At 40.6% G+C, this 68,493-nt stretch overlaps 3 protein-coding genes and 2 long non-coding RNA genes across 7 annotated transcripts; 2 read left to right on the top strand and 3 right to left on the bottom strand.

Moving 5' to 3' along the window:
- Positions 1-7,846: 7,846 nt before the first annotated feature.
- Positions 7,847-14,993, top strand: LOC311059602 (von Willebrand factor A domain-containing protein 2-like; the record flags this gene model as incomplete). Its single annotated transcript, XM_084077606.1, has 7 exons — positions 7,847-7,881; positions 7,969-8,044; positions 8,516-8,627; positions 11,329-11,474; positions 12,469-12,736; positions 14,036-14,158; positions 14,818-14,993. 7 exons carry the CDS (start codon positions 7,847-7,849, stop codon positions 14,958-14,960), a joined length of 903 nt encoding a protein of 300 aa, XP_083933732.1. The 3' UTR covers positions 14,961-14,993.
- An 8,519-nt stretch (positions 14,994-23,512) lies between these two features.
- Positions 23,513-33,195, bottom strand: LOC311059601 (uncharacterized protein; the record flags this gene model as incomplete). The annotated part of the gene is made up of 8 exons (XM_084077605.1): positions 23,513-23,574; positions 28,199-28,340; positions 28,437-28,556; positions 28,712-28,962; positions 32,552-32,778; positions 32,904-32,953; positions 33,046-33,095; positions 33,189-33,195. The coding sequence occupies 8 exons, from the start codon at positions 33,193-33,195 to the stop codon at positions 23,513-23,515; spliced, it is 909 nt and encodes a 302-aa protein (XP_083933731.1).
- LOC311059741 lies at positions 33,193-34,306 on the bottom strand. Its single transcript, XR_014602199.1, has 4 exons — positions 34,229-34,306; positions 33,480-33,528; positions 33,338-33,388; positions 33,193-33,228 (listed from the first exon to the last, which is right to left on the bottom strand). It is a non-coding gene; the product is annotated as an uncharacterized lncRNA (long non-coding RNA).
- A 7,573-nt stretch (positions 34,307-41,879) lies between these two features.
- LOC311059733 (uncharacterized protein) lies at positions 41,880-47,324 on the bottom strand. 3 transcript variants are annotated; one of them, XM_084077771.1, is made up of 11 exons: positions 47,012-47,323; positions 45,491-45,672; positions 45,183-45,327; positions 44,975-45,018; positions 44,821-44,847; positions 44,332-44,403; positions 43,937-44,041; positions 43,362-43,506; positions 42,727-42,798; positions 42,612-42,633; positions 41,930-42,084 (listed from the first exon to the last, which is right to left on the bottom strand). In XM_084077771.1, the coding sequence occupies exons 1-11, from the start codon at positions 47,217-47,219 to the stop codon at positions 42,051-42,053; spliced, it is 1,056 nt and encodes a 351-aa protein (XP_083933897.1). In that variant the 5' UTR covers positions 47,220-47,323; the 3' UTR covers positions 41,930-42,050. The 3 variants fall into 3 exon arrangements, with proteins under 3 accessions (XP_083933896.1, XP_083933895.1, XP_083933897.1); XM_084077770.1 differs by lacking the exon at positions 42,612-42,633 and having other exon boundaries at positions 41,880-42,084; positions 43,937-44,013; positions 44,319-44,403; positions 47,012-47,324; XM_084077769.1 differs by lacking the exon at positions 42,612-42,633 and having other exon boundaries at positions 41,880-42,084; positions 47,012-47,324.
- A 232-nt stretch (positions 47,325-47,556) lies between these two features.
- On the top strand, positions 47,557-52,849 carry LOC311059738. Its single transcript, XR_014602196.1, has 4 exons — positions 47,557-47,786; positions 48,599-48,667; positions 49,451-49,514; positions 50,222-52,849. It is a non-coding gene; the product is annotated as an uncharacterized lncRNA (long non-coding RNA).
- Positions 52,850-68,493: the final 15,644 nt, after the last annotated feature.

Below are 68,493 nucleotides of genomic sequence, written 5' to 3'. Positions count from 1 at the left end.
CCACAGTACAGACTGAGCCATTGGATAGACAGAATTGGATTTCATATGTGGTAAGTTATCATACAGCATGGGTTGCTTATTATATACATACAAGCTCATAACGCGTCACATTGTAGATCGGCTGTATGTGGTTACTGTAGGTGTTGTATTAATAATTACATCTGCAAAGTAACAAGTAACTAAAGCTGTCATCTGCTGTAATTGTAGTAGAGTAGAGTAGTAAAGTAAAAGTACCTAAAAATTGTACTGTGCATGTGGCAGGTGTGATTGGTGATGAGTGAGAGCAGGTGAGAGGGGTGGATCCAATCCATGGGAATAGGGGGAATTCCAAATGATGATCACCTCAACGCATTGTTGGGGACAGGGATCGAACCAGCGACCTATGGATTCACAGGCTGCCTCTCTTCTCATTGAGCTAAAGATATGGCCTCCCTGATGGTGTCTGTTGATATCTATAGGTTTTTCCGTCCTATAGGTTCTTCCGGTGTGAGATTGTAGATCAGCTATTTTCACAAGAAAGTATGTCATACATAAAAAACAACTACTCTCAAAAGCATTTCATGTTATTGTTTAAAAATTGCACATGTCTGAATTAACAGGGTCATGTTTTGTACAATGCAATTTAAATGTAAACTGTGACGAGTGGGGTTTGACCCATGGACCTCTGGCACATGAGACTAACAGTGTATTGATCAAGCTATTCAATGCACAGCCTTAGTCAGTGAAAAAGGAGAATCCAACAAAACAAAACAAAAGAGGGAATGAAGAACGTCATACATTGAAAATAACTACTCTCAATAAGCATTTCATTTATCAATTGCATGTTCATTCATTGATACAATCATGTTGTGTGCAATGCAATTGAGTTGAAGTCTGCATGACGTGGGATTTGAACCGGCGACTCTGCGGTATCAAGGCAGATGATTAAGCCATTGGGCCAACAGACCTGTACTAGTGAAAAGGGAGTTCACACACATGACACAATTTCACGCAAATTGCTCAGAAATCCTTGGTTTAAATGTTTTTCAAACTGCTCCATATATTTCGGAATGGAAACTAGTGGAAAATAGTCGATCTACAAGCTCACAACGCGTTGCTATCTAAAAAGGTGTGAGATTGTAGATCGGCTATTTTCACAAGAAAGTATGTCATACATAAAAAACAACTACTCTCAAAAGCATTTCGTGTTATTGTCTAAACATTGCACATGTCTGAATTAACAGGGTCATGTTTTGTACAATGCAATTACAATACAATTTAAATGTGAACTGTAATAAGTGGGATTTGAACCAGGGACCTTTGGCACATGAGACTCACACTCTACTGATGGAGCTATTCAATACACAGCCTTAGACAGTGAAAAGGGAGAATCCAACAAAACAAAACAAAAGGGCGAATGAAGTACGTCATACATTGAAAATAACTACTTTCAAGTATGCATCTCTCGTCATCTTTAACAATTGCACATGCATTCATTGATACAGTCATGTTGTGTGCAATGCAATTATAATTAAGTCTACATGAGGTGGGATTCCAACCGGCTACCCTGTGGTTTCAAGGCAGATGATTAAGCGATCAAGCTATTGAACCAACACACCTGAACCTGTGAAAAAGGGCCTCAAACATTTATTTGACACAGTTTCACGCAAATTGCTCAGAAATCCTGGATTTAAATGTTTTTCAAACTGCTCAAAATTGCAGACAATCTAAGGGCAGAGCTTACTGGTCAAAGTGATACATGTGTTCCTCATGAGTCAAGGCACATGTGTAAGCAGGTTTAACGGCTGTCGGCCAAACGAGGCATGACTTTTGCCTGTTTAAAGTTTGCATTTTCAAAAAATTGCTATAGCGCCCCCCTTTGACCAATTGGAGTAAGATTGGTTTCAGTGATACTTGGAATGACCCTCTACAATATTGCAAAGTGTCAAACAAATGTGAGTCTGCATGTATGTGTTAGGGGCAGATGAATAATTGTCATAAAACTGCAATTTTCATTGGCTTATAAAAGCTTAACGTTTTCACTTATGGAAAATCCGCTTGCTCACGTCTGTCGGCATTGGTCCAAAGTTCATGTGTATACAGTTTCGTACAGATTGCTCAATCTGTACGAAAGGAGAGTCTTTTTTACTGCTTTTTACTGCTTTTCATAGAATTCGAAATGGTGGGAGATCTAAAGGTCAGAGGTCAAAAGTCAAACAGTGAAAGTTGTTAGGCATGAGGAGACGCATGTGTGCATCGAAGTTTCATGGCTGTAGGTTGAACAGGGCATGAGTTGTACCTGTTCAAAGTTGGCATTTTCAATTGAGTGCTACAGCGCCACCCTTTGGCCAATGGTTGTGAGTTTCGGGTTTTCGACGTTTGGCATAGCCCTCTACCATATTGCCGAATTTCATAAAAAGTGACCACGCGGTTAGGCCAGAACTGGCAAAAACGGCGGAATAATAATAATAATAGTGAAAGCCTAGTATCCCAAGAAAGGCTTTGAGCCTGATGGCCTCAAAACCTTAATGAAAGTGTAGAGATGTAATAAGGCTTCGAAGCCTGATAGGCTCTCGAAACCTTAATAATCTTTGACCTTTGACATTTACTTGGACTCTTCATATGGTTTTAGCTCTGTTCCACACTTCTGATCACCAGTCACCACTCAACCCCACTAGCACCCCACACACGCACGCACGCATGCACGCACGCACGCACGCACACACACACACACACACACACACACACACACACACACACACACACACACACACACACACACCAACAAGTACCTAACTGTGCTCATTATACAGAATTACCCATTTCACAACTGTTTTCAAAAGTGTTCAAAAACGTTCAACATTTCTCGAAAATATTATCGATATACAAGCTCACAAAGTGTTGCATAGCGATCCGTTGTGAGCTTGTAGATCGGCTGTTTTCAAATTGACAGAGTATAAAATAGTGCTTTTATGATGAATGTATGTTTGTAATAATCTAAATCTACAAACAAAGTAACTTGTAACTAAAGTTTTCATAAAATTGTAGTGGAGTAAAACAAGTACATTATTTGCCTCTGAGATGCGGTGGAGTAGAAGTAGAAAGTACTGGAAACATGGAAATACTCAAGTAAAGTAAAAGGACCTCAAAGTGTACTTAAATGGCAAGACCACTTTGGTAGAGGTTTGGGTTGTGTAGTCACCTTGCCACCTATTCATAAATATCTCTGTCTATGAAAATGACTATGCATACAAATTGGAAATGTAAATAATCAAACAAAATGTATACATTATCATAACGAATGTGTCAAAATACATTTACAAATACAAATAAATGAAGAAAAAGTCAAAATAATGTAGAAATACATGGTGTGGGTGATAGGCAGTCCAAACTTCAAAATACTACTAAACACCTACAAGGCACTGAACAATCTGTTTCCCCCTAGCTCTTTGATCTCCTCGAACGTCATGTCCCCTCCCGCACCTGGGGCGATAGAGCTTTTGCTTTTGCTGCCCAAACCCTGTGGAATGCACTCCCCAAAACTCTCATGCCCCCACCCTCCAAACCTTCAAAACCGCCATCAAAACCCATCTCTTCAATATCGCTTTCCCCAAATAATTCCCCCCCCCCCCCACTTTTCCTTCATTCCACTGTTTTAATTGATTGTATTCCTTGGTCTTAGCCTGTTTTTTTTCTATCCCCCCTAATAACGTTGTAAAGCTTCTTTGGGTAAGCTATATAATTTTGAGATATTATAAACTAATTGGGCCTGCAGTCCCACCCAGCTCAGAGCCCAATTAGTTTGTACTCAGGCCAGGTGTGACTGCCTAAATCAGCCCTCACAAACACACACCACAACCATACTTGCTGGGTTTGAGTGTGGTGTGGTACGGTACGAAGCTAGCCTGGCTCCAGCCCGTGAATCACTAGCCACGGCCATTAAAAAAATATGTTTAGGCGATTCTGGTCTGGTGACGCTCTCATAGGAGGTCTCAGCCTCGGTTGAAAATTTGATCGACGAATCGGGATCGGGATAATCCAGTACGAACCAATCGCCAAAGAGTCTTTGAAAAAAAAAAATTTGGCCACGCCCCCATCTCAGCAACCGGCTGCATTGAGAGGGCTTTCAGACTGAATAATGGAGTGAAACGAAATGAAAATTCAGGCTGAGTGTCAGGCTAGTACGAAGCATTACCAACACAGGAAAACCATGCAACCATGCAATAACATCATACCAATACAATTATTTCAGCATAATTATATAATGAAATAACATTAAATGTATCATATTAAGAATACGATACATTGATTATTATTTATCCATAGCAAAGGATTGGATTTCTCAATTTATCTTACATGCAGTGTTTTTCCTACCGTTGCAGAATTGCGTATACATAGCATCACAAATAATCTAAAACTTTTTCGAACATTCATGCATTTATCAGAAAAGTAAACCAGGCTATCTTTCATGCATTGGATCATACATTTATGTTATCTATTCTGACAACTGAGTATCTATGAAAGCCTTCCTTGGACACTTCCCCAATAGTGTTTGGAGTTCCATGTTTAAGGCCCGTACATCTCCATAAATATATGTGCTTACCCGGTAAGCACTTATATTATTATTAATATTATTATTACCCTTATTATTATATTACCCCTACAGTAAAAGAAGGGATGTTCATGTACAATTCACCAGTGAACTAGAAAGGAGAACTAAAGTCTATTGACTTCACTTTATTGGCTGTCAGATTTGGTAAATCATATCAACACTGTTTAATAAATGACTATACATAAAGTCACTCCTACACAGAAAGTTTGTGTTTATCTAAGGCTAAAGGATACCTTTATGGCTTCCTTTCTTTATGGCTTTTCTTTATGGCTGTTCTTTGTCATTTCAACAGACACTGTGAATAGACTGTGCTGCACAGACACAGAGTTTTTTTTCCCCAATTCATTTTCGGTTCTTATTTATAAAAGAGACAAATACTATGGAGGGGACACTAATATATACAGTATATATATTTGTATCATGGGACAATGAGTATACTGTAGGTAGCACTGACAGTGGAAACTCATCAAACTTTCTGTGTAGGATAACATACAGTACAGTTGGATTTTATAACTATTTAAATAAGCATCTACATGTAGCTATTTATACTTGTATGTCAAATATGGTCTGAAGAATCAATAGAGAATTCTGAAAATTTGATAGTCTGGACAATTATGGATTTTGGAAAGGAAAATGTGTAGGAACCCTCTTTTACCATAGAGTAACAACAAGTAAACAACCCGTTTGGTAGAGCATGTTTTCAGAAAATTATTAGACCTCTTTTAGTTAGTTACATTAATCATGTTCAGTAACACCTCTGAGATGATAATATGACAAAAATCATAATCTTACCTCCAACTTCCAACTTCCAACCAAAAAGAGCCCACTTTTCAGGAGTGACTTAATAGACCAACTAGAAAAAGTGCTCCTCGGAGCACAAGTCTCCGCCAGGTCAGGTAGGTTATTATGGCCTCCTGGTGACGCTATAATAGGCCAATGTGAAAAGGGTGCCATTTCTTCTTAGGCCTTTCACAGCAATCGGACACTGCATTCATGATTTGAGGCATTTTGTTCCAAAAATGTGGTTGGCTAAATTAGACCTGCTGGTGGCGCTATAACAGGCCAATGTGAAAAGGGGGGCATTTCTTCCTGTGCCTAGTGGGAATGTGCGCACAAAAGTTCACGGAAATTGCACTCTGCGTTCATGATTTGAGGAATTCTGTTCAAAACTGACCTATCCTGCAAACTTTGGAAGCTAATGTTAGGCAAGTAGGATGGAATATGAAATATAGGACACATCCATCTTGATCACATGACTATAGAGACACTGTGTGACGATTTGCGTGTTTTTTTGGACAGAATCTGAAGGAGTGAGGGGAAAACATTTGTTTTACAAAAGTCAGCCTCATGGTGGCGCTCTAAAAGGCAGATGTGTTTTTCCTTGGCCTTTAGAGAGTGTGCTTACAAAGTTTCACAAAGATCGGTGCAGTTATAGGTAAAAAAATGTGAATCGGCCTGTTATAGCGCCACCATGAGGCTGATGTGAACGTTTTCAAGTGGAATTTCTTCCTGCCCAAGTGGGAATCTACGTGGAAAATTTCACGGAAATCACAAGCTGCGTTCATGATTAGAGGCATTTTGTTCAAAACGAACCAATCCTGCAAACTTTGGAAGCCAATCTTAGCCAATCAGGATGGAATATGGAAAATCGGACAGATCCGTGTTGATCACATGACTGTAGAGATACTGTGTACTGATTCGCGTGTTGTTTGGTCAATATGTAGGTGTTTTGCAAAAGTCGGCCTCATGGTGGCGCTATGACAGACTGATCTGAAAAATGTGGGGCAGAAGTTCTGCTGTGGCATCCAGGGAGTGTGTGTGCGCAGTGTCACAGCGACTGGGCCAACGGTGGCGGAGTTTAGCTGCTTGCAGACAGAAGAACGGACGGACACACGGACGGACAGACAGGGGGCAAAACATACTCTCTCGCCATGCCTTTCGGCCTGGTGGAGACAATTATTTGTTTACCAACATTGAGACTGGACGCACAGGTGATTGTTTCACGCAATCAATTCTCAACCTGTTGTTTTGGGGTGCGCTGGTTTCAGCATTAGTCAATGGGGGAGATGAGCGGATTTTCGGGTTTTCCAGTTGTCTATGCACGGAATGACACTCCGTCACTTGTTTTTATATTATACTGTTTAGATAATTACTTAAATGATCCTAGATGACTATTTTGCTTACATCACTCTGGATTAAGAGCTAAATGCCTAAATTGTAGATTGTAATGGACCTCTATCTTATTAGGCTGTGAGACCAGTGTTGTAATGGTACATGACATTGATCTACAAGGTCACAACGCATTGCGACCTGTTGTGAAGCTATGAGCTTGTAGATATGTTATGTTTGAAATATCACAACAATTTGTACAAATCTTCGAATATACGTATATTTTTAAAGCTGTTTTTCTGGATTTAGAAGACATTTGTAGAACGTGTGTGTGTGTGTGTGTGTGTGTGTGTGTGTGTGTGTGTGTGTGTGTGTGTGTGTGTGTGTGTGTGTGTGTGTGTGTGTGTGTGTGTGTGTGTGTGTGTGTGTGTGTGTGTGTGTGTGCAGTGCTTGGAGAGGTTTTCTCTCTGCTCTTCCATTGAGACATTTAGATGCTGTGGTCAGGTAGGACACCTACTGGTTGCCAAGAGGTATTGCATAAAAACTCAAATGAAAACAACCAGTCTTCCCAAACATTCTCTCCATTTTAACTCAACAGTAAACATTTAATTATCTCCATTATAACTCAACATTAAACATTTCATTCTCTCCATTATAACTCAACAGTAAACATTTCATTCTCTCCTTTATAACTCAACAGTAAACATTTCATTATCTCCATTATAACTCAACAGTAAACATTTCATTCTCTCCATTATAACTCAACAGTAAACATTTCATTCTCTCCATTATAACTCAACAGTAAACATTTCATTATAAACATTAAAACTCAACAGTAAACATTTCATTCTCTCCATTATAACTCAACAGTAAACATTTCATTATAAACATTATAACTCAACAGTAAACATTTCAGGGCTCAGGTGGGGGTCAAACGTTCAGATCCGAGGTAGATCATTAATGTAATGATTTACAGATGTAACCTATATATATATATATATATATATATATATATATATATATATATACATTACAGCGTCACACAAAAGCATGAAAAATAGCAGGTCCACAAGCTTGAAAACTCGCTTTGAGCTTGTAGATCTGCTCCTTTTGAAATTGAATCCTATGTCCAACAGTTTTGGACATATGAGGTTTCCACCCGACAGAGAGGATTATGTGAGGTGAGAATATGTTGTATTTGAGCCTGATGGAGGCAACACTCTGACTACATTCTAGGTATATTGTGTCTCAACAGGCGTCCCCTACAGTGAGCACAGCAGCTTTGTGGAGATGAAGAGGTTTGTCCAGTGGCTGCAGCCCCTCAAGGTCATTCCCACCGTCAACGTGGGCAGCTACGCTTGCAGGAGAGCCATGGAGAAGTGATTCAGTGAGTGGCTGAAGGAAGCCAAGACCACACTCTAAACCTTAGGAGTCCAGGAGGGACCAAAGCTCTGTGTGACGTGGTCCAGCAGGGACCCTCACTCAGGGTTCCTTGAGGGGCTTCTGAATGGACCCTTAACAGGTCTGTTTAATTCTGAGAGTTACACAGACCTGTTAGGTCTCTAACTCTGAGGGGCCACAGAGGTCTTGAAATTAAAACAGTTTGAGAAACACTACTCTGTCAATAGAAGTGCAGTTTTCCCCTCATATTATTTGAGTTATCCAGCATTTAACCACTTGTTATTCTGGGAGGAACGTTGCCAAAACATTTTGGCAAGCAAATTTGGTGTCAACAAAAAAAACAAGTACAGTTGTAATTCAAGTCCGAATAGAGGGTTTAAGTGGTTAAAACCATCCGTTGCCTTGCCTTTACAGGGCCAGCTCAACAACATCACCGGCAACCCCCAGCGAACTCTCACCTACCCCACAGCGGACAGATTCAATGCCAAGATCTCTGAGCTCAAGATCTGCAGTGTGGACAGCCAAGGTACACTACAGTATACTGTAGTTCATTTCCTACTAACTCAATGTACTAAATACTAAAATAAAACACTAGACTACATTTCTCTACACTTGACCAGTTAAAGCTGCATTGTGCTACATTTGTGTCCAACCTGGAATTTGAACCCAGGGCCCCCGCAAGAGCACCAACATTTGTACTGTTGACTTGAGCTCGAACAGAAATCCCACTATAGCAGAGGATGATTTATACTAGCCTGGCGTAGCTAGACTATATCACTGCGTGGATATGAGTCTGGTGCTTCCATGAGGACGTTTTGTTTCCCAAGGGGCGGGATCAAAACAATGGCCCTCGACGCAATTGGTTAGACCTACAACCAACTACCAATTACAGTCGCCCATGTTCGAATACTGGGCCCTGATTGGTTACACACGTCTTCTGGAACAGGAAATGGATTCTCTATGGAGCGGTGCCAGACCCAAATCGCAGAGTGCAATTTTTTTTTGCACTCGCAGATTCGTCTGGTCCCAGGCTAGATTTAAACATGACCTTCTGGCAGTACCACTTGTCAACCAGTAGGTGTCCTACTTGACCACAGGGTCTCAATGGAAGAGTAGGGAGAGGAGACCACCTCCAACCTCTGCACTCTACTATTACTGTATGTTTTATTTTGCATAAATAATGTACTATACAGATGGGTTAAAATAAAAAAATGTATTCATTAAAAATGTTGCCTATCGTTACCTTGCTAAACTAATGGCCTATTTTGGCCCATTTTATAAAGTTTTTCAGGAAAAAATATATATATATTTCTTAATCATTTCACGCAAAATGTTTATAAAAAAATATGACTAGTAAAATAAAAATAACACTGTCTGTCAGTTATGTAACATAAGAGATTTAAATAGGTTTAAATAGGATTAAATCTGACTTAGGCCAAATGATTGACTGATTTGGGCCATTTTTTTATCTTTTTTGGCCTAAGTCACAAAACCATGTGACTTAGGCCAAAAAAAATTGCCTATTTTGGCCTAAGTCACACTAGGGAGTTAGGCCATTATACTAAGAGGGGAGGGAACAGCATGATCCTTTTCAATTGGGAGATGGGTGATTTTACCAGAGGCGGCCAGTGTCATGAGGAGCTGACTTAGGCAAAAATATAAATTTCCTCAAAAAATTACATAGGCCATTAGTTTAGCAAGGTGACGCTATAATGACATGCCCAAAATATGGAGGGGAGGTTGAAAGTGATTACAGAACTAGTACTAGACACCCTGGTAGCTCACCTGGTAAATCACCCTGCAACTGCATCACCTTCCTAACGTAATGGCATTTTGTTTTAGTTTTTCAGAAAATAGAAAAACTTGACCAACAAACTATGATTTCTTAATAATTTCACCCAAAAAGTTTATAACAATATATGACTATTGACATACAAATAACGCTGTCCGTCAGTTACAGATGTGCCACTTCAAAACTTCACATGTCCTGCCATCGCCAAGACAGTACATTTTCAGGGGATTCCCAGGGCAATAAGAGGGACAAAGAAGGGCATTTAAAATGATGAATTATTTTGATGATCACTGCTTTTATGATTCTAATTAATTTGAGCAACTGGTCAAATCACCTTTCGCCTCATAATGAGTCTGACACCTTCTCAACACACATTCTTTTGTTCTCATGCATATGGGTGTCTGTTGAAGGGAAAAACGGGGGGGTTTAGTGACAACTTCTTTTCAGGGGCAAAACAGTGCAATTTTAAGGGCAGAACAGGGAGGAAAACATGCCTTTTCAGGCCACTTTCAGGGAAAGAACAGTAACGTGTGAAGTTTTGAAGTGGCACATCTGTATGTACATTAATTAGGCCAATTTGTGTTTTGACTTAGGCAATTGTAAACCTGACTTAGGCCAAATCAGTCCTAAGGTTGTTTATAGGAAGTTTAGGTGAGTTTACCAGGTTGCACTTCCTCCACTCCTGAACATCATCAACTGAATGTTGGAGATGAGGCAGATGTATCTGTTCAGACACCTTTTTCCAACATTTTAAAAACATATTAACTGTTTATAAGAATGTCAAATTATAACAGAAGTGCAGTTTTTCCCCATATTATTTGAATATCCAGCATTTAACCACTTATTATTCTGGGAGGAACATTTGCCAAAACATTTTGCCATTCAAATTTGGTGTAAAAAAAACCAAGTACATTTGTAATTCAAGTCCGAATAGAGGGTTTTAGTGGTTAAAAGTATCTGTTGCCTTGCCTTTCCAGGGCCAGCTCAACAACATCACTTTTTTTTTTTGCCTAAGTCATTGTCTCTGACTTAGACAACATAAAATGGCCAATAGGTCACACTCTTGACATAGGCCATTATACTACTAGGGTGGGAACAGCATGATCTTTTCAATAAGGATAGGCAATGTGTACCTGTGTACACTTCCCCCAGTATGTAAGAGCACGCTCAAGAGCACGCATTTTTGCAACAGTTTAACACTCATCTTTTCCACTATATGGTAATGTTAGTCTCCGGCCGTAACCACAAAATAAATTAAGATTATGTTTTTGCTTGAAACTTTGCACACACTCTCCCAGTAGGTCAAAGAAGAACCCTTGCATCCCAAATTATAACTCTGAATCTTAGGTCGTACAATCAAAATCTTTTTCCCCCTGGATTCTTTGGATCATTAGTTGGATGCACTCCTACAGTACTGTTGTACTTTGTGTTTCAGGATGCCTGGGCCAAGCGGTGGACCTGGTCTTTGCCCTGGACGCTTCGGGCGGCGTGGGTCGCGAGAACTTCGCCGCGCTGCGCGACTTCGTGCGCAGCGTCAGCGTGCAGTTCGACGTCAACCGCGACGTGGCCCAGCTGGCTCTGGTTGGCTGGCTCCCGAGGCCGTCTACATGGGCGGGGCCGCTTCTACCGGCGCCGCCCTGATCCACGTCCAGGTTGTTACGTTGTTTTTGCATTTTTATTCCGTTTTGACTCTTGTTTAGTTTTGATTGGTTTTAAGTGAGTTTGTTGTTAGTTTCATTTTGATTAGTTTTAATGATAGTTTCAGTTTTTTATAGTAATATGGATTAGTCAGAGGGCATGATTCAAAATGCTCTGAAAAATAGCAGATCTGAAAGCTCACAATGTGTCAAATCGCAATGTGTTTTTAACAACAAGGCTTGAAATTGGCACAGCTCAAAAATATTGGAAGATAAGATTCCATGATACACCCAAACCTGCCTACCGATGATGTCATTGGTAGGAATGTTTTAGCTCTGGTCAATAGCCTTAGAAGGAGTTCTCCTTAAGGCTATGGCCTATGGCTATGGCCTTTGCGCACGCACCACAGTCTGCAGTAAAAATAAGAACACACACTTTCACTACTCACCAAAACAAAGACGGTACTGGTCAATAGAAAAATTCATACAGACCGGATCTGTAGAGGGTGCAGCGGAGTGACTAAAAAAAGTTTTCCTTCTGTGGAATATTTAACATTTTGGCCAAAAAGTGTATTTTAGACGTGAGGTGGGGGGCTCAGAGTGTTCCCATTTAGTAGAGTTGGCTTTCAACTCTATAAAACCGTCTTTGTTTTGGTGAGTAGCGAAAGTGTATTTTTTATTTTTTACTGCAGGCGAGAGGCTGTGCAGCTTGTGATGCGTGCGCAAAGGCTCGAAAGTCCCATAGCCTTAAGGAGAACTCCTTCTAAGCTATGGACCAGAGCTAGGCATGTTTCTGAACTGTCCCCAGTCAGAGTAGACAGAAATGGTGCCATCTTATAATGAGCATTAGTGAGGACCAATTACTGTGCGTAAAGGCTGTATGTTGAAAATGTGTGAAATGCTCCTTTAACTATAACAACCGTGTCCTGCCCGTCCAGTCCAGCGTGCTGACGGTGTCCAGGGGGGCTCGTCCCGGCGTCAACAAGGCGGTGGTGGTGCTGATGGACGGCTCGGGAGGGGACGACGCGGCCGTGCCGGCCCAGAAGCTGCGCGACGCCGGCGTGTCTCTGTTCGTGGTCGCCATCGGCGACGTGCAGAAGGACCGGCTGCTGAGGATCGCTGGCACCGAGGAGCACATGATCGCCGTGCCCTTCTACGAGGACCTCAAGTACTTTGAGGACGTTCTGGTGCAGATGCTGTGTTCAGGTGAGGAACACCCAAGACACATAAATGTAAATGAGAAGAACTGACTGACTTTTACTTCCCGTTTCTGTGTGACATTAGGTGGCCGCCTCTTTAGGAGAGCGGAAGCAGGTTGGAGTATTATTTCAAATGGGAGAGTGAACGTGAACACAGTTTCTGATCGATACTTTAGCCCCATCGTCACAAGCCACATAATCTTCCCAACATTCTGTCACTAAAATGGCTTTTTTTCAGAGAGACGAATCAGGAGAAAAGCTACTTGGTTATCGTTGATTCCCAAGCTGGGAAAAGGAGAAAAGAAATGTCGATAACTTATCGACATTTCTTTTCTCCTTTCCCCAGCAATACACTCTTGTGACATCTGGCACCAGCAAACACAGGACGATTACAAAATCTGCCGTCAGAAGCCGCCCACTTATAGGAGACCATTTGTCTACCATTTCACATCTAGTGGCGAAGCGTGGCTTGGCCTATCTTCCTAAATTAAGCATCTTTGGGAATACTACCTCCTACATACTCCTATATCCTATGTCCTTCATCCTATGTACTATCTACTGCAGGATATCCTGCTTTCAGCTTTCCTACTGTCTGTCTCTCCTACTCTGTCTGTCTCTCAGCTGTCCTACTGTCTGTTTCTCCTACACTGTCTCCCTCTCAGCTGTCCTACTGTCTGTCTCTCCTACTCTGTCTGTCTCTCAGCTGTCCTACTGTCTGTTTCTCCTACACTGTCTCCCTCTCAGCTGTCCTACTGTCTGTCTCTCCAACACTGTCTCCCCCTCAGTTGTCCTACTGTCTGTCTGTCTCTCCAACACTGTCTCCCCCTCAGTTGTCCTACTGTCTGTCTGTCTGTCTCTACAACACTGTCTCCCCCTCAGTTGTCCTACTGTCTGTCTGTCTCTCCAACACTGTCTCCCCCTCAGTTGTCCTACTGTCTGAACAAAAGTGTCACACTTTTTTTAGATTATTTGAACATTGGAACTTTTTTTGTTACCATTTCCTTAAAAGTATTTTTTTTTCTCCACAACAATTAGTGGTTTGAGTGTAAGTGTGTGTGTGTGTGTGTGTGTGTGTGTGTGTGTGTGTGTGTGTGTGTGTGTGTGTGTGTGTGTGTGTGTGTGTGTGTGTGTGTGTGTGTGCGTGCGTGCGTGTGTGTGTGCGCGCGTGTAAACATGTCAACCCATTGGACACAGTAGATTCTCAAAGCTGAAACCATCATGATGTCATGGAACAAAAGTTATCCTACGTGCTTTGTCCTACATACGTGATTGGCTGAATTCCCTGATCTTTCTGTCCACCAATCAGAGGTGAAGAAGCCAGTGAACCTGTGTAAGCCCAACCCCTGTATGAATGACGGCACCTGCATCCTATCAGGAAGCGGCTTCCGCTGTCAGTGTAGAGGCTACGATGGTCCACACTGTGAAAGACGTAAGATTCATTCATCAACATCTTTATTTCTGTCTCTCTTTATTCTGCAACGTATATGCATGTGACCATGTTGTCTGCAGGCAGGAGTAGATCTTTAACGTGTGAATGTGATCATATATGCATGTGACCATGTTGTCTACAGTCAGCAGATCTTTAATGTGTGAATGTGTTCATATATCAGTGGTGTAAAGTAACTAAGTATATTTACTCATGTACTGTACTTAAGTAAAAGTTTGAGGTATTTTTACTTTACTGGAGTATTTCCAATTTTCTGTACTTTTACTTCTACTCCATTACATCTCAGAGCAAAATATTGTACTTTTACTCCACGACAATTATTTGACAACTTGAGTTACTACTTTGTTGATTTTGATTATTATTGCAAAACATACATTAACCACTTCAGCCCTGTATACATTTCGTGTGAGCTTGTAGATCTATTATTTTCATAATGAGATACTTTCTACTTTTGGTACTTTAAGTACATTTTGATGTCAATACTTTTGTACTTTTAGTCAAGTAAATTTGGAATTCCGGACTTTCACTTGTACAGAGTATTTCTACATTGCAGTATTGATACTTTTACTTAAGTAAAAAATGTGAGTACTTTTGCCAGCACTGTCATATATGCATGTGATGTGACCATGTTGTCTATACAGGCAGCAGCAGTAGATCCTCCAGCAGAGGAGACCAGCCCAGACCTTCTGCTCTCAAGAAGAACAACAGACAAAAGAAAAGTCACCAGGAGCTGCTGCACCGTTACAAACTGCACCGCAGGAGACATGCAACCAACCACGCCTAACACACTGCATAACATACACACGCAAACGCATACGCACACATTTAACATCTTTATTTGCGTTCACATTTAACAAGAAATTCTTGAACACAAACAATAGTAGATGCACAAACTTGGTAAAGCTCAACAACAAGTATTGCAGCATACAGATCACGGGTACAGGAAGCATCGCCTCTTCCATATATAGCGACTGGCAATTATCACAGACACTGAACAGAATTTTTCCAATGCCTTAGCTCTTGGCTTGGTCATTCCTGCAATCTGCAGGCCTCTCACAAATGATTTATGGACATTACCGAGGCACACACACGCACGCACGCACGCACGCACGCACGCACGCACACACACACACACACTCTAAAAATAAGGACATTCAACCAAGGACTTCCACTGTTCCAATTCTTCACCAAGGATGAAAGAGAATATTTAGGAGAGACGACCGAGAACAGACATACAGACAGACAGACAGACAGTGTTTGTTCCATGTCTCTTCCAGTGTTTACATTTGCACTGTAGTGCCTTCAAACTGCGTTCTGATTGGACGCTCTCTCTCCTCGTCGATAGCGTTGTGTCGTCGGGTCGGGTCTCGAGAGAATGCCGCCGATGACAAACCGAGCAGGTTCAGTCTTTGGGCCGACCAGTAGAGCCGACTCGATAGCCGTGGGGAGAGAGGGGGGTAAAGGTTTGGTCCGAGCTGGCTCCGGTGTTGCCACATTCCGTGAGTGAAACAAGCGACCAGGTGAGCTTTTTGAGCTATTCTCAAAAAGAGTCTTGAAAGCAAGTCCAAATAAGCAGCTACACTTCAGAAACAAGCCCAAACAAAAGCAACCCGCAACTATGAATATTTACAAGCGACTTCACAGGAAGTCTGCCTATAATAAGCATACCTGGCAACACTGGCAGGATCTTTCAGGCCAGCACTAACAGCTCGAACGTATTTGCACAACAATGTGTGCATCGGCCGACAGTTTGTGCCGAACTAAATGCCAACTTTTGCCAGGCGTCTGAGGACCGAGTTCGTTCCCGTTCACCAAAAAGAACAAATCATTTCGAACGAAAAGACCCAACACTAGCCAACGCTAGCTGTTTGTGTACTAACTGCTGTTCTGTCCTGAGTTGTACATGTTTTATGTTCTAGTCTATATCAATGTCACATATTTTTTTATTGTTTCAATGATATATAATCCAGAGTTTAATTTCTGGTCAATGAACTGTTCAAATTATTAAGGTCTAATTTAAGACACCAAAGATTAGTTTCACCTGGATCTATTAACAGAGGACACGGTCATGGTGGCGGTGCTAAACTTTACATTGCAATCATAGATGACATCTTAAGTTTGTTGATTATGATTGTAATATATATTTGCGTGTTTTGTTTTCTCTGAGAAAATCGTTTTTGTTTAATAATGATAAGAAGAAGCACAAGGCCTTTTTTTCCTTTTTTAATATAATTTCACCAGCAGTTCAGTAAGATGTGTTCATTGTGTTGATGTATTTTTATGTGATTATTAAAAAATAAAAACGTTTATGGTCCAATGAAGTTGTGTGTACCAGAATCCCAGTATATTGCCAGGATTAAAGGAGCACTTCACCCATTTTCAACCTAAATTCATATGATTGGTCCGCACTAATGAAAAAAGAATACGGTCCGCACACACTTGATGAATTGAATACATAGGACCTCAATGGAAACAGCATTATTGTATAACGGTACCTCTGTACTTTTAGCAAACTGTTAATAAAGTATTCAATCAATCAAAACCACTGGCCAAATATGCTCCTCACTGTTTATTGCTCCATTCAACGTTTCGATCGCACACAGATCTTCATCAGGAACCTTTCATTCATTTGAATTGAATTGTTTGTCCTGCACCTGGGCACTTGGATATGCGTGCACTATGCTTCCTATACAGTAGGTCCTCACTCAGTGGCGGCCTTTGCTATGTTTCACCCGTTTCAATTGAAACGGGCCCCCAACCTCAGGGGGGTCCTTTTTTTTGACTGGCATCCCAGTCTGGGGCCCGCCTCCGGCTGGCCGACGTCCCAAGAATTTCATGCAAGAATGGAATAAAAATGATTCAGCCTCTACACCACTAGTTGGCAGCAGCTAATAATCACTGGTGTTTGTTTTGACCTGTCAAGGTGTTGTTGTTTTGTTGCCGGTGAATTGTAACGGGGTGGGGTGCATATGGGGGCCTCATATTAGCTCTTGAAACGGGCCCCCAGATCACTAAGGCCGCCCCTGTCCTCACTAATGCTCATTATAAGATGGCACCGTTTCTGTCGACTCACTCTGTGACAGTTCAGAAACCTGCCTACCAGTCAGTTGTATTGATGCAAGAACAATGGCTTCTCTTTCAGCATGCCAACTTTCCAGGAAGAGAAAGGCTGTTAGTTTCTATTTGTGTGGAATCCCCACTGACTGTCCTGCTTAATGTTTAAATATTGTGACTGTTCCCATTTTAGATGAATCTAACGCAGGGAACATCACCATGCCAGCTTGTGATGGACATTTTCATAGACATTATATTTTTGACTCATACACAATGGGCTGTCAATGATATTGATATTACCTAACTCATATAGTTCACGGACCCCCATAAAAAATAGATTAGAGTTGTTATTCTCTTTCTTACAAGATTCAATGTATTTTAAGTAACAGATCTACAAACTCACACGCATCGTGAACTTGTAGATCAGCTATTTTAATAATAGTTTAAAATGTTTGAACTGATTTTGGTGCAATATTAACTTGTTTTGTACAGGCCAGTGTGAAAAGGGTGGCATTTCTTCCTCGGCGTAGAGGGAATGTGTGTGTGAAATTTCACGGAAATCGCAAGCTGTGTTCATGATTTGAGGCATTTTGTTCAAAACGGACCATCCTGCAAACTTTGGAAGCCAACCTTAGACAATGAGGATGGAATATGGGAAATCGGACAGATCTGTGTTGATCACATGACAATAGAGATACTGTGTACCGATTTGCATGATGTTTGGATAAAATCTGTAGGAGTAATATAAAAAAATGAGTTTTGCACAAATTGGCCTCCTGGTGGTGCTATAACAGGGCCATGTGAAGAATTTGGGGCAGAGGTTCAAAACATACTCTCTCGCCATGCCTTGGCGGAGACAAAAATAAATGTAGCTATAATAATAAAGAATAGGGACAATAACATAACTGGGCTCTCCCAAGAGATCGAGCCCACTAATCACTCCCAGATGATTAATTTCTACTAACTTGTCCTAATTGAACTTGTGACTTTTTGGATTTCCCAAACTCCAAAGTTCAGATACTTTACATTTCCATATATGCATAATAACATACACAGCTAATTCATTCCTGTTTTAATAGCTGTACAAATGCACTCAGTTGTCAGAGTTACATAGTCAGGCTTCCAATACATTTAAATGTTACCATTACTTGATTAAATCATAATGAACTGGTCAAGCTTTTTATGTGTTGCTCAATTGTCATGTAGCACTTTTTAAAACAACAGGAGTGGACTCAAAGTGTTTTCCAACTGAGTTAGACAAAACAAAAGCACAATCCAAAATCCACAGTCCATAGTCCACATGCAGTCCAAAGTCCACAAAGGCAAGACTAGAATGTAAAATTGCAAAATCGCAATGGCTCCCTGAAACAACAGCCATGTATTCTCCTCATTATCATAATGATCAGTGGTCACAGCCAAACTCCTTCCCTCTGTGCCGTCATCTCTTTCCACCCTGAGCTCTGTGGTTCTCCTCCTTATATTCCCAATTCCACAATGGCATCTAAATGTCCCTATTTTCTCTCTTCATCGCTCCCTCAACTGCTTTCTCGTGTGTTGCAGAGTGTGTCAGATTCCAGCCCCTGCTACAATGCCCTTTTATCTCACTTCTCTCTCTTTTCTGACTCGAGTCTGTTCGTTTTAACGTCATCCTGTCTATCCCTCCTCCCCATCTCTGCAGAGCCCCCCCCCCCCCCCCCCCCCCCCACGACCCCCCATTCCTGAGACCTGTATGGAGGCTTGTGGAACCCCCTTCCTTTCAATACAATTCAATACAATATGCATGTTTGTCAGAGATCCCTTTAATGTTATTTATGGCTAAACATCAAATCAATTTGGATTCTATTTGCATTGTCTTTGTGTCATGTGTGAGATTCTATGAGACCCACCATAAATAATTATATTATGCCCATATAAATAGCTTTTCTTCACGTGGAAACTTTGATTGTTTGTTTCAGATGGAGCTGAGGATGAGTTGCTTGGTGAGGGTAATCCGGTATTCTGGCATTTGTTCTTTCCAACCAAACTGTCCTCTGCTGACCTTTCACTGCTGTCAGGACATCTTAGAATGTCTTTTCCTCTGTCATGATCATAGCATCATCAATTCTGCCACCTCCAGCTGCGTCGCCCTTCTTTTCCTCAGTGCCACCGTTTCCAACCTGTACAGCATGGCTGGTCTCACTACCGTCTTATACATCTTCCCTCTCACTGGTGCCCTTATGTCACAAATAGCTCATGACACTTTCCTCCATCTGTTCCCTCAAAGTACTCCTTCCATCTTCTCAACACACTCTCTGTTTGGAAGAACACTTCCATCTCTATCCTTTATCGCTATATTATATTCTATTAATATCCCCTGACTAACGCTGTACTTAGATATCAGCTGTTCTGTAGACACTGTACTTTGAGACACACAACACATAAGTGACTAAAACCTGCTTCGGTGACATGACAAAGAGTCTTCAACAAAATAATATTTAACAGAAATAAAGATTTTGTCACTGAATCATAAATCTGGCTTCACTGTGACCCAAGTTGTACAGTTAGTATAAAACCAAGGAATCCTACCCCAACTCTTCTTGTCTGTGTTCAGCATCCCTTTCATGACAGTTTAAAATAACCCACGTAAACGTAATGGTCTTTACCAACACCTGTCTATCTGTATGCTGTCACCCTGCTACAGTAGATAGACTGTCTGTCTGTCTGTCTGCATGCTGTCTCACAGCTGTAATAACTTGGTGTCGATCATTATGCAGAGTCAACTGTAATATCAACAATAAACAATAATCAAAGTAGACATACTCTTTCATCATTTTTAATTTACATATACAGTACATGTAGCCAACAGGCTACATGTAGAAAAAGAAACAAAACACACACACTTAAAAGCACCATGTGTACTAAATGTAATGAATGTATATACTGTATGTGCCCTGGCTCTATCAGTCCTTATATATAAACAAATACTTGATTAAAATATATATATGGAAGTATAATAAAAAATATATAGCTGCAAGCAGCGATAATACGGGGCCAGTGAGAGAGAGAGAGAGAGAGAGAGAGAGAGAGAGAGAGAGAGAGAGAGAGAGAGAGAGAGAGAGAGAGAGAGAGACAGACAGACAGACATGGAAACTGGAGGGAGAGAGAGAGTAATGGAAACTGGAAAGAGAGAGAGACATGGAAACTGGAGAGAGAGAGAGAGAGAGAGAGAGAGAGAGAGAGAGAGAGAGAGAGAGAGAGAGAGAGAGAGAGAGATGGATACTAGAGAGAGAGAGAGAGAGAGGGGGAGAGAGAGAGAGAGACATGGAAACTGGAGAGAGAGAGAGATAGGAACTGAATAGTTTGGAGAGAGAGAGAGAGAGAGAGAGAGAGAGAGAGAGAGACACACATGGAAACGGAATAGATTGATGAGAGAGAGAGAGAGAGAGAGAGAGAGAGAGAGAGAGAGAGAGCGCCATGGAAACGGAATAGATTGAAGAGAGACATGGAAACGGAATAGATTGATGAGAGAGAGAGATGAAAACAGAATGGATTGATTGGACATCTCAACCTATTGCCATTAACAGGAATCGAACTCTTAACCTTCGGACTAATAGGCTGCAACACTCCCTATAGTGCTATAGCTTTGTCCAGGCTGATGTTGTCTGTTGAAGATCATAAACTCTTGCCTTCTGTCATGAACCAAGTCAACACTAAGATCACTCGTTCACAAACCATTTACCAATAGAGAAATTGTATGTCTCCTCGCAACCGAAAACAGTGAAAGCAGCCGATCTACAAGCTCAGAAACACGTTGCTATCTGAAAAGTTTTGAGATTGTAGATCGGCTATTTTCAGAATGAAGTATGTCATACGTTGAAAAAACGTACTCTCAAATATGCATTTCAGGTTATCTTTACCATTTGCACATGTATTCATTGATACAGTCATGTTGTTAGCAATTCAATTTAAAGGAAGTCTGCATCAAGTGAGGCTTGAACTGACGACCTTGAGATTGTGAGGCACTCATTTAAGGGAGACGCCATTGGACCAACAGACAAGGAACTGTGAAAAAGGAGATCACAGAGATGATACAGTTTCACGCAAATAGCTGAAAAATCCTGGGTTTAAGTGTTTTTCAAACTGCTCAAAATTGCGGAAAATCTAAGGGCGGAGCTTACTGGTCAAATCGATACGTGTGTTCCTCATGAGTCAAGGCACATGTGTAAGCAAGTTTCACGACTTTCGGCCAAACGAGGCATGACTTATGCCTGTTTAAAGTCTGCATTTTCAAAAAATTGCTATAGCGCCCCCCTTTGGCCAATTGGAGTAAGATTGGTTTCAGTGATATTTGGAATGACCCTGTACATTTCTGCAAAGTTTCAAAGAAATCTGAGTCTGCATGTATGTTTTAGGCGCAGATTAATAATTTTCATAAAACTGCAATAGTTAAAATCTATGGAATCCTGGGATTTTGGAGCAATCTGCACGAAACGTTTAACACTTGAACTTTGGACCTCTGCCGACATAATGATGGGAGCGGATTTTCCATAAGTGAAAAAATGCAGAAGTTAGGAGCCAATGACTGTTTTTCATATAATTCAAAATGGTGGGCGATCTAAAGGTCAGAGGTCAAAAGTCAGACCACGAAAGTTGTCGGGCATGTGTGTATCGAAGTTTCATGGTTGTAGGTCAAACAGGGCATGAGTTGTACCTGTTCAAAGTTGGCACTTTCAATTGAGTGCTATAGCGCCACCCTTTGACGAATGAGTGTGAGAATTATTTCTTGGTAGTTTTTCATGAGCATCTACCATATGGCCGAGTTTCGTAAAAAGCGTAAGCACGGTTAAGCCAGAACTGGCAAAAACAAGTATTTTTCAAACTGCTCAAATTTGCGGAAAATCTAAGGGCGGAGCTTAATGGTCAAATCGATACGTGTGTTCCTCATGAGTCAAGGCACATGTGTAAGCAAGTTTCACGACTTTCGGCCAAACGAGGCATGACTTATGCCTGTTTAAAGTCTGTATTTAAAAAAAATTGCTATAGCTATTATGCTATTTATGTACATTTTAACTGTTTTTTCAAAGCATTGAATTATGACTTCTGTTAAACCAACAGATATGTCATCGATGCTACACATGTTTTCTTTTGTACAACCACAATATGAGTTTTTTTAAAGCACTTGGACCCACACAGAGTGACAATGACAGTTTAACAATGTGTGTAAAAACATTTGACAGCTGACAAGAGCAGGTCTTAAGAACAGGAGATGTGAAACCGTCTGTGGGCTTCGACACATTTAAGAACCTTTCTCACATCAGTCTGAGTCTCTTGATGTGTTTCCTTGTTGAGTGACAGCTCTACAAGGTTCTGTGCATCATGTCCTGCTGGTTCTGAATCACACTCAGAGCGGAACAGAACCCGTTCAGTCATCTGGGAGTGAAGTGGTAAAAGCACCTGGTTTGGGTTTGTAGTCCGTTTTAGCTTGTAGTCCTTGACACATGCACCTGGAATCGATGCCATTGCACTACTGGGGCAGGGAGCTTATCCCGGTAATGTTAAGTAATGTTTTAACAATGTAAACAGCAGTTAACAGGGTGGAGAGAAATTCCTTTGGTAGATACAATGGTTGACACTTGATTGAAGGTGTTCCAAGACCAGTGAACAGACGGGACAGGGAGTTTACTTCCACATCAGTGCATCCTGAGTTCAGTTAATCAGGAAACATAATCCCCCAATTTTATCTTGCTGGTTGTTTCACACAAGTGTTTTACAAGCAGGTTGTAGGGATGTGTCTGTGATGTTCAAGGTCAGCCAGGTTTTCAGCCTTGATCTTCTGGAATTTGAAAACAAACAAATTGTAAAAGCATGTCACACAGAATTACAACAAACTGGACTGAAACAGGGATTTGAAGATGTTGATTCTTACCCAGATCTTCTAAAAGAAACGATTCATGCTGTTGCAGAGAATCATAGAAGGCTGACATTGCTCTTTTCCCCTTTTTACGTGTGACATCGAGCAGTATCCGCATTTGTTCTTCACTGGTCTTTGCTTCTTTGATTTTGCTATAGGTCTCAGTTGTGAAAATGCGCTTTTGAAGAAGGTCATCTGCTATAATCAGAACCTCTGTGCCACGCTGAACTAGAGCACTCCTGTTCTTCTCCACAAATTCAATTTTCATGTCTGCAAGAAAGAAAACAGATTGACTTCTGCCCTTAGAAAAGTACAGTTGCACTGAACTTGTTCACATTATCCATTTGATTATTCTATAATTCTTGGTTTGATGTCATGGTCAAACATACAGGTCAGAGAGTCAAGATCTTACCTGTTGTCTGGCTGATGTGAGATTCTTTCACACCTGATGCACCTGAGAGAAAACAATAATCAGTTGATATTGTAACAAGAATGACTTTAATGTTCATAATGTGAAGAAAACAAGCATCTCCTAAAGCTACAAGCTGCATCAAACACTAGACACAATTTTCAGTGAACTACATCACTAAATTACATTATCTCAGCGAAGAATCTGAAAATCTGACCTGTCCTTATATTACAATTGGCAAAGGTGCGCATGCGTGACTGTGCCTCGGCCGTTTGTCTGTGTCGTTCATCCGGGTCCTAGGTTGTACTGTCGACTCGAGTTAAAACCGTACCTGTGTCTCTGTGTGTCTGAGAAGGAGAAGCCGCACAGGCCCAGGGTTGGCAGGTTTCCAGGTCGCGCGACCAACAAGCAAGCACACACACAATTTGTTTGCATCTTTCCCTTTCGTTTTTTACTCCATTAATCTCAGAGCTAGACCACACTAGGTCTCCAGGGACCCCCAAGGCTCTCACACGAAAGTCACTTCGGCCACAAGCAAACAGCATGCATGCAAACAACCAATTACACGCTACTACAAGAAGCGACCAAATAAGGCCAAAAACGCTTAAAAAAATAAGCACACCTGGCAACGCAGCCTAAGCCAGTCATGTGCGAGAGATCTACAAGCTATGGGACAGGCAACGCAGCTTAAGCCAGTCATGTGCGAGAGATCCACAAGCCATGGGGCAAACACGCTATGCGCCAGACACCGTATCTTAGGGGAGAGTCAGTGAGAGCTGGATAAATGAGGTAAAATGTGTCAAATGGAGTCTGTACGGCTGTCGATACATGAACACATGACGTCGGTGGGAGAGGAGATATTGTGTGTTTTGGACAAACAGCAGTGTGGTGCTGATGTTTGTTGTGTGAAGCTTAATGTCAGAGTGTTGGTGTTGGAGCGCCTCAGTGCGGCAGCAGAGTTCATGTGCAACCTCTTCCATGTCCTAAGACTCCAAGGGGGTCCGCGTTTTTTTCCCATGATTTTGTAACCCCAAAATAAGTGAGTCCTCACTAGAGCCCTGTGCGCGGCTAGGGGGTAGGGCGCCCGTAGGGCGCCCGGACCTCTAGTTCAATACATTTGTCTTCACTCTTCAGTTGATAACTAATCAGCGTTTCAACCAAACAGGGTCTCTTGCCTGACCCTGAGCGTTACAACTGTTGGGTTGAAACTTTGCTGGTCAATAAACTATTGATAGATGTAATCCAGTGTGTACATATCGGTAAAGTTACATTGTAACCCAGGTTCTCTGAGTAGAGAGACTCTCTCCACCCTACATATTCCATATGTACGGGGTAACGGGGACTGACCCCACGGGGGCAGTTGACGTCGATACCCTGTAAGACACATCACCTGTGGTGGCCACACACTGATTAGCCCCACGTGGGTATCAGTATTGTAACGAAAACCATGACAAAATATGTTTGTTAACGCACATTTTTCAAAGACGAGATGAGATGAGATGACCACCCACTTGAATAAACAATAACTGGGACAAAATCAGTATGGAATCACCTGGCTCATTTAGGAGAAGCTGTCTCTTACTGGTGATTCCTTCACCGGATGAATCAGATCTCTGCCTTCTGACTGTAAGCGAGATGGAAATCACTGTTTGGTTCTACAATGCTAAAAAATCTCTTTAATGGCTTATAAATAAGCAATAAACAAGCTTAATATATTATCAGTGGCCCCGATTCATAAAGAGGGTCGTAAATATGGTGTAAATAAAGTTCGTAAAGGAGGTCGTATTTTTGGTACTCACAAACAGACGTGCAATTCATAAAGGGGTTCGTATATGACAGAGACGTGCGTATGACCAGTGCGTATGACCAGGTTACTCTGGAAGGCTGCATCCAACAGCATCCAACTTCAACGTCACCGTGCTGAACCGTGCTAAACAGTGTTGCCATGTCCGCTTATTATAAGCGAATTTGGGCTTACTTTTCTGTAAAGTTGCTTGTAAATATTGGTAGCTGTGGGATGCGTTTTTTTGGGCTTGTTTCTAAAGTGTAGTTGGTTATTTGGGCTTGCTTCACAATTGTTTAATTGTTTTAACCGGTGGTTCTCAAATATTTTTATGTCATGGACCCCCAAGTTAATATGTATGCTAATTTATCCCTATAAGCCCCATCTGAAAATGTTTTGTGCCAGCTGGAGGCAGATTTGTGTTGTTAGAATGTTTAAAAAATCTTCCAAAATTTTAAATAGCAGATCTACAAGCTCACAACGGTTTAATTAAAGTGCTTATAATGGCCTAAGTGCCAGTTGCTTCTTTTGGGCTTGTTTTCCTAGACCTGGTTGCTTATTTCTCTCACAACATCTGGCAACGCTGATGCAAGTTCAACTCCGCCTCGTCTAAAGATAACATTATGCGGTGTCACATCGCCTTGACAACTTACTGTTCTGTCTGGAAGCGGATCACGTAATAAATGCTCTCATGTGTAATGAGAATAAAGAAGTTTACAAGGTTTAACCCTAGCTGTAGTTTACAACCCTCGAAAATAAAAGGTGCTTACCGCAAAGCCCCAAATGTTAACGACCTCGGCGGGGTAGTAGTGATCCCCGTCGAGGTATATCTTTCAATAAAGAAGTATTTTAATCCAGCTTGTGTCGGAATCTTCACTGTTCTTCTTTTGTTTTAAATGAGTTTGAACTGCGCAGCAGCGATTTGGCGGTCGGGAGGTGTATTGCGCACGGCTTCTTCTTTTGTTTAAAATGAGTTTGAACTGCGCAACAGCAATTTGGCGGTCGGGAGGTGTATTGATACATTGTGTGTTCAATGCGCAATACACCTCCCGACCGCCAAATCGCTGCTGCGCAGTTCAAACTCATTTAAAACAAAAGAAGAACAGTGAAGATTCCGACACAAGCTGGATTAAAATACTTCTTTATTGAAAGATATACCTCGACGGGGATCACTACTACCCCGCCGAGGTCGTTAACATTTGGGGCTTTGCGGTAAGCACCTATTATTTTCAATTTGGACATGTTTGGAGTGTCTGCGGGGTAAAGTGCAGAAAGTGCTCGACTCCATGGGGGGGTGCTCCCTACAACTCTCGTAGATTGAAGACGTCAGAATCGTAAATACGTCTACGAGGGTTGTAAACTACAGCTAGTTTAACCCCATTACCAAATAAAAGGCTAATAAAACGTGGAAAAGATATTATAAGCCTTTTCTAATGAACATTGCGCACCTTAAAGATGATGTTGAAAATAAATCCAAGGCATACAAGTGGAACGCTTCTATCCGATTATGGACCAGAGCTTATTGATTAAATTAGTTAATTTTGGATATCACTGTCCTACGTCGGAATGGGGAATGGTTCTGGACATAGCTTTCATCCACTTTATTTTTCCTCATCAGATGGTAATATTTATCAGGCTGTTGTGTGTGGCGTTCATGTGATCAATATACAGTAGCCTACAGTAGGCTTTACAAATTAATACCGCGGCATGGACACTCGATGCAAGTCAGTCCCTCCGCAGTTTCATTAAGGCATCATAGCCTATTTTCATTATTACGTGACACTTTGGCTGAGATGGCCCGCTGGCAAACACACTGAGGGACCTATAATAATTCAGCTCTAAATGCGACTCATAGCCTAGAAAATAAATAAAAAGCGGTGGAATCTACATCATGTATATATTATGTATAGGTTACAAGCAATACATCGTTTGACATTTATTTTACATTTTTTATATATATATGTGTTGACAAATGTTGGGCACATATATATTTTATTTGAGGTTTGCCACTGTTGTAATTGATTTTGGCATGAAGACTTAAGCATTCTAAAGACATACGCACATTTCAGCCTTGGTAAGCCTCGGGGCTGACCTGAGAACGTGCGCACCTGACGCACAAAATACAGACCAAAAAACTTTTATGAATCCGACTGCAGGTGTAGGATTTTTCCTAAATGCCGGTACATACAACATATAGTCGTAAATCCCTTTATGAATCGGGCCATTGTCCTACATAAGTAAAATTACAAATTATAAACACCTTAAATATTTTATAAATAGTTTGTATTTCACTCAATAGGGACCGCTCCCGTCGAAGTTGATGATGTCATATGTCCATGTGGTCCAGCCATATGGACTGTTTGGAATGCATGATTATGCAAACTAAAAAACAAACGTATTACTTCCTAAGTTTAATATGAGCAATAAAACAACATTTTAAATACTTTTTATTAGCACATGCATTCCATACATTCCATAGGGCTGGACCACACATGGACAAATGACTTCATCAACTTGCGACAGGAGTTGTCCCTATTGAGTGAAAGATTAACTATTTCTAAAATAAATCAAATATTTAAGGTGTTTTTAATATTATACATTTTAGTTATAGAGGGCAATTATAATGTATTAAGGCATACAAGGCTTATTAGGGATCCTTTTAAATGAAATCTAATAATGATCACACTTACTCATTTTCCTTTTGCTTGAGCCTGGCTGAGGCCTATCAAGTAGTTGTAGTTTGCTTTGCCTTATGTCTTTGACACCCACCAAGTCACCTAACACCAGAACAACATATCGGCATCATCATTCAGAAATACACTGCATAGTTACAAACATTCAAGTAGACAGGTGACTGTGTACATACGGTACGTACAGTAGGCCTACCTTGTCGAATGGTTGCAGTCCATGCAGTAACATCAGTACCATCAGCTCTCACTTTAAGATCAAATGCGAATGGAGGTGGCTGATCATAGTATGCTTCAAAGAAACCTCTGATCTCAATTGGCTTCAGGGTGAATGGCAAGTACTGCACAGACACGTTTAACATTAATAATTATCATATATCACACATTCATAACAAATACATACAACATGTTCATATAGCTACAACACACAAACGCACCTCAGGATCTATTTCTCCTCTTGGCTCACTCATCAGATGGTACTTCCCCTCTGACAGTAGACAGAGCTGATTCTTGTCAACCATGCTGAAACGTCCCTTCTTCACCTTCTTCTTGATGTCCTGCCAAACACATGGACAACAGATGGACACGTTGATGAACAACAGGAGAGAAGGAGGGAAGACAAAAAATACATGTTAAAGTTTTAATTTCACATAATATTTCACATGATTATCATTATACAAAAAGGTTGTCTCCATCTTGGTGGTCTCCTCACTTTAATATGTGATGAGTTGCAGCTGGTGAGGAAGATGCGGAAAGTGTGAGTGTCGATACTACTCCCCAGATCCTCATAGACCAGCACCGTTCCGTGGTTTTCCACCTGCAGTGTGTCCCGGGCGATGGAACCCACAGGTGACAGGGAGGAAACCGGCCACTTCAGATGACTACCAGAGGACTGGACTCTCTCAATGATGGGATCCTTACCAGTGATGTGTAGGGCAGCAAACATCTTCTCTTTTTCCTGGCCTGCAGGTGAAGATAATGAGAAGGAAGGATGGAGGGACAGTTTTATAGAGACAACAAGACAAAATGTATGGAAGCCAAAAAGGGCTAAAGAATGACAATAGTGTAATAGAAACATCACTGTTATTTGGATTTGCCATATTGTAAAATAATATCAGACATGTGTAGTTGTACAGTCAATAATAAATATGTCAGAGTCAGCATATAGTTGGGTCACAAAGTGAGGTTCTGTGACCATCCTTTGGCAAGGATGTTTTGACGATTGATTTGACCTCTATGGACCCTCTAGAAAAGATTTAGCCCCCAGGTCCCTCCCAAAAATCCCGGCATTTTTTGCTAGACAGCCAAATTCAAAAAGGCTCCCGGCGCCATCTCTAAAAATTAACTTTTGATCTGGATGACCTAGAATCATGTATGAAGGCACTTTTCCATACAAGTCAACCATGAGGATTCCAAATCTGACACAATTTTAATTGTAAGACCTCGTTTTGACTCCAAAATTCAAGATGGCCAGTAGAGTAAAAACTTATACCCAGGGGCAAAGGGGAGTATGCTGCATTTGCCCTGCTATAAAAGTTTGGCCACCAGAAATAATATCTATGACCCAGTAGGATCACAACCTATATGGACAACCCGGTCAACTTGCTGCTGGAAATCCAATATGACCGCCTCAATATTGGCCCCTATCAGAAAATAGCTTTAGAAATAACTTTTGAACCAGATGGGCTAGAAATAAAAACGTGGTGTCTATTTCATGGTTTCAGAGCATGAGAAACTCAATGGAATACTTATCTTTATGATTGGGTGTGTCTGGACCTTTAATTTGCATATTTACAAGATGGACGCCACGCAAAAATGAGTTTTACTATGACTTTTCAGTGACAGCTTACTGTTATGGCAAAAAGTCTGCTTTTTAAGCAATATGAACACATTTGGTCAGTTTGAGCTTTAATTTATATGTTGTCAATATGGCTGCAGTCATAAATAATGTATGGTATTACATTTTCCCCCAGATTTATTGATTTATAGATCTATAGTTGTGGGGATGATTGCAGAGAAAAATCGGAGAACAAGCCCACAATGTATCTTATGTGTAATTTTAATAAACTAAATACAATATAAACAGACACATGCACACTCCAAGACGTGCCAAAAACTTCAACTTTAGGGCTATACGAATTAACATAGTGGTATGCATTCAAGTAACATAACAAAAGATAGACTACTTAGTTACAAATAGAGTAAAGGCGGAGTTGAGGTTGCCTACAAAAGGTTCATTTTGACCTCTATGGTGCTGTCTTGCCTGCTTCTAAAGCCAATGATACTATGGTACAATGCTATTCACTGTCACTGTTGTCATGTGTTGCACTGATCCTGGTGCATCGTGTCTCCAGTCCCTGGCAACGGCATCCTAAGTTATGGAATTGCCTTCTTTGCACAGGAACAGTTTTTCTGGCAGCCTTTGATACAGCTGCATGATATTGCCTTGTTCATTGACACAGGCCAGGCTTGCTCGGTAGATGCAAGGGGGACTGCATTGCTAGCACTGAGAGACCATCCATACTCTGTGAAAGAAGGAATATCCGGCTTGGCGATATGTGCACATTTATCTATCATGGTTGCTAGAGCAGCTCTTCTCAGGTGCAGGTCAAAGGCATTCTCTGTCGGGGGCAGCAGCTTTAAGAGGGTTGATCTATTATTGAGGAACTTGTACACACAAGCTTACTCAGGTCAAAATCCTCCTGGTGGTCCGCTTTGGATGTATATACAGCAATTGTGAGGTCTCGTGCCTGATTGATCATGTCATCTGAGAGATCCAGACGCATGTTGGTCTTGAACCATGCCTTCTTCTCAGCCTCCTGTCGTGTGGATTCTAGTGCAGGGACATCTTCAATAGACCCCTCCTTGATCACCACACTCCTTGTCTCTTCTTTAAACCCCCCACCCAGGTAAAGATGTGTTGGACCAAGGGCCGACTTAAGTTTCTCATTTTCACACCATTCGTCACAGAGGAAACTCAATAGGTTTGCCTTGTTAGCTGACACAGCAAAAAACTCCTGAGGATCTGGAGCTGTGTAATGCATACTGACTTCATATTCTTTGGTAGGTTTTGGTCGAGTATATCTGTGTTCTTGCTCAGCTGTCTTAAGACTAGGTCCACTGTACCGGTCAAAACAGAAGTGAATGATCTCTGTGCCAGCAGGCACATCATTCAACAGCAGACGTTGGTATCGTTCAGCGATTGTTCCAAATGCTTCACCTTTCAGGAACGACCAATGGCGTATGGCATACATGGCATCAATAACTACTGCTGTTTTTCTGTCTTCTGTAGGCAGGTCAGGGATGCATGCAACTTTGGTCTCCTCTTTCAGGACCTTCACAAGGCTTGCCTTGGTACCTGTTCTCATCCTGCCATCTTCCTGGAAGAGGGAAAGGGGGAAGTCACTGCACTCGTGGTTGCCTATAAAGTCAACAAGGTTGAGTTCTCCACCACTGGCTATGATTTGGGTCATGCACAGGAGGGCAGTAATTTCATTGCTCTTGCTAGGTGCTGAGGTTTTCCCCTTAAGATTTTTTAGATTTTGTGTTTTGAGTGTGGAAAGTGTTAAGCTTCATTATGCTTGTCTTCTTCTGTTCACTGGACAGTGACTCACACAGTGCCTTCAGGCCCAGTTCTTTCACACTCATCAAGTCGTCCTTGACTGTGGAATCAGCACACTGTCCTGTAGATATGTTGATGATCTTGACTACCATCTCTGCATCCCGGATTACACGACTCTGACCAGACTCATGGTGTGGGTCTGCCATATTGACAACATATAAATTAAAGCTCAAACTGACCAAATGTGTTCATATTGCTTAAAAAGCAGACTTTTTGCCATAACAGTCAGCTGTCACTGTAAAAGCCATAGCAAAACTCATTTTCGCGTGGCGTCCATCTTGGAAATATGCAAATTAAAGGTCCAGACACACCCAATCATAAAGATAAGTATTCCATTGAGTTTCTCATGCTCTGAAACCATGAAATAGACACCAAGTTTTTATTTCTAGCCCATCTGGTTCAAAAGTTATTGCCAAAGCTATTTTCTGATAGGGGCCAATATTGAGGCGGCCATATTGGATTTCCAGCAGCAAGTTGACCGGGTTGTCCATATAGGTTGTGATCCTACTGGATCATAGATATTATTTCTGGTGGCCAACCTTTTATAGCAGGGCAAATGCAGCATACCCCCCTTTGCACCCTGGGTATAAGTTTTTACTCTACTGGATGTCGGCCATCTTGAATTTCGGAGTCAAAACGAGGTCTTACAATTAAAATTGTGTCAGATTTGGAATCCTCATGGTTGACTTGTATGGAAAAGTGCCTTCATACATGATTCTAGGTCATCCAGATCAAAAGTTAATTTTTAGAGATGGCGCCGGGCGCCATTTTGAATTTGGCTGTCTAGCAAAAAATGCCGGGATTTTTGAGAGGGACCTGGGGGCTAAATCTTTTCTAAAGGGTCCATAGAGGTCAAATCAATCGTCAAAACATCCTTGCCAAAGGATGGTCACAGAACCTCACTTTATGACCCAACTAATATATTCTCACCAGCCAGGCACAGGGAGTGGGGGAGCTGGATGTACTTGAGGGCAGATGGATCCTTGTCGACTGTCTGTACGTTGAATATGGGACCAGCAATCACCCAGGGGTTCTGGACAAACTTGCTGAACTTGGACCAGGACAGGATGGAATAACTCACCAGAACTCGCTGCGACGCCTCAAATATCAAGCCTGTTAACTCACACTCATACGTCCCCTGTCCTTCCAGCTGAGCCCTTTAGAATGCACACACAGACACGCATGCAAGCACACACACAAGCCAAAATGGAAATTCTTATAAGGAATAAGAATATAATGAAACCAGATAAGCAGATGGTGTCAAAGTGATGTCCAGACTCACTGCAAGCGTCCTCTGGATAGTTTATCAGGAATTATCCTCTTGCCGTAGCTCTACCAAGGAAACACACACAGGAGATCATTTAGGATCACCAACAGCCATACATACGTATATCAAGAAGAATATCTGCTTTGATCAAACTGACCTGCTGGACATGTTGGCATTTTTCACAGTTCGATCTGAAGTACACCTGATCTGGAGGGACAAAATATAATAGTTTCACATATTTACACAATATTGGTGAATTGTAGATTAATTAATGAATTCGTTCATTCATCTATCTCTCACCTACCATGATCCTAATCATCCAGATAAGTTGTATTCAGCTCTGCAGAAAAATTACAGAGACATTACAGAGAAAACGTTTAGTTCTTTGTAATCCTTCATGTTGTGTTCACACCAACTACTACACCAACTTGTAGTGTTAAATGTTTTACCTTCCTCTCCACCTTTTATCTTCATCATCTTCATCATGTTTATGCAGTCTTCTGTAGAGAGTAAAGACAGTGGACAGTTAGAGGATCAGAGGCAGCTTGGAGACTTACAGTGTAAAAGGTGAATATGATCCATGTCTCTCACCAGTATCATCATCCTCCTCTTCCTCTGATGAGCTATTTATAGACAAATCCTAAAAATGATGAGGAGAAATCATAAAACACAACTTTCAGCAAGATTCAGCCAGTCTAAGAAATTGACATTCAGGATGTTAACTTATGTGTTAAATTACTTAATCTATAAACCCAGTTGAATCATAGATTTACATAGTCCAATGGACATAGATGTCCATTATCCAAGGACATATATCTGATTGGTCTTTTATGGACATACAGGGTGCAGTGGGTGCCAGGAACCCATGACCAACACATGACATGAATAAACATAAAATATATCAGTGTTCTGAAAATGACCATGTATGATGAAGAAATTACACATTGAACAGAGATTATTGTTAAAAAATAAATACAATAAAAAGTTTACTTATTACGAAGACACTTTACATACCTTATTATCAATTAATTAATTAAACACTACTTTGATGTTATGAGACGTTTGTTGGATGGGAGAATCATTTCATTAGATGATTCTTTTTGCACTATTTTGTGCGTTTTTCTCAAATTGTATCTCTTCTCTTGTCGAGGGAGATTCTAGGAGTACTACTTGAATATTGACTTGGGAATAAACTACATAATTCTGATTATGTACATTTTGAGTAGTTATTATTAACATGTAAACGTATTGAATCCAACCTATGCATCTGCACTAACACAAAGGTGCAAATATTTGCATAGACTATAAAGTTTCATCTATGAAACATCTTCATCTCTCACACTCATCACATCAGCGTCTGCCTGGGTTGGAGCTATACTCATGGTGTCATATCCTGAAGAGGACGCAGGATGTTGATGATGATGCAACCAATCAGAGACCTTCTTGTCAAGTGACCAGATGCATACAGTTCCTGTCTGAGATGGTGTTTCACCTCTCACTGGAACACAAGACAACAGGCATGTACATTGATAATAATACAAGACGAAATAACTTACACATAGGGGAGACCGGGGACAAAAGTAAGACTTTTTGTATTTGCCTTCATAATTCACAGACTACTTGAAATATCCTATTATGTTTTTTTTCGTTATAGTCGTCTTTTGCTATAAGAAACATATATGTGTGCCCTAATTAATAATACCAGCTTTCACTAATAAGGACAAGACTAAAATATTAATTTGAATGCAATGAGTCACAGTGTTACAATTGCCACCGTGACGGGGGCAGTTGTAACAGTGGTTGGGGGCAATTGTAACACTGTAAAAATAAGTCATATTAACACACTTTATCTCAAATAAAAGCACATCACTAAGTAATATGTATTTATTATAATTTAACATTTTTACTTACGAATGTTTTATATATATAACTAGAGTTTCGGCCCCCCTCAACCCCAGCCGCGCACGGGCCCAGCGTGGGCGCGTGTATATTGGGGTACCCAAATCGCCGGAGTAAAACTGTGGAAAAGTAAAAAATAAAAAATAAAAATTTGAAGAAATTATATTTTTTATGCGGACCCCCTGCTGGTCCACGGACCCCCTGTGGAGTGTTGGGACGCGCGGGGACCCCCCTGGAACATTGCGGACCCCTTCGGTGGATTCTTTTTTTGCATGAAGGTGGTTGCTTGTTTCTGGCGCTTGTTTTTAGAAAACCTGGCATGCCAACCTGGCAACCCTGGTGTTTATCCTTACCAGATGCAGTGACGGAGTGCGCTGTAGTTGTTTTCCACGCTCGCGCTAATGAAACACTAAACGGAGAAGCTTATGATTGTGAGGTTGAGCGTGAATGTATTAGCATTGTAGTCACCTGAATTGAGCGTGGAAGCAGAAGACACGGTGAAGGGGAGGTGACGGAGCCGCTTCTGTTGTTGTTCTTCTGGCGACGGAGAGAGCTGCGGAGTTTCAATGGCGGCCGTTCGTGTTGTTTCGGCGAAACCCGTCGCCGTTCGGTGTCGGTGGTGCGCACGGTAAACGGTAAGAAAGTGTTTCACCTTCCGTTTTGTCCGAAATGTGGTGAGTGTAATAAATTATGTTGCGACGTGGAAACTGTGAAGTGAGCAATGATAGGTGCCCTACGCCACCCGTAAATTGTGAAAGTCGGCCGTGGCTACTGTGTTGGCGACATGTGCTGTGTCGGCGTTGTGTTTACTCGATTACAGAGCTGTGGCTATAGCGTCAGCGGCGCGCGGAAGTAACTTGCCGTTTATATAATTAGATTACAATTATTTTGTATTTTTATTCGAATTTCTTTATTTTTCAATTTTTTTGTTGTTGTAATTTTGTATTTTTACTTTGAAATGTATAGTGACATTTAGTGAAATATGCTAATTTACTAACATACAAGTATGTAATCCCAGACAAAAAAAATCTGCTTGCATTGAAAACACATTGTTGCAATTGACCCCGGTCACTGTGTTACAAATACAATTGCCCCCGATGGGGCAACCATGATAAAATCCCATATTCTAGCTAGAAACACCTATACTAGCATAGGCTACTGATGTTAATTTGTGACCAATAACATAGAGATACAATTCATCTAAGTTTAAATTAGCTGATATCTTATCTTTAGACAGCAGAAGGAAAATACCGTACACTAAAACATTTACGTTTACACCTCAAAACCATTTTTTTGTTGAAAACTTCTGCTGAGATGAAATGATCATTCTATCCTTCAGGCAGAGAGAGGACCCTAATGAGCATGTGCACCCCTTATTTCTATTTAGAATTATTGAATGCGTTACTTTATCCCCCTGTTACTTTTGTCCCCAGTCTCCCACTGAATGTATTTATTATTCTATTATTATTATTATTATTACCCTTATTAGTATTATTACATTTATTATTACCCTTATTATTATTATTATTAATTAAGTAACCCTGTTTTAATTTGGAATGTTAAACGCTATTCATCTTGTACAGTAACTATGTTAACATATTTTAAATGCTGCCACAGTAATAGTTTGAGTGTTTTTGTGTTTTTGAAGGTAAGCTAACCTGCAACCTCTCTCTCTCTCTCTCGCACGCGCGCACGCGCGCACACGCACAGAAAACAAGTGTGGCTACATAATGCCCAAAAACATGCGTGTAAGGTGAATATTTTGGCCGTGAGGACGATTTCGATTTGTTTGGTAGATTTCCAGGGGAAACCTCAGACGTGTCTGCCCTCTCCTTAACAAGGTAGTGACGTATTCGAATACCGTTTGAACCACGATAAAGTCCATGTTAGCCTAACGTAATTGTTGGCCTGAGTTTTTGTTAAGTTTTTGCAGCTTAATTGTTAAAAACAACTGTACAAAATTCTAAACTTGTTTAGTTTTCATTTGCAAGTTGAAAAACACAAGACCTTGGCCTTGGATCGAGGCAACAAAAAAAAATGCAGCAACCTGGTATAATATGACTGTCATAAAGTCATATTATACCAGGTTGCTGCATTTTTTTTTTGTTGCCTCGATCCAATCTTTTTTTGGTATCTTCAGCACTTATGTTATCCATCATTAACCACTTAAACTCTGGTAAAATATGAGTTGGCTCTGTACTTGACTGGGACTGCTTTTTCCTTCTACTCCAAATCTCTTTGCAAGAAATAGCCGATCTACAAGCTCTACAAGCTTTTCGCCTTTTGCCCCCCCGCCGCCCAGAATATGAATGCTGGGGTTCAAGTGGTTAAGTCCATGAGGCACTTTATTTTATTATTATTATACTCATACTTGTGGTAGATGGATCCATGAGCAGTGGCCCAGAAGACATTTCACATGCATCCTTCCAGTCCATTACTTCCTTATCTCCAAAGCGACTTTCCAGGTCTTTGATAAGAAACGATTCATGCTTTTGCAGAGCATCGTAGAAAGCTGACATTGCTATTTTTCCTTGTGGTTTCACAGCATCATACATAAGTCTCATTTTAGCCTGAGTGGTGTCTGCTTTCTCGATTTCATGATACTTCTCACTTTTGAGAATCCTTTTGTCAAGAAGCTTATACGCTATAGGCATAACGTATGCGACACCCTCAATTAGTGCAGTCCTGTTTTTCTCCAAAAAGTGAGGGTAGGAAGTTGGAGATTGTAGGGTGGTGGTGGTAGTTGGAGGTGGTAGGGTGGTGGTTGTTGTGATGGTTGGAGGTGGTAGGGTGGTGGTGGGGTACATATTTGGAAGTGGTGGTAGGGTGGTGGTGTAGGTACTACTCTTAGGTTGGGCAGCTCCTCTCTTCTCCAAGTTGCCAAATGTCTTCCTCTGATCCATGAGCAGTGACCCAGAGGACATTTCACGTGCATCCTTCCAGTCCATTACTTCCTTATCTCCAAAGCGACTTTCCAGGTCTTTGATAAGAAACGATTCATGCTGTTGCAGAACATCGTACAAAGCCGACATTGCTATTTTTCCTTGTGGTAGTTGGAGGTGGTAGGGTGGTGGTGGTAGTTGGTGGTGGTAGGGTGCTGGTGTTAGTTGGAGGTGGTAGGGTGGTGGTGGTAGGATGGTGGTGGTAGTTGGAGGTGGTAGGGTGGTGGTGGTAGTTGGAGGTGGTAGGGTGGTGGTGGTAGTTGGAGGTGGTAAGGCAGAGGCACAGCGACTTTCCAGGTCTTTGATAAGAAACGATTCATGCTGTTGCAGAGCATCGTAGAAAGCCGACATTGCTATTTTTCCTTGTGGTTTCACAGCGTCATATATAAGTCTAATTTTTCCCTGAGTGGTGTCTGCTTTCTCGATTTCATGATACTTCTCACTTTTGAGAATCCCTTTATCAAGAAGCTCATCCGCTATAGGCATAACGTATGTGACGCGCCCAATTAGTGCAGTCCTGTTACTCTCCAAAAAGTTAGGGTAGGAAACTGGATGGTAGGAAGTTGGATATCGTAGGGTGGTGGTGGTAGTTGGTGGTGGTAGGATGGTGGTGGTAGTTGGAGGTGGTAGGGTGGTGGTGGTAGTTGGAGGTGGTAGGTTGGTGGTGGTGGTGGTAGTTGGAGGTGGTAGGGTGGTGGTGGTGGTTGTGGTTGGAGTTGGTAGGGTGGTGGTGGGGTACATATTTGGAAGTGGTGGTGGTGGTGATAGTTGGAGGTGGTAGGGTGGTGGTGGATCCATGAGCAGTGGCCCAGAAGACATTTCACATGCATCCTTCCAGTCCATTACTTCCTTATCTCCAAAGCGACTTTCCAGGTCTTTGATAAGAAACGATTCATGCTGTTGCAGAGCATCGTAGAAAGCCGACATTGCTATTTTTCCTTGTGGTTTCACAGCGTCATATATAAGTCTAATTTTTCCCTGAGTGGTGTCTGCATTCTTGATTTCATGATACTTCTCACTTTTGAGAATCCCTTTATCAAGAAGCTCATCCGCTATAGGCATAACGTATGTGACACGCCCAATTAGTGCAGTCCTGTTATTCTCCAAAAAGTTAGGGTAGGAATTTGGATATCGTAGGGTGGTGGTGGTAGTTGGTGGTGGTAGGATGGTGGTGGTAGTTGGAGGTGGTAGGGTGGTGGTGGTAGTTGGTGGTGGTGGTGGTGGTGGTGGTAGGGTGCTGGTGTTAGTTGGAGGTGGTAGGGTGGTGGTGGTAGTTGGTGGTGGTAGGATGGTGGTGGTAGTTGGAGGTGGTAGGTTGGTGGTGGTGGTTGTGGTTGGAGTTGGTAGGGTGGTGGTGGGGTACATATTTGGAAGTGGTGGTGGTGGTGATAGTTGGAGGTGGTAGGGTGGTGGTGGTGGTGGTGGTGGTGGTGGTAATTTGAGGTGGTTCGACACGTTGAATTAGTGCACTTCTGTTCTTCTCCAAAAAGTTAGCTTCCATGTCTGTCAAGGAAAGGTTAGAGAAAGGTTAGACTGTTATGTTACTTTACTGTACTTCTGTCACCAGAAAGGCAGAGGCACACTGTAACTTAATACATTCACATAAATGAATTTCATGTTCATGATGGGAAGAAGACAAGCAGCCTTGACAAGAATACATATCAGTTACGTCTGCATTTTCTTGTTGCAGATGTGATCACACTGACGGTGAGTATTTGTGACAGAGCAATCTGGGAACCCATCGTCAAATAAAAAGTAAAAACAGCGCCCTCTGCTGTTTTTCACTTGTTCATTTGACTCTGGGCTGAGCTGTACGGAGGACCTATGCTCACAGGAAACCAGGGTTTTGGTCTGCCTTCAGCCTTCCACTTCCGGTGGTGCGACTATGTTTTCATTCCCACTAACAATATTTCTCCACGGAACACTGACACCATTTCTCCCAAAGAACGGATCGTTTTGGTTATAAGCCCACTTGTTTCTATGATGAAAGAGAAAGTTAAAATGTTACTAACTTTCCGTGGTTTTGTCGGCTCCGAGGACACTATTGTTAAATGAGTTTCGGTTTGTTTCCAGTGGGGAACGAGCCGCACACACGTAAATCCCGGCCACTACATAAGTGGAGTCAAAAATGGAGGTTCCGTGACCATCCTCTGGCAAGGATGGTTTGACGATTGATTTGACCTCTATGGACCCTTTAAAAAAGATTTAGCCTCCAGGTCCCTCCCAAAAATCCCGGCATTTTTTGCTAGACAGCCAAATTCAAAATGGCGCCCGGCGCCATCTCTAAAAATTAACTTTTGATCTGGATGACCTAGAATCATGTATGAAGGCACTTTTCCATACGTCATTCCATAAGTCAACCATGAGGATTCCAAATCTGACACAATTTTAATTGTAAGACCTCGTTTTGACTCCGAAATTCAAGATGGCCGACATCCAGTAGAGTATACGTTTTTACTCTACTGGATGTCGGCCATCTTGAATTTCGATAGAGGTCAAATCAATCGTCAAACCATCCTTGCCAGAGGATGGTCACGGAACCTTCATTTTTGACTCCACTATTACATTACATGACATTACAGTCATTTAGCAGACGGTTTTATCCAAAGCGACTTACAATAAGTGCATTCAACATAGGTAGGGAACGAAACTACTAATCACCAGAAGTCTTAAGTGCATTTCCTGTAAAAACAAGCAACCAAGAGTATACCTAGCGCTAAGGTAAAAGTGCAATATATCAGCTACCTACTTTCTTCACATGAGATAAAATAGCCAAATCAAATGAGCACGAGCTAATACAAAAATGTATCGACTAAGCAAGATCCAATACAGCAATACAACAATAGTTCCTACAACTAGTTAACAACAAGTAGGCCAGGTAAAGAGGAAGGGTAGTGTTTCCTGAAGAGGTGGGTTTTCAGCCTGCGGCGAAAGATGGGCAGTGACTCTGCTGTCCTGACATCAGTGGGAAGTTCATTCCACCACTGTGGGGCCAGAACAGAAAAAAGTCGTGACCGTGTCGATCGACCAGAAGGACTGTTGAGTGGCGAGGGAATCACATTTGATTGGGTAAAGCGCGGCCTGCTTCCTGATCTGAGTGGGCACGCCCAATTGTAGCCAATGTGCATGGGTTCTCAACACGACTACCGACAGATTCAAGCTCAGCGATGGATCTGTTCTTGAGAGATTAGTGACAGAGTAGCTGTAGCCACCAAATTTCCCACAAGTAGTGGATGTTAACTTAATGTTGCCTTTGATTACCCTTATGAAATGTCTGCTTGCATCAGTGGTAGTTATGACACAATTATGATAGCAAACTGCTAAGATTTGCATCATCCTATGTATTTAACATAAGTGTTTAACATACGGTGTTTGTCCTAAGATTTGGAAGGAGGCAAAGGTCATCCCTTTACCTAAGGATAAAAAGAAATAATTTACTGGTACAAACAGTCGGCCAATAAGCATACTTCCTGTTTTGAGCAAATTGATGGAAAAAGTTGTTTTTAAACAAATTCTAGATTATTCCCACATGGAAAGAAAATATATGAACCTATATTGCCACATATATGTTCAACATATATGCCAAATATATGAAATTGGCCCCCTACATATATGTCTCTCAACATATATGCACATATATGTCCATATATTCACATATATGCGCATATATGTGAATGCTGCATATATGCCCATATATGTCCATATATTCACATATATGTGAATGCTGCATATATGCCCATATATGTAGGGGCCAATTTCATATATGCGTCATATATGTTTATTTACACATATATGTTAAATATAGGTCATATATGTTTATTTACACATATGTTAAATATAGGTCATATATGTTTATTTACACATATACAGTATGTTATGGATATGTATACCTACATAAATACAAATATGCATACCTACATGAATTAAATAAAACACAACATCTAGTAATTGTTAAACATTTATTCAACCAAAATAATTGGATGTAAACAACAATAAACAACGTAGCTGAAGAATTTGAATCAGTTTGTTTGACACATTTGAAGATATAGATTCAATAAAAAAAAAAAACAGGATGAGCAAACCCTGACACACAACATGGCGCGCTCCCACCGCACTTTTATTTTACCTCTGGGGCAGCTACTGCCAATCAATGCTTTGTCAATGCAAATGTGTGGATTCTTGCAGAAGCAGATTCTGCCCCAGAGGTAAAATAAAAGTGCGGTGGGAGCGCGCCCTTAGACAATAATTATTTCAATTGTCTGCCTTTCGGCGATATCTCAGCTCTGTCAACTTGGTGTTGATGGCTTGACCCAGCTGGCCTTTAGTTGCGTGCGGCCACTTCTTCATTGTTGCCTCTGCAAAGACACCAAAAGGACATGAGACGACAGTGGAAAAATGTTTATTCGTTTTTTTTTCATAAACATGCAATTATTTTGAATTGTCTGAAAAGTGAGTGCATTTATGAGTCCAAGACACCTTCTATATTTACAATTATTGGTTAGAATTATGTAATAATAATAATACAATTATGTAAGTTTGTCTTGTCGAATGATCTCATGGTATGTTTGACAACATGAACTTCACTTTTACGAACAACAGATTATCAGCAGAGGTTGTTTACCAGAAAGAGCAATAAGATATGCTTCGCAATCAAGCAAATAAATTAAAGGCATGAATGAAAATGAATTAAAGGCATGGTCTGGTCATGAGTATGGGTGAAGGAAGACAGTGTTAACACAGAGGACCACCACAGTGGAAGCAGACTAGGCCAGATCTATTAGAATCCTGTGATCAGTAAGTGAGCAATTGGAAAGTTAGTGTATGATCACCCTACAGTAGGTGCCAAGCCGTGCAAGATACCATTAATGGTGTCGATGCTTACCTGATGCCGTCTCCACTGATAGCTAATAAATAGTGAAAAAGGGATGTTAAAGTAGCCAATTTAAGGCATCAGCTATTACCCATTTTCCTTTCTCAATTCTTTTGTTTTTACTCACCAATTATGGCTGTCTTTTTATCAGCATCCAGGGCTTCCAGCTGATCCCCTTCACCCCGCTTTGACTTGCCACCTTAAGAAATAATTCATGATTATTATTTTACAAATGAAAGGTGGGCAATCCTGCCAATTTGCAGCAGCTAATGTTTACATTAATGGCCCTAACGGCAATCCGTCGCACACACCAAGACTGCGTTTTAGTTTTTATTCTTGCATGATGGATAAAGACAAACATTTCGTCTATGAAGGCTGGATAGCCAAACTTTTTGTCCATCATGCAAGAATAAAATAACTAAAACGCAGTCTTGGTGTGTGCGACCCATTACCTTTCAATAATATGATTTGAACGGGTAACGCACCATAAGTGGCCACAATAAATGTTATCTACATTAATGGCCCTAAATAGACCCTTGTGGACTTGGTTCTGATTCCAATCATACTCTTCGAGTTATGGGGATCCTTGAATTTATTATGTTTGTAAACCACTGGGCTAGCGTGGGACAATTATAAAAGAAACATTACTCGCAACAATTGCAGCAGCAAAAACGGTTTAGCCCTTAGAAAACAAGGGCAAGATAAAGAGTTGTTTTGGTGAATCAGTTTAGAAAGGACAACACGTGTGTAATTTGTTTTTACCATTGAGGTTGCTCAGAAGCAGGGTCTCGAGGGGAAACGTGCCGAGGAGGAGCATTCGCACCATCGCAGTAGCAGTGCCTGCATTCATGGATGCCTTCCATGTGTCCCTTTTGCAGCATACTCCTGACCCCTTCACAATTTCCACCTGAAAAATACACGCATATAAATGCATTAGCAGGCCTAGAACTTTCACAAATATATTTTATGGTATATCATAAATTATTAGCAGCATAATACAAACTAATATAGTTTGTATTGATCAGTAGTAAATAGTTGTCTATGTATGACTGCAGATATCTCAAACCCTCACCCTAACCCAACGGAGCAGCACACCTAAACCTAACCTTAACCCTCTCCCAAACCTTAACGCACCCCTCACCAACCTTAATCCTGTCGGACCAATGCTATGTCTAACCAAAGTATGCCTCCCGTCCTGAACTTGATTGAACATGGGCACTGTGTTAATGCAACAGTTTTTCAGTTACCCATCAAAAGAAGAACCACTGGCCAGATAATATTTTCAATTCATGTAGGCTACACATCACACAAATCGTTACGAATATGCATCTACTTACCATCTCTGGAGTTTTCTCTGGTGCTGGATTTTTCCCTGGAGCTTTCTCTGGTGCTGGAGCTTTCTCTGGTGCTGGAGCTTTCTCTGGCACTGGAGTCTCATGGAGCTGGAGATTAAACAGTGACATGACATACATATACAGTTAATTCATAATGTGGTAATAAGTGGGCAATATGGTTAACAAAAATAACCCTATAGAATATGCACATGTCAAATAGCAAAAAATATCCATGTTGTTTTCCAGCCTCACAATGTGGTGCTATTTTGTGGAGGTGGGGTGGGTGGACGTTTTGTCACCCACACATGGTGTGATTTCACGTGATCGGGGTGGATTAGGCTACATGTGAAACCATGTGCATTCATGAAACATACTGCTGTCAAACATGAGTGACTTACTTTGTCATTTCCTCCAACAACATCCTCCACAGGCTGCTCCTGATGCTCCTCAGCTGCCACAGCATTTAGAGGCTTTTACAAGAGAAGCAAGGGAAATAAATAGTTTTAGTTAGTTTTCTATGACGTATGTCTCATTTGTTTCAGCCTAATTTGACTGCCATTTATTTCCATTATAATATGAAGAAAATGATGGAGGTTTGTTGGTTTGAGGCACAATTGTCACTTTGTGAGATTAGCCCTGCAGACAAATTTGTAGACTTCTTAAGGCTCATACATAGTCTGGATTTTCGGTGGCGAGGTGACCACCGAACTACAACATGACGTCACAAGCCACGGTGAAGAGCAACCACCGCCCCAGCCCTTCTCTCACCACCGCTCAACGTTATTTCAGCTCCGGTGGTCAGCTCACCACCAAAAATCCAGACTATGAATGAGCCTTATGTCACACCATTAAAAAAATGAACCCTTGGAATAAAAAAGGTTACTCACATCCATGTACACAGAGGTTGCTGCACTCTGTTGGAGAAGGAAGACAGTACGTTACATTATTGAACAAGTAAATAACAGCAAGTGAATTGTCCTAATCAGCCTAACATCACACAAATCCATAGCTGATAAAGTGATACAAATAAGAGGAACTTACTCTTCTAGCAATTGAGGCAATGTCCTCCTTCATTTGAGGAATATCTAGCGGGGAGAATCACATCATTTACAATCAGATCAACATAGCAACTTAAATGCAATTAATACATTAACAACCAGGTCCATTGATAGCCCGTTTACGAAAAAGAGAAGTCCTATCCAGTTGTATTAAACCAATATGCAATACAATAATTTAAAACAATACTTACGCTTTATTATAAGGTCTTTTAAATGATTGTTTTCTTTCTCCAGGACCATGTTTTGATCCCTCAACTCTTGGATAGTTGTCTGGAACTGGTTCATTTTTTTCTTTTCCCACATTGCATTGTCTTGTGCCTTCTGCATCTCACTTGCCTACACAGACACACAGAGACACTAGGTACTTGGTTTGACAGGCCATTACATATAAAGATGTTGACTCACAGTTCGGAGTGAATAATGTTGAGTGTTAATGCCACAATGGAAAGCAATAATCAAAGCTGGACACACACACACACACACACACACACATACACACCTTTTTCTTTGTATTAGGTCTCTCGACTCTCTCCTCCTCATCCAGAGCCTTTGGAACAATATCCTCCTCTTCATCAATGTCATCATTGTATTTCCGGGTGCGCTTTTGAGCCCGTTTAGCAGTAGTGTCTGCCTCATTGCTCTCCATTGCAACGAGTACCGTTTTCAGATTCGTCTCCTTATCTGGTGCAGATAAATAAACACGTTATTACACTGTAGGCTCTGTAGCAAAGACTCAAAGACAGAGTTTTTCTCTGTTATGAAACAGCTACTGTACAGTTGTTCTTGCCAAACATAGCGTAGCTAGTTGAGCTATAGGTTGATTGATTTATTAACAGTGTTCTGAATAGGTACATTTCAAGCACAACTCAATACAAAAAGTGTTAACTGTAGATGAAAACCACAAAGCGGTGGTTTTCAACCTTTTTCATGTTAAAAGGGCAAGACCACTTTGGTAGAGGTTTGGGTTGTGTAGTTACCCTGCCATGATGTAACTCCAAAGGTGGGCAAGAAATCAAAAATAATTTCTCCATTGATTAGAAATTGATAATTGAAAATATGCTCCTCATTGACTTACATTGTATGGTAAAACAGCTCTCAAAGTCACTCTTTTAGCACATAAATGAACCCAAGCATAGCCTATTCAGACAATATAGAGCATCAGCAAACCCAGTACTGTTTGTTTTTTGAATAAAAATGTCAACTTCCTGTTGATTTTACTATTTGAAGATCTGGATCCGGATCCGCGGATCCAGTCCAGGTTTTCTACTGATTAAAAATGGCAAAATCAACAGGAAGTTGACATTTTTATTTAAAAAAAAACAGTACTGGGTTTGGTGATGTTCCATGTTGAGTGACTTTGAGAGCTGTTTTACCGTACAATGTAAGTCAATGAGGAGCATATTTTGAATTATCAATTTCTAATCAATGGAGCAATTATTTTTCATTTCTTGCCCACCTTTGGAGTTACGTCATGGCAAGGTAACTACACAACCCAAACCTCTACCAAAGTGGTCTTGCCCTTTAAGGCCCATTATTTATTCATTCTTTTGTACATATTTTTCACTCTTCATACCAGTAACCTGTAAGCTGATTGTATGACATTCTGTATAGTAGTTTGTATATCTGTCTGTCTCTTATATGTCATCATGATTTGTGTGCATGGGGATCTCATCTTAAACAAGCTCAGTGCTTAATGAGTCTTCCAGTTTAGTAGACCTTGTATTGTGAATTTGTACTTCCATGTACTGTTATGTACTGTCATGTACAGTTCTCATGTCTTACTAAATAAAGTACATCAATCAATCAATCAATCAATCAATTTGAACCACGGACCACCATGTGATGAGATTTAGCCTCTCAGACACAACACAAAATAATATTTAGTAGCCAACATTGAGACATACAAAAGGGAAAAACGTATACAGTGAGGGGAAAGGGGGTGGCAAGCTAAGAAAAACAGTGCAGGTTTCTGTTAATTTAATTTCGTTACAAAAGCTAAATAAATATATCATGTACATACTTGAAACCTTAAGGATCCTTGCTTGGAATACCGGCCACGAACCCTTGTTGCGTCCATGGCGCCATTCAACCAAATACACATCTGGACTACTTTCGTCTCCGTTTAGGTAGGACTCTTCATCAAAGTCTCGAACACAAGCAATTGGGAGAATGCTCCGAAGTCCTTTGTCGGCGCCATTTGTCCACTCCACCAAGGCAAATTTGACCATGATGACATAAATGTTATTTAATTCTCAAACAAAAGTATGTGGCGTAAAGTTTGTTCCCCTCTCAATGTTAACGGCTACCAGCTGGAATTCAAACGAGAAAGACGCCGTTCTTATGCGCATGCGTGTAAGGGCGACGCTTGTTGTGAGTGTCGCTTTACTGTGACGTCACATGATCTAATTATCTAATAATATATATTATATAATATACATAATATATAAACAATAAAAAGGGTAACATAGTGACAACTGTTTGTTCAGATTGCGTGTTTAACAATAATGTACATTTATAAAATATAAAATAATATACTTTACACTACTCCGAAAATGATCACGTGACCAGAGCCACTAACTTCCGGTCAAATAGCATTAGCCTCCATTAGCCCGAGTGGACTTTCCATTCCTCCTCCTCTCACAGTAGAGACAACACGCAGTCGCCAGTTCGCCCGTTAATTTGCCCGAAAGACGTTCATCAATGAATCCATCGGATCGACTTGTGAGATATAAAAGATACCTCGTCGACGATGAAGCAGCCATTCCGAGCACAACAAGGAAAAGATGGAAAAAGCGGTAAGTTTTATTGTCCATGAAAAAGTTTGCTAGCGATGCTAACGCTAGCTGCTAGTGATGCTAACACTAGCATGCAAAAGTCAACATCGAACGTTATAATGAATTTCAGTTTCATTACTTTTATTTGACACTTGCTTTGGCGATGCAAACGTATATTTAGGGGAATCTTTAAGCCAGGGGTCTTCAACAGGGGCTCCGGGACCCCTAGGGGGTCCTCAGAGTTACTATAGAGGGTCCGCCAAATCTTTGTGTGATATTTTTTTTTACCTTAACCACTTGAACCCTAGCATCCCTTTTCTGAGGAGAACTTTAGTCAAAAAAAGCAGATCTACAAGCTCACTACGCCTTGCGCTGCGAGGCGTTGTGAGCTTATAGATCTGCTATTTTGGGCAAAGAGGTATATGTGTAGAGGACAAAAGAGCAGACCAAGTAAAAAAAAAAGTTTAATCTAAAACACAATTTTATATAATATAGAGGGGGTCGCTGCTTCATCTCTCTCAGCTAGGGGGTCCTTGGCCTGAAAACGTTGAAGACCCCTGCTTTAAGATGTGGCCAACTCTTAATAAAATCCTCTTCTTTAATGCTAACAAACATTGCTGATAACATTGATTGATATGAGGCAAATTGTCAAAGCATGCATTCTGTTGTTGGACAGAAATAAACATATTTAATACCCCCACCCCTTTTAAAATAATTACACAAACATTATAATCATGACTCTGGTGACTTTACATGTTACATGTTGTTTTGTATCACACTACATAGGATAATCCTACAATGAGGCTGACCTGAACTTTTTTTTCTATTCTCAGGCATTCCACCAAAGATGATGAAGAGGGCCTTGATGAAGCTGATGATGCCTCTACTGCTTCTACATCACAGTAAGTTTCCAACACACACACACACACTGTTAGGTTTTCCATGCCTTCAGCGCCTGTAATATTATTATAATTATAATTATGTGTGTATTTACTGCTTATTTAGGATTATACCAGTGTGGTAGGCCGACATATGAAGGCATAGGTAAAATACATACATATATTGAAGGTTAATACTGCCTGTTTGGAGTCATTAACTGAGGCAGCTCAATAAGGTCTCATAAGTTGGGTTTCTCAGAGTGTGTGGGTCGTAAATTCCTTACCATTCCCTTATCTCGAAGAGGAGAGAGAGAGAGGCTCAAATTACATGCTTGATGCCTATGTTAGGGGGGAGGAGAAAGACACTTGCGAGGTGCTCATCGTATTTGCCCAGTGAGTAAAGGCACATATTGGGGGTCCTTGCTTAGATTCTCTGAGGGTCATAAAAATTCCTTAAAGTCTTATCAGGAAAGAGAGAGAGAACCAGGCCACCTTGGGGGGGGGGCATGATCTCTGGTGGGAGGCAACATCCTTTGTGTGGGTCTGTGTGGCTGAGTCAATCTACTTTTCTACTTTTTTTTCAATATCGCACTTATCACATTTTGCCACCCTAACCGCAAGTCTATGACTGCAATCTATGGCTCCGGTTAGTAGAACACTGTACCTACTGTATGTAACAACCGAGACATTCTAGGGCTAGCAATCACACAGCCTGTTCGTCAAAAACCAACTTATGTTACATCTTTCATGATATGCTATACATGTTTTGGAAAATGTTTTTTCTAATTTCAATCAAAATATTTTCAGGAATGTCATGACTGTGGGAACCCTGGACAGAGATGCTGAGGCCCGTACTGCTTCGGATGACGAAGTAAGTTGCAAAGAAATGGCTAAAATATTCTAGTACAGACCAGTAAACACATTTTTAATGTATAAAGAAATCTATGGTCACTTTTTTCACCAGACATAAAACTCTCAATGGCCTGTATAGGTCTGTGGACTGTCAGAAGTTAATTGTTTGCCATTTCCGGCCTGTATTCACCATCACAGAGAGACACAATTCATGAAAGTGTGGAGGAAATGTATTGCAAGTAAAGAAAATCCTCCCAATAAAGAACATAAGAAAAATTCTAGGCCGACAATAAATAACTTGATATGACTTGCCACAGCCTATTCAGACATTAGTTTTGATTTAAGCAATAGGAAACTTTTGCAGAGGTTTGGGTTGTAATTACATTGTGACTAGTCAAACTGGTGAGATATATTTTGTGCACTTCATTAGCAATTCATAATCCAGCAATAGTACATATTGACTTCGTTGTAGTCTGAGCCTCTTTTTAACCCATTCAGGACGGGTACCCCTTTTGGTGTTTTAAGCATTATGTTATACTTTAGCTATTGAAAAATAGCGCAATAGAGCAATGACCTAGTTACTAGTTGCATCATCTCAAGGTCTTGATATTCACGCAGAATTGCTAAATTTAATCCAGGTGGTTGCCTACCACCCAGAAAAGTACATTTATTTGATGCCATGCAGTCTTGCATTGAGATTGCTAATCCACTGTTTCATATTCACAGATGAACCAACCACCTGTCCCAAGCTCTCCACCTGAGGAGCCAGTAGACAGTCCGTCATCAGACCAGGCCCCATCAAAGGAGCAAGTTGAATTGCTGCTTCTGGCATTAAAACTCAAACACGGATTAACTCACACAGCTTTAGAGGATGTTCTTAAACTAATCAACTTTAGTGGTGGTCCAACGCTTAGTGGGTCCAAGTACCTGTTTTATAAGGCCTTCGATACAGTGAAAGACGTATTGGAACTACACTATGTGTGCAAGATTTGCAACCTGAGCATGGAGGAATCTCCTGACACGGTCAAGTGCCCCGCCTGTGACCAGGTCATTTCTAAAGTAGATGCTCAAAAAGATCAGTGCTTTTTATACCTGCCTCTAAAAGCACAAATCCAGAAATTGCTACAGGACCACCAGTTAGGGAAACATTTAACACACCGATTTGAGGAGAAGGACCCCTCCATCATCAAAGATGTGTATGACGGAGAGTTGTATAAAAGGCTATTACCCCTTGAGTCACGAGACAATATATCTCTTGCATTCAATTGTGATGGAGTGCCAGTGCACAAATCGAGTAAAACCAGCTTGTGGCCAATTTTGTGTACAATCAATGAACTGCCAATACATCTCCGTGGAAAACATGTGATGGTATGTGGTCTCTGGTTTGGTTCAAACAAACCCAATATGAACACGTACATGAAGCCATTTGTTGATGAATGCATAGAGTTGTATGAAAATGGTCTTGCATGGACAAATGATTGTGGGGAAGTGGTCTCAAGTAAAGTGATTCCTGTTTTCCTGGTGGCAGATTCAGTTGCTCGGCCACTTCTTCAGAATTTTAAGCAGTTCAATGGAGAGTTTGGATGCTCTTTTTGCATGCAGAAGGGATCTACAGTGTTGAAACGCAGGGGGCGTGTGAGGGCATATCCCTATGAAATTGCAGAGTTGAGGAACCCCTCTCAAACTGATGATTTGGTTGAACAGGCTCTCTTGGGAAAACCCACACATGGTGTCAAAGGGCCTAGTATTTTGTCTTGTCTCCCCTGTTTCAACATCATTGATGGCTGTGTTCCAGATTACATGCACAGTGTGTTGCTTGGAGTTGCTAGAAGCATAACCACACTGTGGTTTCATTCTGAGAACTATCAATCTCAATGGTACCTAGGACGCTCAATAGAACAGATAGACGAGACTTTAACTAGAATTAAACCCCCCTGTAATGTGTCTCGTGTTCCCCGCTCACTTACAGAGAGGAAATTCTGGAAGGCACATGAGTGGGCCATGTGGCTGTTTTATTACAGTGTACCAACACTGAAGGGAGTCTTACCTGAGAAATACTTAAAGCACTGGTTCAAGTTGGTTAAGGGGGTTTCTCTACTGCTTGGTGAAGAGATAACAGCACTGCACATTTCTGAATCTGAGCAGTTGCTTACTGAGTTTGTCAAAGAAATGGAGCTCCTTTATGGGATCAATAATGTAACTTTCAATGTTCACTTGTGCCTTCACCTGCCCAATACTGTGAGAAACTGGGGTCCCCTCTGGGCACAGTCTTCATTTGTGTTTGAGTCATACAATGGGGTCATGTTAGACATGATCAAGAGCAGTCAAAGTGTTTCTCAGCAAATCATAAAAACCGTTTGGCTACAAATGGCATTGCCATCACTTGCCAAGAAAGCCATGGAGGGAGCTTCCGATGAGTGCATGGCTCTGTTTGAGTCCTTTTCCAATCAGAAAAAACAAATGCAAGAAGTAACTCGCTCTCATGGTGTTACATCTCTTGGCAGGCCAAAAATATGCATGATGAAAAATGATGATTTTTTGGCCTTGAGTAGCATCTCCCGTTCTGTACGTAGAGTCCCTGTAAGGTATTTCAGCAGAGCTGTTGTTAACAGTGAAATTATTCATTCTGCAAACTACACTCGTACTTTCCGGCGAAATTCCTATACGGTCATTCTAAATGATCGTGAGGAGAGCATTTTCTCGGTGAAGACTTTCATTGTATCTGATCTAGGGCAAGGGGAGACGTGCTATGCAGTAGGGAGGTACTACAAAAAAGAGAAACATGACATCTGTGGTCAGTTTAAGAACCCTAGTTATTTCATCCCTGTGGGAAAACAACTTGATCATTTAACGGCTATTGAGGCATCACAGATAAGAGCCAAGTGTTTGTTCCTTAAAACAGAGAAGATGAAGGTAGATTTTGTCTTTAAATTCATTAACCACAGTGAAATGCTGAGCTGAATGATCCAAGTTATTCTTTTTCTTATCTGAGAACTAATTGGTTATAGAAGACTTTTCATTTTTTATGTTTTGCCTTTGCTTGAAATGTTTGTTTTGAATTGAATTGAATTTGTTAGTAAAAAAGTATTGTGTAAAACAGTGGTTCTCAACGACTAGTCTGTGGACCACCAGTGGTCTTTGATGGTGTTCCAGTTGCTCCCCACCTGGGGACTCCCCAGCTAAATTATGGAATGTTCATTTTACACTCTAAAGAGAATTATTGTTCAATATCTGCTTTACTTGTTTTACAAGAAGTCTACACAGAATGTAGAAGAATTGTTATCGTCATTTTAATCATTGTTTGCCTGTTATCTCTCCTACCAAAATCAATAAATAAAGTATTTTGTACCTATATGGTGTGCAGGCTCCATCCATGATCTACCAACATCAATACAGCATGGAATTATTCATAGAAGGTTCTTCATGTTTTGGTTCTTAGAGGCTAAATCTCATCAAACGGTGTGGGCAATATGCACCTTGATATACAAAGGGTTGAAAACCACTGATGTAAACAACATGGATTTTAAATGTATCAATGACAGCAACAAAAAATCATATATACCAGAAGTGTTTTCAATACAAATGTTTAACCATGATTTTGTTTTCCTTTTTTATAAGCCATGTTCATTTTACATAGGCAACATTTATGATATGGTAACAGTATACGAGTTGGTGAATGTCAATGGCTGAATTGCTTCAGGCAATATAAATGCAATGTCTTGCATTTAATTCTCTTCCAAAATCCATAAACCTTCATCTGCATCGAATTAAAATAAGTATGATAAATATAGGCCACATACATAATGTATGTGGCATATATGCACAAAGTCAATACATATATTACCTATATCTGAGGCATTATGTATGACATGTATGCACATATATGAACCTGACTGTGGCATATATGTGCATAGATATAACTTATATATGCACATATATCTCCTATATAGCCACATATATGCACCTATATGAACCTGAATATGGCATATATGCTGCATATATTCTGCATATATTTGGCATATATTGGGATATATGTTCATATATTTCCTTTCCGTGTGGGTTTTACCAATAACAAACTGTTCACTAGTTCCCAGCATGCTTATAGGCAGGGTCATTCCACATCAACTGCTCTAGCTCAGTTAACTGATGAGTGGCTGACACAAATGGACATCAAGAAGATGGTTGGTACTGTCTTGCTTGATTTTAGCGCTGCATTTGATGTTATAGACCATGATATAATGTTATCTAAGCTAAGAAAATATGGATTTAGCAATCCATATATAGCAAAGTGACGCACTGTGAGCTTGTAGATCTGCTTTTGTTGAATAGCCAACATGGATAAAGTGGTTAAAATGATTGTTGCGGTGCTATAGCTATATTAAGTACTTTTGCTGGGGACCCCCTGGAAACCCCCCAAAAGGACTCCTTGGGTTCCCCGGACCCCACTTTGAGAACCACTACATAGTAGAGTCACCAAATTTGGCATAGCCCTCTACCATATTGCAGATTTTCGTAAAAAGTTACCACATGGTTAGGTTGTGACAGAAAAAACGTCGGAAGAATAATAATAATACTCATGAAAGTGTAAAGATGCAATTAATTAATCCCATTTTTGTGTTAAAACCCATTGTCATTGGACATTTTGAAATTCAAAAACACAGTAACCATACAAACCATATCAATATTCCTGTCAGTTCCGGAGTCTGCTGGATTGGGTGCTGTTATGGTTTATATTATTCTATTAGTCGTATGTTCTGGAGACATCAAACTGATAGTGAGTCTGATGCTCTGGTACAGTTTGACACACACACACACACACACACACACACACACACACACACACACACACACACACACACACACACACACACACACACACACACACACACACACACACACACACACACACACACACACACACACACACACACACATAGTGAACAGTTATTACTGGATGACTCTGCAGTACAGTGCTATACATCCATCATTTACTGCATCTGATGTGTTCTACCCATAAAAACACACCTGTAACTTAATTTAATTAGATTTGTAATGATATACTGACAGATTAGTAAGCTTTGTGTCACTCAGAGTGTTTACCTTATTAAAGTGTTGAAGAAATGAGTCCAGACTGTAAACTTCACTCCTCCAGTGTCAACAGGAATCACTTGCTGACAAGTGATTCCTGTCAATCAAGAGGAAAGTGTCAATCATTGATGTGCTGTAAGGGATGACAGTGGATAAAAGTACACACACTGTGTTTAATATCACACATGTACAACTGATGATGTCACAACATGTCATTGTAGTTGATAGTTATCATTATAAATCCTCCAAGCATTTATCCTGAATCTATCTTATTTTATTTACAGTACTCAACATTGTAGTTGTCTTGTGTATACCAGTGTAGGGTACACACAGCTATCAGAAGCACTCAAATCAATAGATAGACGATCAATTAAATAAACAAGTCAACTAATCAACCACCTATATGTAACAGTGTCAATTAAAAATGATTCAGTCAGTATATAATTACACAAAATGTGTTATAAGTTGGTGCTTCTACCAGACTTTATTCTCCATGTTGTGTATATGCAAGGGATAATGCATGGGGAGGCAGTCATTATTGAAATTTAAAGCCCGACAGGGCGATTAACCACCGAGGCGCACCCATGCATTATCCCGCTTATTACACGGCTACTTAATAAATACATAAATAAATTTACCCAAAAGTAACAACAAAACGAAGTATTTCCTTGCTTACGGCAATGAAAGTATTCCATAAGTAGCCTATTGGGCTGGGCGGAGTTTGCCTCGGAAAACAAATGACAAAATAGAAAAAAACTCGCCCCAAAACACACTCGCCCCCCATTCTATATACTGCCGATTTGCCTGTAATACCGCCGGATTTGCCCCGGGGCGACTGTGTTTTGGGGCGAGCGTTTTGGTATTTCCCCCGTAGCCACGATAAACAAGGAAGTGCAGTGGATCAAATAGAATCACTTTTCGGTCATTGCATCGTCTATTTCTCACTTCAAATGTTTTCAAAAACATTCTTGAGAGCAACGTTTAGTTGTAAATGACATTGGTTGTTTGTTTACATGGCTGTCATGTTGGATAAAGCATAAAACAAAGCAGCGGAGGTTGATATGAGCAGGTGTTCTGAGTCTCTGATTACACAGCGGTCCGTTATTGAGCTCAGCGGTCATTATCGAGAAATAATGACCGATGACTGACCAATCAGAATCGAGCATTCAACCAAGCCGTGTAATAAAGTGCATTAGTGGTCACAGCTCATTTAACCCGTTAAAACTAGGAAAGCATCTGTATGTGCATTTTAGATTTTAGCCATATTTTATACTTTTGGCTATTCAAAAATAGCAGATCTACAAGCTCATAGTGTGTCACTTTGTGCTGCGCTATGAGCTTGTAGATCTGCTAATTTTGAAAAATCTTGAACATTTGTGCAAATCTTTGAATATATATTTTTAAGGGAATATTTTTTACTCAAATCTTTGCGTCTGGGGGTCCCTGGAACAAAAATATTTTGAGATGGGGGTCTGCGGCAAAACGCTTTTTTTTTTTGGTCTTGAGCACCACTGATATAGCAACATACGTTTTTTCAGAAAACCCTTCAGAAATCCCTCCTTCTATCCCCTTATAATAGCCCTGCCACACCTCCACCTCTTCCCTTTGTATTTACATATTGGAACGAGGTGTGTCTTTAGTTATCTTCCCAAACGTGATAATGTCCCATTCAATGCATTGATAGCATACAAATGGGGTGCATTAACTATGTTTAGAGAGGAGTCCATGCACTAAAGCACTAAATTGGAGATGCGTTCTATGTTGTTCTGTGTCAGATTCTAGGTTCCTAACTAACAGCACTCACGGAACAGTCCTTTTAAGGCACTTTTATTTATATATTTTAAGCATGGTAGTATGCTGCAGAACAGACAGCAACGTATGCGTTTCGGCGTTAAGCCTTCATCAGCGTTGTGTGCTGTTGGCACCGGAAGTGTCCAAATTATAGTGTCCGGGTAAGACAACTTCCCCTGTCCATGTAGAGATCAACAACTTCTAACCAATTTGTACACAGAAAGCACAGTCATAATCCAAATACATAAACAACACATCAACTGGTCACTATGGTCATTACATTACATTATACACAGAGTCCTTGAAGTCTTCAAATACAATAAGTACAGTTAATCTGAGTCTATTCCAATATAGGGGTCCAAGTAAAGACAAACGTATTAATTCAGAAAAATGGTGCACAAACGGCTGAGTCCCCACAAAAGTGGGGTAAGGTACCCATGTATACACTTAGCAGTTTGCAAGAGAGAAGACCTTAAGCACTGCTTTCTTTCTTTTTTCTGTCTGTATAAATAAAGTGTATAATGGGTACCTTCTGGGTCTGAAGTTGTTCTTATTATCATCATCATACATAATTATTATTATCAGAATTTTTTTCACACGCACACACACACACACACACACACACGCGCACGCGCACGCGCACGTGCACGCGCACGCGCACGCGCACACGCACACGCACACACACACACACACACACACACACACACACACACACACACACACACACACAAGGCTGGACATGAAGCCCGAGGGAGAGCAAAACCACATTGAAATATGGATTAAACATGCTTAATGGCAACAATGATCAACACACGTTTCCTTGGGAGCCTAATGCACTTATGAGCATCATTGAAATCTCTTTAGATATATAACACTTTAGAGACGTTATATTTGTCAGAGACCAGCGAGTGGTACAGTAGGCTACTAAGTATGAACCACATCAAATAGAGCAATGGTTCCCAAATTGGGGGTCCTCAAATGATTTTGGGGGTCTCCATGATTCGCTTAAACATTGCAACATTGTTTTCTCACTCAAGAGTAAACAAACCAACATACTGTACAGTAGGCCTATACGTGTTTACAGGGTATCTGACCATTTCTAAAGTGACAATTTAAGGACTTAATTTGGTTACTTTTGAAAATTAACCAAAATGGTGAACCATTGGCCAAATTGTCAAATATTACCTAAGAATGAGGCACAAATTGTGAAAATAGCCAATCTACAAGCTCACAACGCCTCGCACTGTGAGGTGTTGTGAGCTTGTAGATCGGCTATTTTCACAAGATTTATTTGTGGAACGAACTCCTACAATTCCAAGTGCTGGTCAGGGTGGGGGGTCCCCAGTTCTAATAGTATTTTGGGGGGTCACGTCCTGAAAGGTTTGGGAACCCTTGAAATAGAGAAGTACCATCTGAATACCAGTGCCCACACAATAAATAGAGTAGTACCGCCTGAATACCAGCACACACAGAGCAAACAAAGTAGTATTGCCTGAATACCAGCACAGACACTCATCAAACAAGAGTAGTACTGCCTGAATACCAGCACACACACACACACACACACACACACACACACACACACACACACACACACACACACACACACACACACACACACACACACACACACACACACACACACACACACACACACACACTCATCAAACAGAGTAGTACTGCCTGAATACCAGCACACACTCATCAGAGTAGTAATGCCTGAATACCAGCACATACTCATCAAACAGAGTAGTACTGCCTGAATACCAGCACTACACTCATCAAACAGAATAGGCAACACTTGTTCAAACTGGTTGTGATTTTTATTTAAAGGGATATTTCACTTACAAAAAATGGGTTAAATGGGCGTCTACTGAGGCTTTTGTGAGCCCCCCGGACAGTTTTTAAGTTGCTTGATTCAGTATTTAGATATTTGATATTCATTTTTGATCATGTAGCTGTATGTGGTGTTATGGATACTGTTGAAGATGATTGAAATAAACTAAACTAAACTAATCTAATCTGACGATCTGAGTGTCTCCAGTTACACTTTGTGGTCTGAGTCTATATGACAATATTTTATATAACTATTTACTAAATATTACTGTCTGAAGATGATTATTGGTTCAAAACCACCCTCTGTTATGGTATGCTTAAAGGGATATTTCACTTTAAAAAAAAATCTCATCTACTTAAAGGACACCAAGGTTACAACCAACTGCTGGAAAGAACACATCGACCAGGTAACAAAAAAGGTCTCAAAATCAGTGGGGATTATTAGAAAAATCAGCCCATTCATAAACAGAGCCTGTCTAAAAACCCTTTACTACAGCCTAGTATATCCTTACCTAACCTACTGTAATATTGTATGGGCTAGTACCTATCCTTCTTGTCTCCATAAATTATTTATACTACAAAAAAGGTTTGTCAGATTAGCCACAAATTCTAGCCCACGGGAGCCTTCCTCACCCCTTTTTTCAACACTCAGTATACTAACAATCTTTAATATAAATGTACTCCAAACATGTCTATTTGTATATAAAACTAAATACCAATACACCCACCTCCCAAATCATTTTAAATTGTATTTCCAGCCAAATTCCAGCTTTCACCCATATCCCACTAGGCAAGCAAACCAACTGCATGTCCCACTATGTACCACCAATAGGGGGCAGTTCGCCATCAAGTACAAAGGAGTTTCATTATGGAACGCCCATTTCAGTTTGGTGGCTACCACATCCTCCCTACCTACCTATAAAAGAAGCCTAATAAGTAAGTTAAATACCCAAATGGAAAACTAGACCAGTTTCCAAATAATTTAATCCTTATTCACATGATATGTAATAGCATAATTGTTTTGCTTTGTTCAATACTTTTTGTTGTTTTGTTTTTGTTCTGTCTCTTCTGCTCAGTCTTGTACTTTTATTTTTATTTTTATCAATGTACTATACCCTTTATCATAGGTATATACTTTTATATTTTCTTTTCTTTTCTTTTTTTTCTTTCTTTTTTTTTTCTGTCTTTGATTTTAATATTAAATAACTCTCATTATATGTAATGTAAACGGTGAGGTTCTTACATAAGCCCCCCAGGGTTTCTTACCTCACCGGCACAACAACTATCACGTAATGTTTCCCTCGGAAATAACTAACATGTCCTGTAAATGTATACAAAAATGTTGTGCAAATAAATCAAATCAAATCAAATCAAATCAAAGGTTTATGTTTTAGATTGTAATTAAAGTAAATAAAAGATGAATGTTGAATTCTTTTAATTTACTGCTTTCTATAGTTTTAGCAATTTTTGCAATCTTTTTTACAGTGGGCGGGGGCATTCTGTCCGGTGGCTAAATATATATTTTTTTTTTTACACAATAACCCGGCGTTTTCTTTATTATTATTTACAGTAGCTCTTCTAGCCCCCAATAACTCACATCTGGCCTTCAAAGATCACAGGACCTCTTTTATTGTGTAAAAAAGGCATATTTAGCCACCGGACAGAATGCCCACTGTAAAAAATATCGAGAAAATTGCCAAAACTATAGAAAGCAGTAAATGAAAAAAAAATGAACGGAAAACACGGAAAATGATCAGAAACAACCGTCCTTGGTTCTGGTGACTGATATTGTCCTTCTAATATGTGAGGAGACTGTGTATTTTTTTCAATTATTTTTTTCATTTATTTAATTTAATTATTTTATTGTATTTAATTGTTTTCATTTAATATATATAAAAGGAAATAAAGGAAAAAGGTTATTGGAAAAAAAACACGGTCTTCTGACAATCAGTCACCAGAACCAAGGACGGGTGTTTCTGATGAAGTTACAATGGGTTTGTATAGGAAGGGGGTGTGTCTGATGAAATGAATCTAAATACTGACTAAAGCAACGGGGTGCTCCCAAAAGCTTAAGTAGACGATAAAATGACCACATTTTTTTTGTTTTAACAAGTCACAGCTCACAGTTAATGAGTATGTACACACACACACACACACACGCACGCACGCACGCACGCACGCACGCACGCACGCACGCACGCACGCACGCACGCACACACACACACACACACACACACACACACACACACACACACACACACACACACACACACACGCGCGTAAGAACACAATGCTACATGAATAACTATTAAGACACACTGTTATATAGTGGGGTCACAAAGTGAGGTTCCGTGACCATCCTTTGGCAAGGATGGTTTGACGATTGATTTGACCTCTATGGACCCTTTTTTTTTTTTTTTTTTTAAACGTTTTGTTTATTCGTTTTTGTTATTTTACATACTCATAGGTAGTACAGACACTTATTGAAGCAATTAAGCAAATAAACAGAGTATCTCCAAACAGTGAGAGTAAGATCTCTATGGACCCTTTAGAAAAGATTTAGCCCCCAGGTCCCTCCCAAAAATCCCGGCATTTTTCGCTAGACAGCCAAATTCAAAATGGCGCCCGGCGCCATCTCTAAAAATTAACTTTTGATCTGGATGACCTAGAATCATGTATGAAGGCACTTTTCCATACAAGTCAACCATGAGGATTCCAAATCTGACACAATTTTAATTGTAAGACCTCGTTTTGACTCCAAAATTCAAGATGGCCAGTAGAGTAAAAACTTATACCCAGGGGCAAAGGGGAGTATGCTGCATTTGCCCTGCTATAAAAGTTTGGCCACCAGAAATAATATCTATGACCCAGTAGGATGACAACCTATATGGACAACCCGGTCAACTTGCTGCTGGAAATCCAATATGGCCGCCTCAATATTATCAGAAAACAGCTTTGGCAATAACTTTTGAACCAGATGGGCTAGAAATAAAAACTTTGTGTCTATTTCATGGTTTCAGAGCATGAGAAACTCAATGGAATACTTATCTTTATGATTGGGTGTGTCTGGACTTTTAACACATTGGGTGCCAAAACCGTATATATACGTTTTTTGCAATACAACCACGGAGTGCCAAAACCGTATATATACGTTTTTTGCAATACAACCACGGAGTGCCAAAACCATATATATACGTTTTTTGAAAAAAAAAAAGAAAAAGAAAATAAAGAATGTTTTTTTTTTTTTAATTTTTTTTTTTTTTTTTTTTTAACCTTCTAAGCACCAGGAGATATCATTTTCCGAAGATTTTGACTCCAATCCACTTTCTGGTTAACTTCAAAAGCCTGTATCTCGGCTCCTAAAAAATGGTTAAAAACCCTGGCACTCAGTGTACTCTGTTTTTAAAAAAAAACCTGGCACCCCATGTGTTAATTTGCATATTTCCAAGATGGACGCCACGCGAAAATTAGTTTTACTATGACTTTTCAGTGACAGCTTACTGTTATGGCAAAAGTCTGCTTTTTAAGCAATATGAACACATTTGGTCAGTTTGAGCTTTAATTTATATGTTGTCAATATGGCTGCAGTCATAAATAATGTATGGTATTACATTTTCCCCCAGATTTATTGATTTATAGATCTATAGTTGTGGGGATGATTGCAGAGAAAAATCGGAGAACAAGCCCACAATGTATCTTATGTGTAATTTTAATAAACTAAATACAATATAAACAGACACATGCACACTCCAAGACGTGCCAAAAACTTCAACTTTAGGGCTATACGAATTAACATAGTGGTATGCATTCAAGTAACATAACAAAAGATAGACTACTTAGTTACAAATAGAGTAAAGGCGGAGTTGAGGTTGCCTACAAAAGGTTCATTTTGACCTCTATGGTGCTGTCTTGCCTGCTTCTAAAGCCAATGATACTATGGTACAATGCTATTCACTGTCACTGTTGTCATGTGTTGCACTGATCCTGGTGCATCGTGTCTCCAGTCCCTGGCAACGGCATCCTAAGTTATGGAATTGCCTTCTTTGCACAGGAACAGTTTTTCTGGCAGCCTTTGATACAGCTGCATGATATTGCCTTGTTCATTGACACAGGCCAGGCTTGCTCGGTAGATGCAAGGGGGACTGCATTGCTAGCACTGAGAGACCATCCATACTCTGTGAAAGAAGGAATATCCGGCTTGGCGATATGTGCACATTTATCTATCATGGTTGCTAGAGCAGCTCTTCTCAGGTGCAGGTCAAAGGCATTCTCTGTCGGGGGCAGCAGCTTTAAGAGGGTTGATCTATTATTGAGGAACTTGTACACACAAGCTTACTCAGGTCAAAATCCTCCTGGTGGTCCGCTTTGGATGTATATACAGCAATTGTGAGGTCTCGTGCCTGATTGATCATGTCATCTGAGAGATCCAGACGCATGTTGGTCTTGAACCATGCCTTCTTCTCAGCCTCCTGTCGTGTGGATTCTAGTGCAGGGACATCTTCAATAGACCCCTCCTTGATCACCACACTCCTTGTCTCTTCTTTAAACCCCCCACCCAGGTAAAGATGTGTTGGACCAAGGGCCGACTTAAGTTTCTCATTTTCACACCATTCGTCACAGAGGAAACTCAATAGGTTTGCCTTGTTAGCTGACACAGCAAAAAACTCCTGAGGATCTGGAGCTGTGTAATGCATACTGACTTCATATTCTTTGGTAGGTTTTGGTCGAGTATATCTGTGTTCTTGCTCAGCTGTCTTAAGACTAGGTCCACTGTACCGGTCAAAACAGAAGTGAATGATCTCTGTGCCAGCAGGCACATCATTCAACAGCAGACGTTGGTATCGTTCAGCGATTGTTCCAAATGCTTCACCTTTCAGGAACGACCAATGGCGTATGGCATACATGGCATCAATAACTACTGCTGTTTTTCTGTCTTCTGTAGGCAGGTCAGGGATGCATGCAACTTTGGTCTCCTCTTTCAGGACCTTCACAAGGCTTGCCTTGGTACCTGTTCTCATCCTGCCATCTTCCTGGAAGAGGGAAAGGGGGAAGTCACTGCACTCGTGGTTGCCTATAAAGTCAACAAGGTTGAGTTCTCCACCACTGGCTATGATTTGGGTCATGCACAGGAGGGCAGTAATTTCATTGCTCTTGCTAGGTGCTGAGGTTTTCCCCTTAAGATTTTTTAGATTTTGTGTTTTGAGTGTGGAAAGTGTTAAGCTTCATTATGCTTGTCTTCTTCTGTTCACTGGACAGTGACTCACACAGTGCCTTCAGGCCCAGTTCTTTCACACTCATCAAGTCGTCCTTGACTGTGGAATCAGCACACTGTCCTGTAGATATGTTGATGATCTTGACTACCATCTCTGCATCCCGGATTACACGACTCTGACCAGACTCATGGTGTGGGTCTGCCATATTGACAACATATAAATTAAAGCTCAAACTGACCAAATGTGTTCATATTGCTTAAAAAGCAGACTTTTTGCCATAACAGTCAGCTGTCACTGTAAAAGCCATAGCAAAACTCATTTTCGCGTGGCGTCCATCTTGGAAATATGCAAATTAAAGGTCCAGACACACCCAATCATAAAGATAAGTATTCCATTGAGTTTCTCATGCTCTGAAACCATGAAATAGACACCAAGTTTTTATTTCTAGCCCATCTGGTTCAAAAGTTATTGCCAAAGCTATTTTCTGATAGGGGCCAATATTGAGGCGGCCATATTGGATTTCCAGCAGCAAGTTGACCGGGTTGTCCATATAGGTTGTGATCCTACTGGATCATAGATATTATTTCTGGTGGCCAACCTTTTATAGCAGGGCAAATGCAGCATACCCCCCTTTGCACCCTGGGTATAAGTTTTTACTCTACTGGATGTCGGCCATCTTGAATTTCGGAGTCAAAACGAGGTCTTACAATTAAAATTGTGTCAGATTTGGAATCCTCATGGTTGACTTGTATGGAAAAGTGCCTTCATACATGATTCTAGGTCATCCAGATCAAAAGTTAATTTTTAGAGATGGCGCCGGGCGCCATTTTGAATTTGGCTGTCTAGCAAAAAATGCCGGGATTTTTGAGAGGGACCTGGGGGCTGAATCTTTTCTAAAGGGTCCATAGAGGTCAAATCAATCGTCAAAACATCCTTGCCAAAGGATGGTCACAGAACCTCACTTTATGACCCAACTAATATATTCTCACCAGCCAGGCACAGGGAGTGGGGGAGCTGGATGTACTTGAGGGCAGATGGATCCTTGTCGACTGTCTGTACGTTGAATATGGGACCAGCAATCACCCAGGGGTTCTGGACAAACTTGCTGAACTTGGACCAGGACAGGATGGAATAACTCACCAGAACTCGCTGCGACGCCTCAAATATCAAGCCTGTTAACTCACACTCATACGTCCCCTGTCCTTCCAGCTGAGCCCTTTAGAATGCACACACAGACACGCATGCAAGCACACACACAAGCCAAAATGGAAATTCTTATAAGGAATAAGAATATAATGAAACCAGATAAGCAGATGGTGTCAAAGTGATGTCCAGACTCACTGCAAGCGTCCTCTGGATAGTTTATCAGGAATTATCCTCTTGCCGTAGCTCTACCAAGGAAACACACACAGGAGATCATTTAGGATCACCAACAGCCATACATACGTATATCAAGAAGAATATCTGCTTTGATCAAACTGACCTGCTGGACATGTTGGCATTTTTCACAGTTCGATCTGAAGTACACCTGATCTGGAGGGACAAAATATAATAGTTTCACATATTTACACAATATTGGTGAATTGTAGATTAATGAATGAATTCGTTCATTCATCTATCTCTCACCTACCATGATCATAATCATCCAGATAAGTTGTATTCAGCTCTGCAGAAAAATTACAGAGACATTACAGAGAAAACGTTTAGTTCTTTGTAATCCTTCATGTTGTGTTCACACCAACTACTACACCAACTTGTAGTGTTAAATGTTTTACCTTCCTCTCCACCTTTTATCTTCATCATCTTCATCATGTTTATGCAGTCTTCTGTAGAGAGTAAAGACAGTGGACAGTTAGAGGATCAGAGGCAGCTTGGAGACTTACAGTGTAAAAGGTGAATATGATCCATGTCTCTCACCAGTATCATCATCCTCCTCTTCCTCTGATGAGCTATTTATAGACAAATCCTAAAAATGATGAGGAGAAATCATAAAACACAACTTTCAGCAAGATTCAGCCAGTCTAAGAAATTGACATTCAGGAGGTTAACTTATGTGTTAAATTACTTAATCTATAAACCCAGTTGAATCATAGATTTACATAGTCCAATGGACATAGATGTCCATTATCCAAGGACATATATCTGATTGGTCTTTTATGGACATACAGGGTGCAGTGGGTGCCAGGAACCCATGACCAACACATGACATGAATAAACATAAAATATATCAGTGTTCTGAAAATGACCATGTATGATGAAGAAATTACACATTGAACAGAGATTATTGTTAAAAAATAAATACAATAAAAAGTTTACTTATTACGAAGACACTTTACATACCTTATTATCAATTAATTAATTAAACACTACTTTGATGTTATGAGACGTTTGTTGGATGGGAGAATCATTTCATTAGATGATTCTTTTTGCACTATTTTGTGCGTTTTTCTCAAATTTTATCTCTTCTCTTGTCGAGGGAGATTCTAGGAGTACTACTTGAATATTGACTTGGGAATAAACTACATAATTCTGATTATGTACATTTTGAGTAGTTATTATTAACATGTAAACGTATTGAATCCAACCTATGCATCTGCACTAACACAAAGGTGCAAATATTTGCATAGACTATAAAGTTTCATCTATGAAACATCTTCATCTCTCACACTCATCACATCAGCGTCTGCCTGGGTTGGAGCTATACTCATGGTGTCATATCCTGAAGAGGACGCAGGATGTTGATGATGATGCAACCAATCAGAGACCTTCTTGTCAAGTGACCAGATGCATACAGTTCCTGTCTGAGATGGTGTTTCACCTCTCACTGGAACACAAGACAACAGGCATGTACATTGATAATAATACAAGACGAAATAACTTACACATAGGGGAGACCGGGGACAAAAGTAAGACTTTTTGTATTTGCCTTCATAATTCACAGACTACTTGAAATATCCTATTATGTTTTTTTTCGTTATAGTCGTCTTTTGCTATAAGAAACATATATGTGTGCCCTAATTAATAATACCAGCTTTCACTAATAAGGACAAGACTAAAATATTAATTTGAATGCAATGAGTCACAGTGTTACAATTGCCACCGTGACGGGGGCAGTTGTAACAGTGGTTGGGGGCAATTGTAACACTGTAAAAATAAGTCATATTAACACACTTTATCTCAAATAAAAGCACATCACTAAGTAATATGTATTTATTATAATTTGACATTTTTACTTACGAATGTTTTATATATATAACTAGAGTTTCGGCCCCCCTCAACCCCAGCCGCGCACGGGGCCCAGCGTGGGCGCGTGTATATTGGGGTACCCAAATCGCCGGAGTAAAACTGTGGAAAAGTAAAAAAAAAAAAAAAAAAATTTGAAGAAATTATATTTTTTATGCGGACCCCCTGCTGGTCCACGGACCCCCTGTGGAGTGTTGGGACGCGCGGGGACCCCCCTGGAACATTGCGGACCCCTTCGGTGGATTCTTTTTTTGCATGAAGGTGGTTGCTTGTTTCTGGCGCTTGTTTTTAGAAAACCTGGCATGCCAACCTGGCAACCCTGGTGTTTATCCTTACCAGATGCAGTGACGGAGTGCGCTGTAGTTGTTTTCCACGCTCGCGCTAATGAAACACTAAACGGAGAAGCTTATGATTGTGAGGTTGAGCGTGAATGTATTAGCATTGTAGTCACCTGAATTGAGCGTGGAAGCAGAAGACACGGTGAAGGGGAGGTGACGGAGCCGCTTCTGTTGTTGTTCTTCTGGCGACGGAGAGAGCTGCGGAGTTTCAATGGCGGCCGTTCGTGTTGTTTCGGCGAAACCCGTCGCCGTTCGGTGTCGGTGGTGCGCACGGTAAACGGTAAGAAAGTGTTTCACCTTCCGTTTTGTCCGAAATGTGGTGAGTGTAATAAATTATGTTGCGACGTGGAAACTGTGAAGTGAGCAATGATAGGTGCCCTACGCCACCCGTAAATTGTGAAAGTCGGCCGTGGCTACTGTGTTGGCGACATGTGCTGTGTCGGCGTTGTGTTTACTCGATTACAGAGCTGTGGCTATAGCGTCAGCGGCGCGCGGAAGTAACTTGCCGTTTATATAATTAGATTACAATTATTTTGTATTTTTATTCGAATTTCTTTATTTTTCAATTTTTTTGTTGTTGTAATTTTGTATTTTTACTTTGAAATGTATAGTGACATTTAGTGAAATATGCTAATTTACTAACATACAAGTATGTAATCCCAGACAAAAAAAATCTGCTTGCATTGAAAACACATTGTTGCAATTGACCCCGGTCACTGTGTTACAAATACAATTGCCCCCGATGGGGCAACCATGATAAAATCCCATATTCTAGCTAGAAACACCTATACTAGCATAGGCTACTGATGTTAATTTGTGACCAATAACATAGAGATACAATTCATCTAAGTTTAAATTAGCTGATATCTTATCTTTAGACAGCAGAAGGAAAATACCGTACACTAAAACATTTACGTTTACACCTCAAAACCATTTTTTTGTTGAAAACTTCTGCTGAGATGAAATGATCATTCTATCCTTCAGGCAGAGAGAGGACCCTAATGAGCATGTGCACCCCTTATTTCTATTTAGAATTATTGAATGCGTTACTTTATCCCCCTGTTACTTTTGTCCCCAGTCTCCCACTGAATGTATTTATTATTCTATTATTATTATTATTATTACCCTTATTAGTATTATTACATTTATTATTACCCTTATTATTATTATTATTAATTAAGTAACCCTGTTTTAATTTGGAATGTTAAACGCTATTCATCTTGTACAGTAACTATGTTAACATATTTTAAATGCTGCCACAGTAATAGTTTGAGTGTTTTTGTGTTTTTGAAGGTAAGCTAACCTGCAACCTCTCTCTCTCTCTCTCGCACGCGCGCACGCGCGCACACGCACAGAAAACAAGTGTGGCTACATAATGCCCAAAAACATGCGTGTAAGGTGAATATTTTGGCCGTGAGGACGATTTCGATTTGTTTGGTAGATTTCCAGGGGAAACCTCAGACGTGTCTGCCCTCTCCTTAACAAGGTA

The sequence above is a fragment of the Gymnoscopelus microlampas genome, assembly GCF_963454915.1.
Source record: "Gymnoscopelus microlampas genome assembly, chromosome: 14".
Taxonomy (NCBI): domain Eukaryota; kingdom Metazoa; phylum Chordata; class Actinopteri; order Myctophiformes; family Myctophidae; genus Gymnoscopelus; species Gymnoscopelus microlampas.
Note: the sequence above shows the minus strand (reverse complement) of the source record. Positions and strands in the feature narration are given on the sequence as shown.

Coding starts and splice junctions, on each gene's coding strand:
- LOC311059733 (XM_084077769.1), bottom strand. CDS start 47,219: ATGGTCAAATTTGCCTTGGTGGAGTGGACAAATGGCGCCGACAAAGGA. Junction 45,673..47,011: donor AAGGATCCTTAAGGTTTCAA/GTATGTACATGA, acceptor TATCTGCACCAG/ATAAGGAGACGAATCTGAAA. Junction 42,799..43,361: donor GCTTCTGAGCAACCTCAATG/GTAAAAACAAAT, acceptor TTATTTCTTAAG/GTGGCAAGTCAAAGCGGGGT.